Raw genomic sequence first — 72,089 nt, 5'->3', positions numbered from 1 at the left:
CATAATCATTATCTCAATATTATTTTGATTTTATTGTTCTAGAATCTTACTGTAACAGACTTAAATTTCTTAATCTTAATCTTCCGATTAATTATTCCGAAATTTTTTTAATTCAAATTCCTAATTCTTTGGTTATCTAATTCAAATCACCTTTAATTCCTAAACCTTTTTTGTAATTTCTTTTAAATATTAAACTAAAAAAATAAATAAATATATTCTTAAATTTCTTTATAAGCACTAAAATATTATTTTATTATTTTACACTACGAAAAGTAAAATTTTAATATTATATTTACGGTTTTGTTAAAATGTTACGTTTCAATTTCGTTTCCTTAAACTAACTTTACTACTTATCATTTTAACCTTACAACTTTGATTTAATTGTTTTATACCTAAAAATTAACTATATTTTTCTTATTAACTTTAAGTATAGTTTTAACCAAAATTTTCTAAGTAAATTATCATATTTTTATAATCAAACCTTAATCAAACTTTCCCATTATTCTAAAACATTTCACTTGTATAAACTAGAACAAAAAATTTGATGAACCAAAATCCTTTCTACATCAATCCATGAAGTTCATCACTTACACTAGCTATCACCATTTCTTTACATAAGTTAACCTTGTTCTACACTCAAAACTCTTACACATTCACTTACATAGTTTAAATCACTTACACAAGTTAACATTCTTTTATGCTCTTAACACTCTTTTTCATACAATCTTATGAACTAAAAAGTTGCTCAAAACTCATTATAAATACCCCCTTAGCCATGAGATCACTTGCACCCCCATCATCAAATCTTTCTACCATTCTTTCTTATATCTTCACTTCATTAACATCTTACTAACATTATACCCTTTTTATTAGTTGAAGAATCAAATGAAGATGGAGCTTGATCTTATCACTTCTTAAGCCAATAATCATAAACTTTTGAATAGTCAAATATTATCTTTTGGAGCTTGGATATCATTTTTTTTTTGGGTAATTGAAGATCTACTTCTTTGAAGCTTGGAGCCTTGAGGACTTTCTCTTTTGGAGCTTATTTCTTTGAGTTCTTATTTTCCTATTATTATTCTCTTACTTGGTTTAGCATCACCTTTGGAGGAAAATGGTACACATTTTCTTAACTCTCTCCTTTTGTGATATTTATTTATGGTTACTTGATAATATAAAAAGCATGATCAACATGATTTTATTTTAATCATTTAAACTTTACATGGTTATATTATAGTCATATCCAGTTTAATGATATTTTCGTAAAAACAATAATACTTTTGGGACACTCTAAAAAGTTATAAATATGAAAAATTTTGATTAATATGATAATGTAGATATATATGAAGCTTTTTATGTGAAATATTATTTTAAGTTTCATGTATATTAGCTTTATGATCTTTTGTATTGAGAAAATACTTAAAAAGAGTATCTAGTGATGTTTTTGTGATGAAATCTTGGTAGATAAAATTGATGTGAACTAGGAATTTTAAAAAGAGTATTTTATAAGTACTTTATAAAAGCTAAAAGTTAGGATATCATTTTAGATATGTTCCTTGAGTTTTACTTCATTAAAATAACATTTAATTGAATTTTCGTTTAAAAATATTATTTTAATAGGAAGAGGTGTTGAATACTTTCTTAATTATTAGAAATAGCTAAGAAAATATTTTACTTAAGTTTAAAATAAGTTAAAAGTTTTTTAATAAATTTGAAAAAAAAAGTTAAATAAGAATAATATTAAATGGGCTCTTCTTGACTTATAACTTTTTGGCATACTCCTGTACCATGTTGAATCACATGATGACCTTTGGGAAAATTGTTGTAGACCCTATGGACTTTAATTATTTTTTTATATGTCGATTTATGGCCAAAATGATTGTATTAGTTATTTAAAATAATAATCATGAATTTTATTGGTTAAATAAACTTATCTCTTTAAAATGATTCCATATCATCTTGGTGTTTTGATAAAATTTTTATTTTGGACTCAAGTAATTATAAAGAATTGTTAATCGATGTATCGGTAAAATAGTCAAACTAATTTGTTGAAATGCTTAGCGTTGTTTTTCTTGAACTTTTTAGTCGAAAACTCATTTCATTTAGATTTTGGACCCTTTATAACTTGTCAAATTATTTTTCATAGTTATGATAGATCCGTTTTACTATTTTACTTGGTTATTTGATAAAATACGTTATTAAGTGCTTAGAAACATTACCCTTGACTTTTATGATTATTTATGGCATAAAAAGACTTAGTTTAGCTTCAGGAATCTTAGTATAGCTACGAAAATTTATTATTTAATTGATACTAATTTATAAGATACTAGTAATTTGTTTCTATCAAAAGGGTAGAATTGTCAAAATTTTGACTAGTGGAAGTTTGACTTATAAGAATGTAAACTATTTCGGTTTAGAGTCTTGTTTAATATTGCATGATATTGACTGTATGACTCTGATAGTAAGGTAACGTCGAACCATGGACCAGCATGTAAAATCCCGACGTTCGTGTTAGCCGGCACGTAAAATGCGGTGTCAGACAGGGGGTCCGAGAAAAACCCGTCCTGTGGAGTCTCGAGCATAACAATATTGAGAGGAGTGACGACTCCACCACAGTTCGGGTTTAGGACTACGGTCCTCACCTAATCAGACCCTTACATATATCAGTTATTATTATTGTTGTGATTTTGTGATGTGCTATGATGGTAAAGTTATGAGGTTTAATTGAACTTGATTGAATAAGCGTTAAGGTTACCAAGTATTTAGTAGCAGTAATGAACTTTCGGAGTATTGAGAATGTAACTTAATAGCTTAATAAAGGTCAATAATGAGTAATAACCTTCTATATTGTGCTTGATGATTATTTTGTAAGCATGATTTAACTATCACATCATAAGCTTGTTGAGGAAATTGTACTCAACTTTATCGCTGACCAATGCAATCGGCTATCATCCGTATTATGGATGACAGTATTTTGCAGGAAAATTTAGCTCAGGTTTCGATCCAGGCCACAACTTTAATTATTTTATCAAGGACTTAGCTGCATTGATTTTACTTGATGACTTTGATGACTATATTGTACTGATTTTTTTTTTATCGTATTTAAGCAAACTTTATGTTATATTTTCTCAGTTGTAAGATTTTTAACTTATGTTTTAAACGATTTTAGTTTAAACAGTTTTTAGCAGTTCGGCGTTTTATACTTCCGCATTATTTATCTTAAGTATAATTATTAATGTTAATAATGTATCGAGAGGGCCGCTCCAGCTACAATTACCGAATTAACCTACTTCTATTTTTCAATAACTTGTATAAATAGTGCACTTGAATTATTGAATATTTCCAATAGAGGATCACTAGGCTTATAGGTCCCTTGTAAACCATGTTGATCATCAGTTTATTGGTGGCACTGATGAGTTGAGCTTAGATAACTTGGAAAATCCCATTGTATAAACTAAATTATGATTTGTGTATAATTTTTCAAAGCTTAGCTATAAATGTTAATGATTTTGGGGGTTAAATTTAGAGTATTTTAAGTTACGTATATGATACTAAAAGTAACCGGACCAAGTTTTATATCCATAGACCTTTTTCTTTACACTTGTGTGGAGTCAAGCAAGGCAATAAAATAAATGATATTGGGTCAAACAGTTTCTTGGTAAGCCTTATTATGAAGGCAATACAATGTATGCTTGTTATCTTGGAGCCTAAAGTTGATCATATATAGAATTTTTGAGGAGCTTCTTAGGTCATCAATGTGCTATGGACTTCATTTGCGGCACTAAAACAATCTTTCTTGACGTGGCACAATATAACTTGAAAGTCATGCTTAGAAAACCACTTTCACAAATTAGTCTAAAGTCTTGCTTGAAGTTAGACTTTTTCTTGCTCTCGTTCCAAGAAGTTAAGCATGGATGATCATATATGTTAAACTATGCAACATGGACTCTAGTACAATTGTTTGCTATGTATGCAAATCCAGGTGTCTTAACTAGCAAATCTGAAATTCTTTTCCCTAATATCGGACCAGAATGAAGTTTCCTAGTATTCACACCCATGCTCTAGTGTTGCAAATTTGTCAAGGCAGAAGAATGAAGAGTCTAAACATTATTGATGAAATGATTAAGTTGTTAGATGTGGTGCTACTACCAGCTAACTTTTATAGTGGCTCTTGTTTGGCTTCAAGTTGTAATGTGTAATACCTTTGAGTCAGCATGCTTCTTGTGATTTAGTGATGTTGAGGCATTGTCTGGTATTAAATCGGGATGTGCAAACACTACAAATTAACACAAAATAGAGACCATCAAAATGGCAGCCATTTGGTCGCTATAAGCCTATAGCGACCAGATGTATGGTCACAATAAACCATTTGGTCGCTATAAGCCATTGCCGACCATAATGGTACTATGTCTATTAGTAATCGCGAATGGAAAACAGATAGGTGGTAGCCAATTTATAACAAATGGCGATCATGTGGCTATTTATTATATACTATTTATTATTTGTTATTTGTTATTAAGTAATCGTATTAGTTTAGCATAAGTTGTATTAGTATATTATTGTATCTGTATAATGTTAGTCATATTAGTATTATTTTAGTCGTGCTAGTCTAGTATTACTCATATTAGTAGTATACATTGTATAAGCTTATTCTTAGCCGTCTTAATATGATTTTAGTCATATTTTTTTTTACCTATCATTTTGTAAAATATTAGTTGTATTATCTCAAGTATTTGTCATATTTGTTTTGCATTAGATGTATTAGTATAATATTAGTCGTATTAGTGTTATGTTAGTTGTATTAGAGTAATAGTAGGTGTATTAGTAAAATATTAGTTGTATTAGTATATTATTGATCGTATTAGTATAATGTTAGTCGTTTTAGTTTAGTACTATTTGTATTAGTGTAGTATTAGGCATATTAGTATAGTATTAGAAATAAAATATAATAACAATTTAATATTGATTTAAAAATAATTAATCCTAACCAAATTAGAAGTATTGGGTATGTATTGTTAAAATTGTGGGTTGTGTATTATTCATAGATATATGAATGTGGGCGGGAAAATCTTCTCTATTTTCTTTTTGAATTTACGGTCAATTTGGCACTTGTCAACAACTAATACTAAACGAAACTAAAATCACTAAAAAAAGAAAATAATAATAAATACAAAGTAGTCGCCCTATCTGGTTGCGAGTTGGTCACCATTTGGCGATCATCCATGTCTGGTCGCCATCTAGTCATGAATGCCGACCAATTGTGTCTGGTCGCCATATTGGCGATAAAAATAAAATGGTCGTGAATTTCTGGTTGCAATTTTATATTTTTTTGTAGTGAAAGGAATAATATGTTTGCACTAATATGTATTTCATTTGCTGCAGCTGTCTCGCAGTCACATTTGTTAGGTTTTAAGGAATCTACACTGTCAAAACCAGAAAGAAATATTCTTGAGGTTGGTACAACTGGAAATGTAGCTCAAGCAAGCCCCATTATCAAGGATGAAAATTTTGTAGATTGGGCTAAAAATGACAAACGAAGATTACTTCATGTTGTCTATCGTGTTGGGGATTTGGATAAAACTATAAAGTAAATTTCCAATTTTAACATTTGCGTTTACATTTGCTTATTGTGAAGGTGACTAACTAGTTTGGTGAAATGTTAGATTCTATACAGAGTGCTTAGGAATGAAGGTATTACGGCAACGAAGCATACCAGAGGAGAAATATTCCAATGCCTTCCTTGGTTATGGACCTGAAGAGTCACATTTTGCAGTTGAACTCACATACAGTATACTATTTAGCTTTTACTCCATCTGTTTCCAAAGCTATTAAATTAAGGTCCATCATCTTGTGGACTTTTTTTAACCGTTATACTATTGCTCATTTCTTTGTTGTGCGAAGTGCATGCTAATATCATATATTGGATAGAGGTACCTAGTTAGGGAGTATATTCTAGAAGAGGATACTCTATATACAAAATTAGTGAGTTTCATACTCATGTCCTGGGAAAGTGCAAGTCTCTTTAGTCTCGAATGCTCGTATTTTATTTTTTCGTAACGCTTTGAATTACAGTGATACAATATCCACTTACATCCTCACTTTATACTCGCCACTCAAATAGTTTCTTGCTACTTGATTTCTGTTTTGCCTACAAACTAAAATTCTGCAATAATGAATAATCCAGTTTATTGCAGTTACATGACAAGGTGTTACTTTTAAAATTATGGTTGCAGACTTTGGTGTTGACAAATATGACATTGGAACTGGTTTTGGTCACTTTGGTGTTGCTGTTGAGGATGTGAGTTCCCTGAAATTCATTTGACATTTTGACTGTTCTGCACTTAATGCTAAAGGCTACTATGTATTCGTGAGGGTCTTTGATCTAAGCTTAGACAAGTAGAAACTATACTCAGTGTCACATTGAGCTTTGAAGAAAACTGTTGGATATATTTGTGAAGACTGAGCTTATATAAGCTTTAACTTGTTAGCAATGAAGATAATACAGTCTCAGAATTTAGGATTGTGCCCTTTACGTAATAATATCTTTGTAAAAATCAATTTACTAGTTTGAGGGATTGCCTTTAACTTTTTAGGTCGATAAGTTTCTTCTGATTAGTGTATTTGGAACCTAATAGGAGAACAGCTTGCCTTGTTGTAACTATTCTTATTCCTCCTTACTATAACCTAAATCATGTTCAAAAGGGACTCAAAGAGCATTATCTAATATTGTGCGAGTTGACTGATACAAGTACTTCTTAATGATCTTTCTGTAAGTTACTAGCATCACTGCCAACCTTTTGCTTTTTGTAATGTCATCACCATCAGATTTTTAACATTTGGAACATCATTTCCTCTTTCTTTTGGGCAGAGCTCCTTTTATCATGGGTATGAGATGTCTTTAAAAATGAACTCTTGCTGCCAGCAAGATATGAGATTGTTGTCAGTTATTGAAGGGCACTTCTCTTATGTAGGTTGCTAAAACAGTGGATCTTGTAAGGTCAAAGGGTGGTAAGGTTACAATGGATCCTGCTCTAGTCAATGGTTCTGTTATTGCTTATATAGAAGATCCAGATGGTTATAAGTTTGAGCTTATAGAAAGGGTACCTACATTCGACCCCCTTTGCAAGGTGATGCTTAGAGTTGGAGAACTTGATCGTGCTATTAGGTTTTATAACAAGGTAACAACAATTTTATAAAGTCTAAATTGAATGCATAGTTTGTTCATTTTGTCAGATCACTGATTTTTTTGTTCTTGTGTTTTCGTTTATTAAAATTGAAGGCTTATGGCATGGACCTGCTCCGCAAGATGGATTATCCTGAGAACAAGGTAACAGAAATATTGCATAGAGATTTTTTGTGGTCAGGCCTCACACTAGGTATTGCTTGGTGTAATGGTGCTGGTGGTGGTGCGGAACAGATGGGCTGGTGGCTGCTGGTGGTGGGTGGTGCAGGGGCTGTTTGGTGGGTGGAGCAAGGGCTGTTTGGTGATGGAGCAGGGGCTGTTGGGGGTGAAACATAGTACAAAACAGTGAGCAAGTAAAAGAGAGGTTAGGGAAATATTACTAATTGATTGATTAAGCTCTTCGAGTGGCTTTCACTCCAAAATAGCACTAGGCATTACACATTTCAAAAGATGGTCTTACACATTACAATCCCCTAGTATATATAATACTACTACTCATCCAAGTTTCTCTAAATACAGCAAACGTACTCCTAAAGTACCAACAACAAGTACTACTGTATAAGGTAATACAAATTTCCATTACTCATTATCCTTGCTTGTCCTTCTTGTCCTCCCTCCTAGAGTAAGTAAATCTCAGCTGTGGTCCCCCCTTTCGATTCATAACATTCAGAGAGAATTTTCTTTTTGCCGCTATATGATGTGGCTCCATGTGGCTTAGTATTTAGTGTAACTTGCTTCATCTAGCAATGAGCACTTCTTGGTGATGAGATGTATTTGTCTATTATAAAACATTAATTAAAATGATGAGATCGATACGTTCTGGTACTCTTTTTCTAAGAGTTTTCTCTCTTGTGCCAAAATTTGTACCTGTAAAACTGGTGTTTTTGTGAAGCATCTGGACATCTAGGCTTCTGCTTTTCATTACTCTTTACATGTTCTTTTCATTACTCGTTTGATGGTATTAGTGTTCAGTTTCCTTGTGCATTTCATTAAGAGCCTACTAGGAACAACTTCTCTGTAATTGTTTGTTACTGAGAGTGCACTGTCTTTCTTCCCTTCATTATCACTGCCTTGTGTCCATCCATATTCTCTGTTCAAAACCCAATTTTTTCACCTTTTTCAAATCATTTCAAGACGTAAAAGTTCAACATCAATGCAATATACTACTATTGTGCGCAAATCAAAGTCAACAAAAAGTCAAATGTGGTAGATTTTAGTGTAGGGTTTTCCATTTGTATGTGACTATATGTTTCAATCCAGGATTTTTTTTTTCTTTAAAACAATTGACTTTGATTGGATCAAGAATTGGGAATCAGGAGCTATTTAATGTAGAATGTGGAAACTTTCCTTAATCATATTATTGGTTTACTTTATCAGTCCAATATCTGGTTGACTGAAAATTGTTTATCTTTAGTATACAAAAGCTATTATGGGTTATGGTCCGGAGGATAAAAATGCTGTACTGGAGTTAACTTACAAATATGGAGTTCGTGAGTATGACAAAGGAAATGGTTATGCCCAGGTAAAAGTTCATTCTTGAAGCGGTTTGTATTGAACAATAATATCTCCCTCTAATCCAACTTGCTTTGCTCCTAACTATTTATGTTTACATATGCATTACATATCTTTGTTTTGTCAGATTGCAATTGGAACAGACAATGTTTATAAAACAGCTGATGCAGTTAAGCTTAATGGAGGGAAAGTTGTACTTGATCCTGGTCCATTGCCTGGTATCAATACCAAGATAACTGCATGCTTGGATCCAGATGGCTGGAAATCAGTATGATCTGCTTACTCTAATCATGAAATAGCTTTATACTTTACTTAGAATATGAAATATTATCAAAAAAATCCTAACTATTGCCCAATAGCTTAAAATAAACCCAACTATTGGACAACTCAAAATAGTTCCAACTATTATAGGGTTCTTCTCAAAATATTCCCAGGTACCCTGGTCAAAAAATTATATATTTAGATTTTAAAATAGGAAAAATTACCAGCTATAATACAACCTTTAACTTATTTTCCTACAATAATACCAACTTTTGATTAATCATGAATAATACCAACTTAGGGGGAGTTTTCCTATAGTATCCCTAACATGTAAAAAATCAAATTATAGGATATTATATGACAAAAAAAATTGGTAACTTAGTTAATAAAATAAAGTTGGTATTATTCTAGGAAAAAACTCCCTAAGTTGGTTTTATTTATTATTAATCAAAAGTTGATATCATTGTAGGGAAACTAGCAAAAGTTGTATTATTTACAGTAATTTTTCCTTTAGAATAAAGAAACTCTAACATATATAAAACCCACCCCTCTCACCCTGCCGCCCCTTAGTCCCCTTGCAATCACTGCCGAGCAACCCCAATGAATCTGTCTCCCCACTTTCATTCCCACCCCGTGGCCCCCACTAAGTAGCACCCCTCCCCCACCTGAAAAACTCTCCTCACCCAGCATTAGATACATTTCAGGCTGCAAAGTAAATCATCCCAATTACAATCAAAATCTGACTGAGAAGTGCCACTCAATGAATTTTCCAATTAACCTCAAAGATTAACCACACACCTATGACCTATCACAAAAAAAACAGTTGCTGATAGCGAGCACTACACCCTTCATTTTTTCCCAAGAACAACGTTAACAGCATCAGACATAAATGTAAATGGAATGAACAATAAATTATCAAAAACCTAAAACCTAATTTAATAGTTGGTTAACACAAGTAATATAATGCTTCCAAATACAAATTAACAAAAATAAGCAATTGAAATATGAATCAAACAATTTTTTAGCTAATCAATTCAACTAATCGCTGATCTTAATATAAAAATAAAAACTAAATTGTGAGAGGGGAGGGTGGGTGGTTCACTAATGGTGCAGCTGGCTGGAGAAGGGAGCAGGTGGGGCAGCTTACAGCTGGCTGGAGAGGGGAGGGGTGGGGTAGCTGGCTGTAGGGGAAGGGGTTGTGTTGAGGACCTTGGGTGGGTTTTTGTTTTTCTTTTTCATTGAAAAACCTATATTGCGGGTAATTTTTTTAGCCAAGTCTATTTCAAAAAGTTGGGATTATTTTGAATTTTTAATATAGTGGTTTATTTCGAACTAATGGTCAATAGTTAGATTTTTTTTAATAATTTATCCATTTAGAGTATGTAAATGATTTTTCGTTTCAGCTTGAAATTTTTTTGGTTTTGCTTCTTAGCGGCAACTTTATAGTACAAGGATATTCTTACATATCCTCATGAAACTGTTGGTTTTTAACTTTTACAATTTGAATAAAGTTACACTGTTAAGGCCCTTATGTGTTGGCTGAGGTATTTTCAACACAATTTCTCTAACCGCAGTTGTTAGTTAGAATAATTAGGTGTGGAAGTCTGGAAGATAGTGCTGATAACATGAAGGAGGATCGATTTTGTTGGCTTAGCATATGTGATGATTGGGAAAACGAACTGATGAAAACTGTACAAGAGGTTGAGGCCTTGAGGGAGACCGAAACTGACTTGGAGGGGGGATAAGGATATATAAAGATATGGTGGAATCATTTAGTGTTGCTGTGTTAGATAGGAACAAATAGAGAATGCGGATTGTCACAAATGATCTCATATACTAATTTGTTATGATTCATGTAGCCTACCTCATATTTTGATAATTGGGATTAAGATTTTGACATTATTGTTGGTGTATAAGCTACATAATTGTAAAAATTAGTTAGTTACTAACTCCAATGATTCAGTTTGCTAATTGTCTCATTGACTTGACCATTTACATAAAGATTTAATTTCAGAGGGTAAATTTGGTCTCATGATGCCTGGTAATTGACATGTAGGTTTTAGATCCTTGTGCTATCTGGACTTGGGGATGTATAGTTGACGTGCACATAATGTTATTCCCTATTTAAACAAAATTAGTACTTCGCCAAATCATTTACTATAGGATTAGTGTAGCATTACTTTAATGCTTCTGCTGAGTTTCAGCAAGGCAGGGGTGAAGAGAGAATTAGCATACCAGTCTCACCACCTCCAAGATAACAAATAGGCCTCAATATTGTCAAATTCATTGTACATAAGATTTTCTGTTGATTTCGCTAGTCATTTTGACTTAGTTCATTAGTTCAAAACCTAAGATTTGCAGCATAATGGAAAAAAAAAAATCATTCCAGCAGTTCAGGCTTTCAGTTTTCTTACTGCGCCTAAAGTGCGGCTTTAGTGTTTCAGCACTACTAAAGTTTTCTTAATGTGGTTGTATCGTTTCAGCACTTCTACAATTTTCTTACTTTTCTCTTTTTTCTATTCTTCTCACCCTTTCATCCTAATCTTTCCTAAAGTTGAATCCTAAAGAAATCAACTAAGTTTGTCACGAAAATAAAGTTTCTTATTAAAGGTATGTAGATGCTACTTTGAATTAAATATAGATGGGCAAAGATACTTCAACTAATCAATGAGATGTACTCAACTCAACTCAAATATATTATCACAGAAGATCAACAACACCCATTACCACAATGTTCTCAAGTGGCTCCCAGCTAAACGAAGCTTGGGGGTCAGATGCAGACAACCTTATCCTTGTATAAGCAAAGAGGTTGTTTCTGATCGACCTTTGACAGCAAACATCATCAGCAACTTCACATAAATAACTGCGCTTGATTCAAAGACTCATTCTCACTGAATTCCTTTGGTGGAAATTATAGATAAGTTTTTTTTAACTTATTGCACCTTCCCTTACAAGGTACAAACGATGTCACATAAATATGGACGAACGTTGATGGCATTTCTAACTCTGTTCTGACATGCCATTTTTTTGGCTTCTATTTTCTAAAGGTTTATTGCCAGTTGTATTTATTGAACTTGCCCAGTTATGTGATGCAATTTACACTATGTTTAATGCTGCAGGTATTTGTTGACAATATTGACTTTCTCAAGGAACTTGAGTGACCTGACCAAGAGCGTGCTCTATATAGATATGACCGGATGTTGTGATGCTTGGAGATCCATTTCAGCATCATGTCAAAGACTGTTGCATGTTGTAAACATTTTTTTTGTTAATCGCATGAGAGGCAATCAGGAATTTTAATTTTATGTTGCACTCAATCATAGAAATTTTAGTTTTACATCAGCCAAATTGTAATGTAACATAACTCTTACAGGCATACTTTACATATTAATGTGACAATTCAATAAATTTTGTATCCCATCAGTCCACATGTGTTTTTCTCCTTTGTTTTTGCATTCAAATTCTATAACCCTATCTGATGTTTGTATCCCGAAGTAAGCTCTCTGCTCGCTACTGTCTTCTCGCTCTCTGCCAGGCCATGCTGAAATATCGGAGTATACTCCAGTCACTATAACTGCAGAAACAATGTTGCTGGTTAGATATAATGATGGTGAGCAAGATATTGCTCATTTGACATGCTACTCGAGGAAGGAAGAGAATTAAGTTGCTTACATTTCTTCTTTTTTGTGAATGCACCTGCCATATGCCTGCTTTTTAGTTTAACAACTATCTGCGTAGCAAAACAAGATTGGTTAACTACTGGTAGATCATGTTCTATTCCAAACACTTCATAAAATTGTAATTCAAGCTTAATCCTGTTTTGTTTTTTCTTGCAGATAAAAGGGGCCAAAAGAATTGTTAGTAAGTACCTCCAATGTCGAATTTATGCTGAATGACACTTGTTTCCAGTGTAAATCACCTGGGATCAAACATTTGCAAAGAGTCAGCCTACTATCAACCAGGAGTTTGCCTATATATGAACTAGTCTATTGCTTTACTACCTTTTCTTGTACGTTTTAAAAGCTCTCCACCCTGCATTGCAAAGTTCATAGCAGTCGTTGAGTGTGATTCTCTGCCCTCTTCAGATTGTTCTTCACTTAGAGTAAGACCTGCTGCTCCATAACCCTTCTGTAACCTTGCCTTGAGGGTTGCAGCTCCTCTTAGTGCTGCAAGATGTGATTAGATGCTAGAATAATTGTTTAACTTGTTTTGTTTAGTGTATAAAGGGAAAAACAAATCTACGGGTGTTTTTTCTATTAAATTATACTTCTGTATTTTCATCTTTTGATTCAACTAAACTGCACTATTTCTTTATGTCAAATTATACTTCTGTATTTTCATCTTTTGATTCAACTAAACTGCACTATTTCTTTATGTCAAACTTGTGGTCATACCAGTTGCTGCTCCTGCTGTTAAGGTCATGATATCACCATTCGTCCTTGCATTTATTGCAGAATTAACAGCTGACAGGATCTGATGGTGATCAGCTCCCATTTCCTCTGCAATTTCAATGCAGTGTGATGCTACTAGTGCAGCAGCAGATGCAAGGGCAGTAGTCGGCTTAGATGGCATCTTTGGTTGTCCAGATGATATTTCAGTCGACGTTGCATTTGAAGCCGTTAAAGCTGCCACAGCAGCAGCTACTCCTGCTACAGACACTGCAGCATGTAGCTGTGCATTGTGAGTTCTCATTTCATGTTTCTTTTTCTCCTTTTGATCTTTCATGCGCCTTCCCATTGTCCGTCCTTTTATGATGCTTTTACATAGCTGCAAAATCATATCATGTTTTACGCAACAGCTGTCATATGTGTATTGACTCTTCTTCAATATCAGAAGTGAAAGGAAGTAGAAGTTTTACTTACCCCCTTTCTTAGCAGCTGTTGATTGGACAGGAACTCGGGGTGCAGTGCTTGATGAAGTAAGAACAGTTCCTAGTCAAATTTGACCCATGTCAGTAATTATCCACTTGACGAATAACCGAATTATAACATTATTCTCATTCATTTAACAGTTAACCAGAAGGCAGAAGCATCTGTTTTATCTATATAGGCCTTCAAAAATTTTGACCCGTGTTATATGTAAAAATTGGTTTATTGGTTATTAAAGAAGAAGCTAGATGAACTTTTAAGTACTTGCATGGATTTCAACTTGCACCTTTATTGGTCTCTATCATTATTATTGCATAGCTGCATGCTTAAGGCAATATGATCAATTCTTAGTTGAAGGTTTCAGCCTTTTTAATATGCTTAGAAAGGAGTTCTCTACTTGGCGACAGGAGCAACAGAGCATTATGATTCTACTCATGATAAATTTAAAGAAACAATGTCAGGACTGAAGAAGTATATACCTTTGTTTCATCACTCAGTCTTGGAGAAATTGGAGGACTCTCTCCATTTCGTAGCGATTCCACTTGCTGCAAAATGAGAAAAGTATTTATAATCAAATTTTAAAGCTTTCTTTGAGTATCTTGCATATTATGTTGTTTAGTCAGACTTATATGGAGCTTAAGTTAGATAAATATTTACATAATCATTGGGTATCACGGTATCTCTGACATTGATATTCAGTTCATCACTAAGAAAACCAAATGCTGTCTTCTCAGGCTTTTTCGGCATGATATAGTTGGTAGAGAGGGCCTTGGAGAGCTCTGTGGCTGAAACACTCCACGATCTTGCCAAGAACTCCATGGACTCAGTTGGTGTCTCCGGTGGAGGGACAGATGTCGGAAGCCATTTTGCAGGACCATTTTCATCTATGTGTGCAAGCTTATGTGCCGCGCTTTTCATGCCATCCATACTTGTCTCTGCATCCACAACGAAGAGGTAAGCTACATTAAGAAGCATGAAATTTACATTCTTGATGTATTATGTTATTCAATTGTACCGTCTTTCTTTTAAAGTGTATTGGTAGTGTACATGAAACAAATGCCCTCTTAAACTACCCTAAGTACAACCTATAAAGAATCATAAGTTATCCTAATAGTCGAAGGCTTTCTCTTTTGCCTTCAGTTCTCATCACCCTCTTGCCAGTAGAGGAATATCCTTTATTTGAAATAAAAAAAAAAAAAAGTACAACCCATAACCCCTAATGAAAGTCAAACTCACAAAAGCACCAAACCTACTTCATCCGATAATTTTCGGATAGAGAGTATCATTATAATGATCTAATCTTCCCTAACTGGCTAACCACCCTGCTAAGTGCCAAAACTCTTAACTCTACAATGTCTAAAATATCATATCATTGTAACCTTTCATGTTAGCCGGTGACTTGGTCTAGTAGGATGAAGAAGTGTTGGTGGGAAGCTAAATATATACTCTAGTTCAATGAGCCTATAGTGAAGGTGAAGGGTTGAAAAGAAGTGTATGTAATAGTTTATATTCTAATATTCCCTTGAAAAGACATAAATAAATAGATTGAAAAACTGTTGAAAGAGTATTTAGAGTGATAACAGAAAGTTTATTGTGCGTGCTTTTCACTAGTGAAAGAGGAAAAAGAAGGGCTTTTTTCAAGTATTCTTGAGCGGCGAGTTAAATGATGGCTTAAGGGCCTTATTTGCTGCCATTATCACTTATTAAAGTAAGCAACTTTGGGGCCCTTTCTTCTAATGCTAATGCCTAATGGGATGAACAAAGTTGTATGTCACTGCCATGTTTAGCATTGTTTGGTTTAGACTTTAGATGATGCTTATGCTTTTCCAGATTTTGGTTTCTGGATTTTTTTGTCTCACTCTTTTGACCTGGTTTTGTGCACACGACTGCTTGGCTGATTCCTTGAATTTAAGAGCTTTGCATTGGTTTCCACTTTTTCAGTACAGTGCCACTCTCTATAGAGAATGAGAATTTTTGCTTTTGAATTTGTAGAACTTTTTAATTAGATTTGTAGCAAATTCAAAAGCTAGCAAGAATAAGAAAAAATATATTTGGTTGATCCAATTGAACACTACTAGAATTATATTTTTAGCTATGCATGCTTGGTAGTGTTACCTATGTTACTGGGTTAATGAGAATTGAATCTTGTCTAAGTTAAAGCATATATCAGTTTCTTCAAAAGAACTTGCGTTCATTGTCAGTACCATTTATTTGTTATTTGTGAATAGTATCAAATCAAAAAAATTCTACTATACTTTGTCTCACCATTAAACTGGTTGATATAAATTGGGTATTAATTGATCATTTTAAAATTATAAGTAATTAATTTATGATTATTTGTGATTATTTTAAGACTAAAAAAAGTGACTATTTTAAATTATTAGTGATCACGTTGATGTTATAAGTGATCACTTTAAGATGATAAATATACATTAAATCAGGCCACTAAAGATGGTTTCATCATGAAACAATTTCATTTAAGAATTTGTGTATATTTATAGCTTAATTAACATGCGAAGTAGATAATAATTGTGTGTTTTTTTGTAGCAATTTTAGTTGAGAACACCTTAATGAATCATGTCTCATTTTTTACTTCATTACAAGGGTGAAAAGAAAGGTTTCAATCACCAAGCTAATTAAAAACTTATCTTATTAAAGATTTATGAGCTACTTTAAAGAGAGATCATTTTTCAGTGAGATGACTTCAAAATAACGAGCTCATATGCTAATAATTGTATTAATTAACCTATTTAATCTATATATGAGAAATGTCTTAATAGTAAGATCGTGTCACATTAGCTTTTTCCATATTATTTATAGTTAGGTAAAGATGAATTGTGTTGTCTAGATTGATTCAATCTGATTTCTAAGGCATTACTCTTTTCTGGAATACTAGAAAGTAGCTTCACGGGTACAATTTCATCAAAATATAAAACATGATTATCTAAATAAAAAAAAAAAAAAAAAGAGAAAGTAGATTAAAAAGAAGTGCAATCCTGAAATTCAGCAAACCCAAAAGCAGGCGCAACTAATCGCCATTAACTGCTTTAATCATATCCAATTTGTTTGAAGCTTAATTAAGTTGTAATGGTGGCACACCCCCGTGCACTTAACTCTTATTTAGAATGTTTTAAGTCCAAACTACGCTTTTAATACTCTTCACGTAACGTTTGGTTATTTAAAAGTTTGGTAGAGGATGTAATGTGAAGGTTAACAATGTCAATGAGTTAGTAGTTATAGTTATAGTCATTAATTTAAAATTTCTCAACAGTTAGAGTTCGAGGAGGGAGGAGCAAATGAAACAGACTAAATCAGTATTTCTTCAAAGAGAGGCAAAGAGAAATATGCACCATTGAACTACTCCTCTAAATAGTTGAACCTTGCAAAGAAGAAAGGTGAGAGACATATAGCTCACCTGGGGAGGCACCGTAAATAAACAAACCACATCAAAATTATAATTGTGCTATAATGAAAAGTAAATATGTAGCACAAAAAGATAACTAAATAATTGTGAAATAATAACTAAGGTAGAAATGGATAAAAGAACGAGAATTATCAATGGGTTGGTAATACCTTTAATAATTCACACTTCAAACCAAAGTTCGATTCCCATTCTTAGTTGCACAACAAGCTTTTATAAACTTTTTTTTTGTTCTCTTTTTCTCAATTTATTTACAATAACAATTCGAAGTAATATTGTTTGATTGCCGATTGTTTATTGCTTTGGTTCATAGTTCTTTCATTATATTTTGCATTTTGTTTGCTAATTTGGTACAAATTAAGAACTAATTTGATTTAAATATTCTTTTTCTTTATCAAATATGCATTTTTGTTTAAATTTTCCGATTGTTTTTGTTTATTAATTTGATACACATTAATAACTAATTGGGTGAATACATTCTTTTTGTTTAGTAAGTATGCATCTAGTTTAAATTTTCTTGTTTTTGTCAAATAATTTGGTAAAAATTAGTTGTTTTTGGAAGACCTTTTTTTTTAATTACTCTTAATAGCATAACTTAAAATATAAACTTTGATTCAACTTGGGAAGACATTTTTTTAACTAGTAGTGTTTTTATTGAAACTTTGAGTATAAAGTAGGACAAACATTCTCATGAACCTTGTTAAGTTGGTTTTTTAACTAAATTACACCAATTTTTCATTATTATATATCCGTACCATTACCAATAATAATTCTAGATATGTGATTATTGATTAATATTGCAACTTTTAAGTTGTTCATTGAAATCCTGTTTAGTTTGTAGTTCACAGTCAATAATTCAGGAGTACCAATCTTTACTCTTATACTATTATATCACACTATTTTATTCAATTTAATTGCTTATATTTATTATGTTTGGAAGAAAGAAAATGGAGGAAAGAAAGTGGAGGGAAATAAAAAGATTGCATTTTTGTCATCTAAAAAGGAGAATTTTTTTACATTTTATACAAAACTTGCAAGATTGAAAAAATATATTTCAAAGAAAAACATAATAATCTTCTTCATGTCTTCTCCTTGAATATGCTTTATAACTCCTTTCTCTCTCTTTCTAGCTTGTTTGAGCTTTTTAATAGCTTTCTTACTAAATCGACGAATAGGAAATGGAGGAAAAAAAATCAATAAGGAGAATTCTTCCACATATTATACTAAAAAATTCTTTCAACATTGAAAAGATTTGAATGGAAAACATATTAATCTTCTCCCTTGCCCTCCTTCTCGAATCGCTTTACAACTCTCCTATTCCTCTCCCTTACTTGAGCATGTTAATAGAGTTCAATAGAACTTATCGTACTATAAAACAAGCTAATTTAAGAATTTGTAATTATCCTATCATCATAAACGAATTCTAATTAGGTTGCCAACAAGTAACTACCCGATAAACGAAAAACAAAAACTAAATTTAACATGGCGAATCTAGTTTTAAGAATCATAATAATACTTGATATGGGTAGTTAGATGGAGTAACAATTATGAAACAAATAAATATGTCATCTTATCAATGATTACAAATTAAAGATTTGAAAATAGGAGTATGTTGATGGTGATACGTAACTTATACCCAATATTTAATTCAACTCTTAAACAAGTGGCAAACCAAATCATTACTTTGCATTGCAATATACTTTTTATAAATTTTCCATTTATTTTTTATTTTTATAGTTTTATATAGTGTGTCTTTAAATAGTAATCCCTCCGGTTTCCATCGATTGTTTGTTCATTTTTTTTTCATTATATCTATTGCACTAATTTAACTCTAAATATTTTTAATTATCAAATTGATAATTATAAAATTTTGATATTTGTAAAATCTATATTGAGATAAATAAAAAAAAAAGATTTCACTTGACTATATTTTGACATTTAGATTAAGAATAAAATAAAAATTAAAAATGATCGATAAATAGTATAAATTAAAAATCAAATGAAACATTTGCTCCGGAGAGTGCATTTTATTTATATGGAGTATATCTTTACATATAATATTAGCCTCAGTCATTCTAATTTTAATATTTTCAAATGTTTATGGTTTTAATCACTCATCTTTTCACTAACTTTATTTTGATATTTTTGTACTATTTATGATCTATACATGTTTTCTATTGAAGTTATTTTAACATTTTTTAATGTCTATGGTCTCAATATTTATTTACTAATTTTATTATAATATTTTACAATATTTATGATCCTCACATTTTCACCATTAATTATTCACCAAAATAATATGTTCATCATCTAAATAATGCAACTTTAAACCTACATGAATATTATGCATGAGAACATCAAATAAAAATAGATGGAATAGTAGTACTTAGTTGAAGCAAAGTGTAACACCCCTATAATTAGGTCAAATTTTAAAAAGGATTTTTAAGAAAAACATAAACCAAACTTGATCATGGAATTATTACAGCCACATTTATTTCTGATAAGGAATAAATGTAAAATACAGAAAATTTAATTAAAGAAACATTGTTAAAAAAAACTAAGTTTTACGTTTGATAAAATCTTTTTTTTTAAATTGTTAAAAAAATAACAAGTTATATGTTTAATTTCAAAAAAATAAAAATTTAAGAGTAGTTTTAATATAAAAAAAATAATAGAGTGTAGAAAAACTCATTTATACCTTATTAAAAAAAAAATTCAAAATTAAACTTTCTTCCCCCACCTCCTAAAATAACTCCTCATTTGTCTCCATCATCCTTCCCACTTTTCCTCTAATTCTAACAAGCATTATTCCTCTTTTATAAATTAACCAAAATTTACTCTTTAAATTATTGCACCGTATTAATTTTCTTTCTTCTCCTTTTTATTCTTTTTCTCTCATCAACCATTTGTCTTTCCTTACATTTATTATTATCAATTTCTTTTTCTCCTTGATAATATTTTTCAATCTTTAGACATTTTCTATCTATAAATCACAAACAACAATTATACTTCGAACGTTAAGTACGTAAATGAAGTTTGATGGTAGCGTAAATTTATATTCTAGGCTCTTTTCACAAGGTAATTCTCAATGTCCATCTAATTAGGACTATCCCGTTAGTATTATGTGCTAAGTGATAATAAATGTGTTTAAATAGATGCATGATTTTATATGGTATTATTTTGTATGATATTATGTTTTATATATTCTCAAATTATATTTACTATTATTTTTGTCATACTTTGAATTTATAATTATTATTTCGATAAAATTGATATTATTAATTTGATAACGAAATTAGATACGGTTTTATTTGCAACAAAAATATTATGATATTAATTTTTGTTGCCACGAATTGATGTTAATATGGTGATTTGAAAATTAAGATTTCAGTTGGATATTCTTCAGATATATTTTTTTATTGAAAAAATTTATGATCTAAAATAAAATAAATAATGTATGTTTGATTATATGTTTGCGTGCTCGCGACTAACTATTAAAATATATTAAATCTCGTAAAGTGAAACATGAGGGAAATAAAACTGATCACGGTATAAGGAAGATGAACAGGTTGCCCTGTTTGGTTAGTATAGCTGCCGACAGGCATTATTATTTCTGCTACTTGATAGGATATTTGGTTTTCCTTCTATTTGTTGTGATCCAAGTAGAAGGGGTATGCACACTAGGGTTACCTGAGACTACTCTGCCGGCCTTGATGAATTATTTTAGGGTAACGACCTCTTGATGATGTAGGTATAGAGGTAAAACCTCGACCTACTGGCGTTCTCATTCCCTCAAATAAAAAATTGGATATATACATATATATATATATATGTGTGTGTGTGTGTGTGTGTTTGTTTATCATTATTAACTATCAAATTAATAATTGAATATGTGTGGTTAATATTAAATATTAAATTAATTAATTGGTTTATGTGATATTATATTGGTTTCATAAATTGATTTTTATTAACTCAGCCTTATATTATCTTTCCAAAATTATTTTTCAACTCAATTATATATTGTTTTCTTAAATTCTTTTTATACTTAACTGTTTTACGGGACATTTTGGGAGTTTTTCTCTTGTTTTTCTTGTATTCTTATTTTGCGGGTTATTGATCACGCGGGGAATCATAAGAGTGAGGCTTACCTAGTAAATTAGTTTTTATTAGTAATCATGTCCAAGTTAAAATATCACTTTCAATTGTAAAAGTTGTTTAGTTGTTGGTATAGAATTATTTTATAGTTGTTTAGCCTTACATTTATTCCTTATCAGGAATAGATGTGGCGGTAACACTCCGATAATTAGGTTTGGTTTATGTTTTCCTTAAAAATCCTTTTTAAAATTGACCTAATTATAGGGGTATTACACACAGGGAGTCTAAGTATGTTCAACATGTTCCACCGCACATGACCCCAAAAAGTTAGGGGCCTTAATATTAATTTACGCAGTATATGTTAAATATTTAAGATACAAAATTGTAAGAAAAATATCATAATTTTTAAAAATTGTACAGGGCTTTCAAAAAATTTATCAATTTTTACCCCGCACATATTAAAGCACTCCCCATGTCCCACCAATTTGCTCCAAATGCAATTGGTAAGAGAATTAAAAAATAGATAAAGTGATATTTTATGAAAAAGTTGAAAAAATGTATGAATAAAAGGAAAATTAAAGTTAAATGTGTGGTTAACAATATAAACAGAGTGGAGTCATGACTAAAAATAGAAATTAATCTAATTTAAAAGGACGAAATAAAATGAAAAGTAGAGCAAATTTGATGTAACAAGGGAGTATAATTACACTAATTGAACTTTTGCTATCATGTAAATCTTCAGGCTATTGTATCATTTAATTTGCTATATTTGTATTATCTAATTTACTATATTTTTAATATAAGAAAATTTAAAAAGTTTGCAGTGAAATAAATAAAAATAACGAATTAAATACTAAGTCTAGCAATAAGATTAATAATATTTATAGTTCCTGTTAGGGATGAATTTTTGGTATCTTTTTGTTTGTTTTCGATGGATGCTTAAAGCGGAATTTCAGGAAACACTTTCCTAACATCTATCTCAGGATCATAAACATAATCAAACATATGAATCATATAAAAGGATTAGTCTATATTACCTTTGTAGCGTGAAATCCACGAAAATAACGCGATAAGATAATATTGAGAGCCTCAAACGCTGCTCCTCTATTCAGTCTACCGGAATCAATTGAACACCAACGTTTGCTAGAACGGAAGAGATTGTTTCTCTTGCTTTTTCTGGTTTTTTTCAATAACTTTTTTTTGATTGAGAATTGTCTATCGTGAGAGTTTAAATAAACATATTTATAATACTCACACCCATCATCCCATTATCCCCACTTCTCCACTACTAGCATTATATCCTCATATAATACTAGTAACCTAGGTCAAAAGAAACCGATTCTTTTGTTAACCTAATTGGATCGCAAGCCCATACTCCTAATGGGCCCGAGTCATTTATCGTTCAATTGATTCTTTTGTAAGACCTTATAGGATTAATTATATTAGTTGTGGTCCAATTATTATTGACCCACCAATTATATTTATTCTCTAGCAAGCAAATATAATTACTAATAATAATTAACTTTATTATCTTCATAAATATCCTATATATTTATATTTAGTAATTGTCGGAAATGTCTACGGACATATTCCTTCAATCTCCCACTTGTCCGAAGACAATTGCACAATTATAAATTCCTTAAGCCACTTAATGTGAAATTTGACAACACAGTGTTATTTCTCAAATTATGTTTCTTGATCTTTGAGTTCGAATTGTTCAACTAAGGATTAACCATTTAATCTTATTCCGCATGGCCATGCAATTTTCAATTCTCGCTCATCAAGAGGCCTACACACCAATCCTATCACATAGGAGGACTTATTCATTCTTGTATGACCATAACTCCCACTCAATTCTTAGCCCACCTGATCACTACCTTTATAGCCTCCTTTTACAGCACGACGTTTAACAGCGTCAAGGTTAAACTAATTATTTCGTAGTGATTAAGACATACTCATGTCTAAGGAATCCACTAAATATAAGGATTCGATTATGCCCTTTCGAATTAGATTAGGTCAAGTCTCAATGCATCAGGTATGCATCCATGTAATCGATTAAATATCTCTATGTTTCCATAGCCCATGGAACCGAGCTATCAATTAATTATATGCTAATCTTTAATAAACCACTTATGTCCAATTTAGTGATTTAGATTAGGGACATTATATAAATTGTGATTTCAGTTCACTTATAGGGTTCCATTATCGAAACGTTTCCAATAATCCTATTGAAAACACAAATTATATGGACATTTTATTTAATACTAAACCAAGCAATAAGAAACAAACTATTTATATTATTGATAAACATTCCAAACATATGGTAAACATAATTCTTTATAATTGTAAACATGAAGTAAACAACCTAAAGACATTCTCCTATATGCTTAAGCCCCATGGACCTAGTATGACACTCATGCTTCGGCTGAGGGAGTGGTTTAGTCAACGGATCTACTATGTTATCCGTGGTATCAACTCTACTTATTATTACATCCTGTCTTCCAACAATTTCTCGAATAAGATGGAATTTTCTTTCAACATGTTTAGATTTTTGGTGAGATCTAGGTTCCTTGGATTGAGCAATAGCACCTTCGTTATCACAATACAACTTGATGCCATTCTCAATGCTAGGAACTACACCCAGTTCACTAATGAACTTTTTAATCCAAACTGCCTCTTTTGCTGCTTCAGCTGCTGCTATGTACTCAGCCTCTGTTGTAGAATCTGCAACTGAACTCTGCTTGGAGCTCTTCCAGCTCACAGCTCCTCCATTCAGACAAAATATGAAACCAGATTGGGATCGGAAGTCATCTTTGTCAGTTTGGAAGCTTGCATCAGTGTATCCAGTGACAAACAACTCATTAGCTCCGCCATATACCAGAAATTTATCCTTTGTCCTTCTTAAGTACTTGAGGATATTTTTCGCTGCTATCCAGTGTGCATCTCCTGGATTGGACTGGTATCTGCTGCACATACTCAAAGCAAATGCAACATCTGGTCGAGTACATATCATAGCGTACATGATTGATCCTATTGCAGAAGCATAAGGAACATTATTCATACGCTTGAACTCTTCTGAACTCGATGGGCACATAGTCTTGCAAAGTTTAATGCCATGTTGCACAGGAATAAACCCTCTTTTGGAGCTTTCCATTTTGAACTTTGTGAGAATCTTATCTATGTAAGTCTCTTGATTTAGTCCAATAAGTCTCCTCGATCTATCCCTATAGATCTTTATTCCCAGTATGTACTCAGCCTCTCCCAGGTCTTTCATGGAGAAATGACTTTTAAGCCATTGCTTGACCGACTCAAGTATGTTTTTGTCATTCCCAATGAGGAGTATGTCATCTACATACAGGACTAGAAAAGTGATATTACTCCCACTTAACTTCTTGTATACACAAGATTCCTCTTTATTTCTGAGAAAGCAAAACTCTTTGACTGCCTCATCAAATCTAAGGTTCCAACTCCTTGATGCTTGCTTCAATCCATAAATGGATCTCTTAAGCTTGCATACTTTCCTTGGATTTTTCGGATCTTCAAAACCTTGTGGTTGTGTCATGTACACATCCTCTTTTAAGAACCCATTCAAAAAGGCAGTTTTGACGTCCATTTGCCATATTTCAAAGTCATGAAAGGCAGCTATCACAAGGATTATCCTAATGGATTTTAGCATGGCTACTGGAGAAAAAGTTTCATCATAGTCTATACCATGAATTTGTTTGAACCCTTTTGCTACCAACCTTGCTTTGAAAACACTAATGTTTCCATCCTTGTCTGTTTTCAGTTTGAAAATCCATTTGCATCCAATGGGTTTTACCCCATCAGGCAAATCAACCAAGTCCCAAACTTGATTTTCAGACATGGAATCCATTTCAGATATCATGGCTTCAAGCCATTTTTCGGAGTCAGGACTCTCCAAAGCATCTTTGTGACTAGTAGGCTCTTCTGATTCTAACATGGTTATTTCAGAGTTTTCTGTCAAAAGGAAATCAATATATCTTCTTGACGGAATTATTGTCCTACTAGACTTACGTAGGGGAACAACAAGAGAAGTTTCTGCCTCATTAGGTAGAGTGACTTCGCGTGGATTTTCTTCACTTGGGGCGGTAGGAGGTAAGTGTGTTGAATGCATTTCCTCCTGGGCATTATCATGCTGGGGCGCCTCTGATGAGGTGTTAACCTTATCCATTTGTTGCTCATCTCGAACTTCTTCGAGATATACATTACTCCCACTTGTTTTTCTAGAAATAAATTCCTGTTCTAGAAAAACACCATTGCGAGCAACAAATACTTTGTTTTCGCTTTGGTTGTAGAAGTAGTATCCCTTTGTCTTTTTTGGGTAACCCACAAAAAGACATTTGTCAGATTTAGGTGCTAGTTTATCAGATATTAAACGTTTTACATAAGCTTCGCAACCCCAAATCCTTAGAAAAGACAACTTCGGAACTTTTCCCGTCCACATCTCATATGGTGTCTTTTCCACTGCTTTGGTAGGTGCTCTATTAAGTGTGAATGCAGCTATATCCAATGCAAATCCCCAAAATGAAATAGGAAGATCAGCAAGACTCATCACTGATCGAACCATATCTAATAGAGTTCGATTCCTCCTCTCAGAGACGCCATTTAATTGTGGTGTTCCTGGTGGAGTCAATTGTGAGAGTATGCCTCGATTTTTCAAATGATCATCAAACTCGTGAGACAAGTATTCACCACCACGATCGGATCGTAATGCTTTTATTTTCTTCCCAAGTTGGTTCTCTACTTCATTTTGAAATTCCTTGAACTTTTCTAAGGACTCCGACTTATGTCTCATGAGGTAAACATATCCATATCTGCTTACATCATCAGTAAAGGTTATAAAGTAGCTGTAACCACCCCGAGCCATGGTGCTCATAGGTCCACATACATCAGTATGTATGAGAGCTAATAGGTCATTGGCCCTTTCACTTGTACCTGTGAAAGGTGACTTTGTCATTTTTCCCATCAAACAAAACTCGCAAACACCAAATGATTCAAAATCAAATGATTTTAGAATTCCATCTTTATGAAGTTTCTCTATGCGTTTTGAACTTATGTGGCCTAATCGACAATGCCATAGGTAAGTGGGGTTTGAATCATTTGTTTTACGTTTCTTGCTGTCTATGTTATAGATGTGAGTTTCTAAGTCTAGCACATACAACCCATTTAATAATTTAGCTGAAACATAGAACATATCATTTAAATATGCAGAACAACAATTATTCTTAGTAGTAAATGAAAAACCTTCCGTGTCCAAAACCGGAATTGAAATAATGTTCTTGGTGATGGCAGGAACATAATAACAATTATTTAGTTCTAAAATTAAACCAGAGGGTAATGTTAAAATATAAACTCCAACAGCTAAAACAGCAACTCTTGCTCCATTTCCGACTCGGAGATCCACCTCACCTTTGCTCAAGCTTCTACTTCTTTTTAGACCCTGCACATTACTAGTAATGTGAGACCCACAAGCAGTATCAAATACCCAAGAAGCCGAAGTCGCTAAATTAATTTCAATAACATATATACCTGAAGATAAAGCACCAGACTTTTTTTCTTCTAGATAGACGAGGCAGTTCCTCTTCCAATGGCCAATCTTGTGGCAGTGGTAGCACTCATGTAGTGCTGCTACTTTAGCCTTTGGAGTAGCCTTTGGTCTGGGAGAGGCATTAGTGGTAACTACCTTACCATTGCCATTCCATTTAGGAACCCCTTTCTTCTTGAACTTTTTATTCTTTCTGACCATGAGCACATCTTTCAGTGCGGGTTCAGAAGGTAAGCTCCTTTCAGCCTGAATAAGCATACCATGCAATTCTGGCAAGGTTGCTTCCCCTCCTTGCATGTAAAAATTTAATCTGAAAGCATCAAAAGTTTCTGGCAAGGATCTGATCACAATATCAGTGGCCAGCTCTTTGGGATAAGGAAAACCCAACTTTTCCATGACTTGAAAATGCCCTATTAAGGCGAACACATGGGGTCCGACGGGTTTTCCCTTGCCCAGTTTGCATTCCAAAAGTTTACAATTAGCTTCAAATCTCTCTAATCGAGCATTCTTTTCGAACATTGTTCTAAGTTGCTGGATTATTGTGTAGGCATCAAGATTGTTAAAACGTTTTTGAAAATCATGTTCCATGCAAGCAAGCATCAGACATGTTACTTGCACAGAATTGGCCTCGAGATTTTGCCTAGCTCTTTTCTCTGCAACTGTTGCAGTTTCTGGCAGGGGTTCAGGGAGTGGAGTGTCAAGAACACTTTCCCTTCCTTCAGCTCTGAGAACAATTCTCACAGCCATTTCCCATTCAAGGAAGTTGTTTGCATTCAATTTGTCTTTTTCCAAGACACAGCGCAAGTTAAAAGCAGGAGTGTTGTTGTTAGTTGAACCAGACATGATTTCTACAACAATGTAATAAAGTAAAATTAATAGTCTATCAATAAGCAGTAATTAAACAATTTAATAATTTATTCAAAATTTTAAAATCCCCTTTTGAATAAATAACAACTAAGATCCTCTCCCACTACAGTTAAACGGACTTTGGCCCTGCCTTTAACTATAGTAGTTAAGGTAAGTAAACGTTTTACTAATTATAACTAATTATAATTCTTAGTAGATAGATTGATAATTCTTGTTCAATCCTATCTCTTAGTTTCAAAACCCAAAACTTTGTTTTTGATGATTTTGTTGAGTGAAACCAAACATGAACCTGTAAATTTTCAAAAAAAATTTACCCCATATCCCAAGATTTATGAGCAATACCTCGCTTTGGCAGAATGTATTATTCATTATCAAAGGCTTATAGGTGTTGTTTGGAAAAACAATAAAACTCAATATTATTTATGGGGATTCAAGTTAATTAGCATGGTTAATATTACGTGAACACATAGCATATTTAACCAATACATTAACTTATGCATGCAAAGACCAAAATAAACGCTCAAAGCAAATAAAAGCATGAATAAAAGATGATCTAGTATGGCCCCTAAAAAAACTAATCTTCATGAAGCTTCCATGAATTTCCATTGATCACCTTCCTTGAAACTCCTTTCATTTGTGATTACATACTTTGAATAAAAATATTACGATACGCAGATCGTATTTAATTACATTCAAAACAAACGATTCGCAGATCGTATATAATTACATTCAAAACAAACGATTCGCAGATCGTATATACTATCCTAATTTTATATATAAATTTTGTTTTGGGCCATACTAGTCATAACATGTCAAAATAATATCAAATATTATAAACGACAATAACAATGCAATATATCAAACTAAAGGGTTATAACAATTAGCATGTAAAATACCCTTTATGTTTAGTCAAACTTGACTAATTTAAGTGAGACTATAGAAGGGAAAAAAAAACTATTTAAATCAATTAAGACTCAATAAACAGTTATATGCACATAAAAAAAAACAAAAAAAAATTCCAAAAGAAAAACGGAAGCAGCATACAAGAATGAAGACCAACCCATTTTCTGGGACCATCTTCATCATTTCAAAAAAAAAAAAAAGGTCACCTTCAACCTTCATCATTTTGTACTGGAAGAAAGAAACAGTGGCCGTGAAGAATGGAACCCAGCAGCCGCCAAAGAACCCAGCAGCCGCCAAGGAACCCGGCAGCCGCCAGCAGCCCGCCTCCCTCCGGCCACCATAAACAGCCCGTTTTTTTCGGTATTTGTTTCCTTTCTTTTTTTTTTTTTTTTTTTTTTTTTTTTTTTTTTATGAATTCGAACAAATTCGAATTAATAAACAACCTTTGTGCATGAATTGCTTCAAATTTCAGGGAAAACAAGTTTTTCGCATTTAAATTTCAAGCCAATTGAACCAATTTGTGTTTTAACTATTAAAATTGAATTGGGGAAAAATTAGGGTATAAGCATTTTCGATCCAAAACACTTGAATAGCATAACGAAAAACACAATTAACAATGAACAAATTTTGTGTTTCATTTCATTGTTTGGATTTCGTGAATAATCAAAGCCCCAAGACAATTAACACAAAATTTCGAATTTTCATCCAAAAAAAAAAAAAAAAAAAAACTGATTTTTTTTTTTTTTTTTTTTTTTTTTGATTAATTCGAACAAATTCGAATGGATATACAATATTTGGGATGAATGGCTTCAAAAATCAGGAAAAACAAGTTTTTTCATTTATATTTCAATCCAATTGAAATTGAATATTATGAATAACTTCCATACAGTTAACATAAAAAAAACTGATTTTTTTTTATGCAAAAAAAAACGATTGTGAATTGTTCCAGAGAAAAAAAAAGATCATATGAATATTATGAATTAGGCTTAACTGATACCACTGTTTGTTTTCGATGGATGCTTAAAGCGGAATTTCAGGAAACACTTTCCTAACATCTATCTCAGGATCATAAACATAATCAAACATATGAATCATATAAAAGGATTAGTCTATATTACCTTTGTAGCGTGAAATCCACGAAAATAACGCGATAAGATAATATTGAGAGCCTCAAACGCTGCTCCTCTATTCAGTCTACCGGAATCAATTGAACACCAACGTTTGCTAGAACGGAAGAGATTGTTTCTCTTGCTTTTTCTGGTTTTTTTCAATAACTTTTTTTTGATTGAGAATTGTCTATCGTGAGAGTTTAAATAAACATATTTATAATACTCACACCCATCATCCCATTATCCCATCACTGCCTTTATAGCCTCCTTTTACAGCACGACGTTTAACAGCGTTAAGGTTAAACTAATTATTTCGTAGTGATTAAGACATACTCATGTCTAAGGAATCCACTAAATATAAGGATTCGATTATGCCCTTTCGAATCAGATTAGGTCAAGTCTCAATGCATCAGGTATGCATCCATGTAATCGATTAAACATCTCTATGTTTCCATAGCCCATGGAACCGAGCTATCAATTAATTATATGCTAATCTTTAATAAACCACTTATGTCCAATTTAGTGATTTAGATTAGGGACATTATATAAATTGTGATTTCAGTTCACTTATAGGGTTCCATTATCGAAACGTTTCCAATAATCCTATTGAAAACACAAATTATATGGACATTTTATTTAATACTAAACCAAGCAATAAGAAACAAACTATTTATATTATTGATAAACATTCCAAACATATGGTAAACATAATTCTTTATAATTGTAAACATGAAGTAAACAACCTAAAGACATTCTCCTATATGCTTAAGCCCCATGGACCTAGTATGACATTCTCACCATATTTATAATACCACTGTTTGTTTTCGATGGATGCTTAAAGCGGAATTTCAGGAAACACTTTCCTAACATCTATCTCAGGATCATAAACATAATCAAACATATGAATCATATAAAAGGATTAGTCTATATTACCTTTGTAGCGTGAAATCCACGAAAATAACGCGATAAGATAATATTGAGAGCCTCAAACGCTGCTCCTCTATTCAGTCTACCGGAATCAATTGAACACCAACGTTTGCTAGAACGGAAGAGATTGTTTCTCTTGCTTTTTCTGGTTTTTTTCAATAACTTTTTTTTGATTGAGAATTGTCTATGGTGAGAGTTTAAATAAACATATTTATAATACTCACATCCATCGTCCCATTATCCCCACTTCTCCACTACTAGCATTATATCCTCATATAATACTAGTAACCTAGGTCAAAAAGAAACCGATTCTTTTGTTAACCTAATTGGATCGCAAGCCCATACTCCTAATGGGCCCGAGTCATTTACCGTTCAATTGATTCTTTTGTAAGACCTTATAGGATTAATTATATTAGTTGTGGTCCAATTATTATTGACCCACCAATTATATTTATTCTCTAGCAAGCAAATATAATTACTAATAATAATTAACTTTATTATCTTCATAAATATCCTATATATTTATATTTAGTAATTGTCGGAAATGTCTACGGACATATTCCTTCAATCTCCCACTTGTCCGAAGACAATTGCACAATTATAAATTCCTTAAGCCACTTAATGTGAAATTTGACAACACAGTGTTATTTCTCAAATTATGTTTCTTGATCTTTGAGTTCGAATTGTTCAACTAAGGATTAACCATTTAATCTTATTCCGCATGGCCATGCAATTTTCAATTCTCGCTCATCAAGAGGCCTACACACCAATCCTATCACATAGGAGGACTTATTCATTCTTGTATGACCATAACTCCCACTCAATTCTTAGCCCACCTGATCACTGCCTTTATAGCCTCCTTTTACAGCACGACGTTTAACAGCGTCAAGGTTAAACTAATTATTTCGTAGTGATTAAGACATACTCATGTCTAAGGAATCCACTAAATATAAGGATTCGATTCTGCCCTTTCGAATCAGATTAGGTCAAGTCTCAATGCATCAGGTATGCATCCATGTAATCGATCAAACATCTCTATGTTTCCATAGCCCATGGAACCGAGCTATCAATTAATTACATGCTAATCTTTAATAAACCACTTATGTCCAATTTAGTGATTTAGATTAGGGACATTATATAAATTGTGATTTCAGTTTACTTATAGGGTTCCATTATCGAAACGTTTCCAATAGTCCTATTGAAAACACAAATTATATGAACATTTTATTTAATACTAAACCAAGCAATTAAATAAGAAACAAACCATTTATATTATCGATAAACATTCCAAACATATGGTAAACAAAATTCTTTATAATTGTAAACATGAAGTAAACAACCTAAAGACATTCTCCTATATGCTTAAGCCCCATAGACCTAGTATGACTCTCATGCTTCGGCTGAGGGAGTGGTTTAGTCAACGGATCTGCTATGTTATCCGTGGTATCAACTCTACTTATTATTACATCCTGTCTTCCAACAATATCTCGAATAAGATGGAATTTTCTTTCAACATGTTTAGATTTTTGGTGAGATCTAGGTTCCTTGGATTGAGCAATAGCACCTTCATTGTCACAATACAACTTGATGCCATTCTCAATGCTAGGAACTACACCCAGTTCACTAACGAACTTTTTAATCCAAACAGCCTCTTTTGCTGCTTCAGCTGCTGCTATGTACTCAGCCTCTGTTGTAGAATCTGCAACTGAACTCTGCTTGGAGCTCTTCCAGCTCACAGCTCCTCCATTCAGACAAAATATGAAACCAGATTGGGATCGGAAGTCATCTTTGTCAGTTTGGAAGCTTGCATCAGTGTATCCAGTGACAAACAACTCATTAGCTCCGCCATATACCAGAAATTTATCCTTTGTCCTTCTTAAGTACTTGAGGATATTTTTCGCTGCTATCCAGTGTGCATCTCCTGGATTGGACTGGTATCTGCTGCACATACTCAAAGCAAATGCAACATCTGGTCGAGTACATATCATAGCATACATGATTGATCCTATTGCAGAAGCATAAGGAACATTATTCATACGCTTGAACTCTTCTGAACTCGATGGGCACATAGTCTTGCAAAGTTTAATGCCATGCTGCATAGGAATAAACCCTCTTTTGGAGCTTTCCATTTTGAACTTTGTGAGAATCTTATCTATGTAAGTCTCTTGATTTAGTCCAATAAGTCTCCTCGATCTATCCCTATAGATCTTTATTCCCAGTATGTACTCAGCCTCTCCCAGGTCTTTCATAGAGAAATGACTTTTAAGCCATTGCTTGACCGACTCAAGCATATTTTTGTCATTCCCAATGAGGAGTATGTCATCTACATACAAGACCAGAAAGGTGATATTATTCCCACTTAACTTCTTGTATACACAAGATTCCTCTTCATTTCTAAGAAAACCAAACTCTTTGACTGCCTCATCAAATCTGAGGTTCCAACTCCTTGATGCTTGCTTCAATCCATAAATGGATCTCTTAAGCTTGCATACTTTCCTTGGATTTTTCGGATCTTCAAAACCTTGTGGTTGTGTCATGTACACATCCTCCTTTAAGAACCCATTCAAAAAAGCAGTTTTGACGTCCATTTGCCATATTTCAAAGTCATGAAAGGCAGCTATTGCAAGGATTATCCTAATGGATTTTAGCATGGCTACTGGAGAAAAAGTTTCATCATAGTCTATACCATGAATTTGTTTGAAACCTTTTGCTACCAACCTTGCTTTGAAAACACTAATGTTTCCATCCTTGTCTGTTTTCAGTTTGAAAATCCATTTGCATCCAATGGGTTTTACCCCATCAGGCAAATCAACCAAGTCCCAAACTTGGTTTTCAGACATGGAATCCATTTCAGATTTCATGGCTTCAAGCCATTTTTCGGAGTCAGGACTCTCCAAAGCATCTTTGTAACTAGTAGGCTCTTCTGATTCTAACATGGTTATTTCAGAGTTTTCAGTCAAAAGGAAATCAATATATCTTCTTGACGGAATTATTGTCCTACTAGACTTACGTAGGGGAACAACAAGAGAAGTTTCTGCCTCATTAGGTAGAGTGACTTCGAGTGGATTTTCTCCACTTGGGGCGGTAGGAGGTAAGTGCGTTGAATGCATTTCCTCCTGGGCATTTTCATGCTGGGGCGCCTCTAATGAGGTGTTAACCTTATCCATTTGTTGCTCATCTCGAACTTCTTCGAGATATACATTACTCCCACTTGTTTTTCTAGAAATAAATTCCTGTTCTAGAAAAACACCATTGCGAGCAACAAACACTTTGTTTTCGCTTTGGTTGTAGAAGTAGTATCCCTTTGTCTTTTTTGGGTAACCCACAAAAAGACATTTGTCAGATTTGGGTGCTAGCTTATCAGATATTAAACGCTTAACATAAGCTTCGCAACCCCAAATCCTTAGAAAAGACAACTTCGGAACTTTTCCCGTCCACATCTCATATGGTGTCTTTTCCACTGCTTTGGTAGGTGCTCTATTAAGTGTGAATGCAGCTGTATCCAATGCAAATCCCCAAAATGAAATAGGAAGATCAGCAAGACTCATCACTGATCGAACCATATCTAATAGAGTTCGATTCCTCCTCTCAGAGACGCCATTTAATTGTGGTGTTCCTGGTGGAGTCAATTGTGAGAGTATGCCTCGATTTTTCAAATGATCATCAAACTCGTGAGACAAGTATTCACCACCACGATCGGATCGTAATGCTTTTATTTTCTTCCCAAGTTGGTTTTCTACTTCATTTTGAAATTCCTTGAACTTTTCAAAGGACTCCGACTTATGTCTCATGAGGTAAACATATCCATATCTGCTTACATCATCAGTAAAGGTTATAAAGTAGCTGTAACCACCCCGAGCCACGGTACTCATAGGTCCACATACATCAGTATGTATGAGAGCTAAGAGGTCATTGGCCCTTTCACTTGTACCTGTGAAAGGTGACTTTGTCATTTTTCCCATCAAACAAAACTCGCAAATACCAAATGATTCAAAATCAAATGATTTTAGAATTCCATCTTTATGAAGTTTCTCTATTCGTTTTGAACTTATGTGGCCTAATCGACAATGCCATAGGTAAGTGGGGTTTGAATCATTTGTTTTACGTTTCTTGCTGTCTATGTTATAGATGTGAGTTTCTAAGTCTAGCACATACAACCCATTTAATAATTTAGCTGAAACATAGAACATATCATTTAAATATGCAGAACAACAATTATTCTTAATAGTAAATGAAAAACCTTCCGTGTCCAAAACCGGAATTGAAATAATGTTCTTGGTGATGGCAGGAACATAATAACAATTATTTAGTTCTAAAATTAAACCAGAGGGTAATGTTAAAATATAAACTCCAACAGCTAAAGCAGCAACTCTTGCTCCATTTCCGACTCGGAGATCCACCTCACCTTTGCTCAAGCTTCTACTTCTTTTTAGACCCTGCACATTACTAGTAATGTGAGACCCACAAGCAGTATCAAATACCCAAGAAGCCGAAGTCGCTAAATTAATTTCAATAACATATATACCTGAAGATGAAGCACCAGACTTCTTTTCTTCTAGATAGACGGGGCAGTTCCTCTTCCAATGGCCAATCTTGTGGCAGTGGTAGCACTCATGTAGTGCTGCTACTTTAGCCTTTGGAGTAGCCTTTGGTCTGGGAGAGGCATTAGTGGTAACTACCTTACCATTGCCATTCCATTTAGGAACCCCTTTCTTCTTGAACTTTTTATTCTTTCTGACCATAAGCACATCTTTCAGTGCGGGTTCAGAAGGTAAGCTCCTTTCAGCCTGAATAAGCATACCATGCAATTCTGGCAAGGTTGCTTCCCCTCCTTGCATGTAAAAATTTAATCTGAAAGCATCAAAAGTTTCTGGCAAGGATCTGATCACAATATCAGTGGCCAGCTCTTTGGGATAAGGAAAACCCAACTTTTCCATGACTTGAAAATGCCCTATTAAGGCGAACACATGGGGTCCGACGGGTTTTCCCTTGCCCAGTTTGCATTCCAAAAGTTTACAATTAGCTTCAAATCTCTCTAATCGAGCATTCTTTTCGAACATTGTTCTAAGTTGCTGGATTATTGTGTAGGCATCAAGATTGTTAAAACGTTTTTGAAAATCATGTTCCATGCAAGCAAGCATCAGACATGTTACTTGCACAGAATTGGCCTCGAGATTTTGCCTAGCTCTTTTCTCTGCAACTGTTGCAGTTTCTGGCAGGGGTTCAGGGAGTGGAGTGTCAAGAACACTTTCCCTTCCTTCAGCTCTGAGAACAATTCTCACAGCCATTTCCCATTCAAGGAAGTTGTTTGCATTCAATTTGTCTTTTTCCAAGACACAGCGCAAGTTAAAAGCAGGAGTGTTGTTGTTAGTTGAACCAGACATGATTTCTACAACAATGTAATAAAGTAAAATTAATAGTCTATCAATAAGCAGTAATTAAACAATTTAATAATTTATTCAAAATTTTAAAATCCCCTTTTGAATAAATAACAACTAAGATCCTCTCCCACTACAGTTAAACGGACTTTGGCCCTGCCTTTAACTATAGTAGTTAAGGTAAGTAAACGTTTTACTAATTATAACTAATTATAATTCTTAGTAGATAGATTGATAATTCTTGTTCAATCCTATCTCTTAGTTTCAAAACCCAAAACTTTGTTTTTGATGATTTTGTTGAGTGAAACCAAACATGAACCTGTAAATTTTCAAAAAAAATTTACCCCATATCCCAAGATTTATGAGCAATACCTCGCTTTGGCAGAATGTATTATTCATTATCAAAGGCTTATAGGTGTTGTTTGGAAAAACAATAAAACTCAATATTATTTATGGGGATTCAAGTTAATTAGCATGGTTAATATTACGTGAACACATAGCATATTTAACCAATACATTAACTTATGCATGCAAAGACCAAAATAAACGCTCAAAGCAAATAAAAGCATGAATAAAAGATGATCTAGTATGGCCCCTAAAAAAACTAATCTTCATGAAGCTTCCATGAATTTCCATTGATCACCTTCCTTGAAACTCCTTTCATTTGTGATTACATACTTTGAATAAAAATATTACGATACGCAGATCGTATTTAATTACATTCAAAACAAACGATTCGCAGATCGTATATAATTACATTCAAAACAAACGATTCGCAGATCGTATATACTATCCTAATTTTATATATAAATTTTGTTTTGGGCCATACTAGTCATAACATGTCAAAATAATATCAAATATTATAAACGACAATAACAATGCAATATATCAAACTAAAGGGTTATAACAATTAGCATGTAAAATACCCTTTATGTTTAGTCAAACTTGACTAATTTAAGTGAGACTATAGAAGGGAAAAAAAAAACTATTTAAATCAATTAAGACTCAATAAACAGTTATATGCACATAAAAAAAAACAAAAAAAAATTCCAAAAGAAAAACGGAAGCAGCATACAAGAATGAAGACCAACCCATTTTCTGGGACCATCTTCATCATTTCAAAAAAAAAGGTCACCTTCAACCTTCATCATTTTGTACTGGAAGAAAGAAACAGTGGCCGTGAAGAATGGAACCCAGCAGCCGCCAAAGAACCCAGCAGCCGCCAAGGAACCCGGCAGCCGCCAGCAGCCCGCCTCCCTCCGGCCACCATAAACAGCCCGTTTTTTTCGGTATTTGTTTCCTCTCTTTTTTTTTTTTTTTTTTTTTTTTTTTTTTTTTATGAATTCGAACAAATTCGAATTAATAAACAACCTTTGTGCATGAATTGCTTCAAATTTCAGGGAAAACAAGTTTTTCGCATTTAAATTTCAAGCCAATTGAACCAATTTGTGTTTTAACTATTAAAATTGAATTGGGGAAAAATTAGGGTATAAGCATTTTCGATCCAAAACACTTGAATAGCATAACGAAAAACACAATTAACAATGAACAAATTTTGTGTTTCATTTCATTGTTTGGATTTCGTGAATAATCAAAGCCCCAAGACAATTAACACAAAATTTCGAATTTCCTAACATCGAAAACAAACAGTGGTATCAGTTAAGCCTAATTCATAATATTCATATGATCTTTTTTTTTCTCTGGAACAATTCACAATCGTTTTTTTTTGCATAAAAAAAAATCAGTTTTTTTTATGTTAACTGTATGGAAGTTATTCATAATATTCAATTTCAATTGGATTGAAATATAAATGAAAAAACTTGTTTTTCCTGATTTTTGAAGCCATTCATCCCAAATATTGTATATCCATTCGAATTTGTTCGAATTAATCAAAAAAAAAAAAAAAAAAAAAAAAAAAAAGATTAGTCTATATTACCTTTGTAGCGTGAAATCCACGAAAATAACGCGATAAGATAATATTGAGAGCCTCAAACGCTGCTCCTCTATTCAGTCTACCGGAATCAATTGAACACCAACGTTTGCTAGAACGGAAGAGATTGTTTCTCTTGCTTTTTCTGGTTTTTTTCAATAACTTTTTTTTGATTGAGAATTGTCTATCGTGAGAGTTTAAATAAACATATTTATAATACTCACACCCATCATCCCATTATCCCCACTTCTCCACTACTAGCATTATATCCTCATATAATACTAGTAACCTAGGTCAAAAGAAACCGATTCTTTTGTTAACCTAATTGGATCGCAAGCCCATACTCCTAATGGGCCCGAGTCATTTATCGTTCAATTGATTCTTTTGTAAGACCTTATAGGATTAATTATATTAGTTGTGGTCCAATTATTATTGACCCACCAATTATATTTATTCTCTAGCAAGCAAATATAATTACTAATAATAATTAACTTTATTATCTTCATAAATATCCTATATATTTATATTTAGTAATTGTCGGAAATGTCTACGGACATATTCCTTCACTTTTACTTACTTTTATGGATATATAAGTTGAAATTGAGTCAAATAGAGTAATACACTTTATTAACTTTTTATTAAATAAATGTAATTATCGTAGTCGTTCATTACTTGAGTATTAAATGGATAAGATTCTTAATTAGTCTAATCTATGGTGTTAAAAGTGGGCTACAATAATAATCTTAGTGAATTAAATCTTAGCCCTTAGATATGGTTTCTTTTGATTTTTATTTTGTTTTTATTTTGTTTATGTTGTGAAATTGGACTTCGAAAGTAAAGATGTAAATGAGGAAGGAAAAGCAAGGTTAAAACACATACACACCAAATGATATAAAAAAGAGTTGCTTGTACTATTTCTCATTGTTGTATTTTGTGACTTTAATTATCAATCAAACTTATAAAATAAAATTACATAAATTTAGTAGGTTATAAAAATATATAACAAGTTTAAAATTTTGCTTAACATATACCAAACGCGAATTTCAAATTCGAAAATCACCATATATCGAACATAGTAACAAGAAGATTTTGAATTGGACTTGGTATTTATTTTAGGCAAGATGCTCTATCCTAAAACCATTAGCGGATCTACTCTAGAACCATGGGTAGCATAGGTAGCTTTTTTTAAAAAAAATTAATAGCCCTTTTCTACAAAAAATAATATGCTTTAAAATGGCTATAAATAGTAAGGAGCTCTGGAAATGTTGTCTGATAATGCCTGAAGCTTTGATTCAAATGACGAATCGGCTGCGAAATCGTTAGAGAAATCTCCTGAGAGAAGTTTTAGATGGAAATCAATCGGTTTGATTGCTACTCGTCTTAAAAGTCCGGCAGTTCCCATGTGGTTGATTGCTTGTTGATCCGTTGAATAAAATAAGTATAATCTTTTGTAAACGACAATTTATTTATATTTGATTTATATAGTCGATATCTATATACTTATTTTTAATTGTAAGTCATTCCTCAACGTCTATCTATTTTGATATGATATGGCATGGTCTCATCTCACTTACTACTCTTGTGAGATTGTCCTTCAGTGAAATGACCTCAAATAAGAAAAAAAAAATGCGTAACAATATGAAAAATCAATTGTTGAATGATAATTTCTTACCCTTTTAAAATATGATTTATTTTTAAATTTTAGTTTTAATGCAATTGTAGAAAGATATCAAAATTTGATAACAAGACCGACAAATTGTTATTGGTTGTTCATTTTGAAAACAAAACTAAACAAAACTGATCAATATTTATGTCGTATATAATCATACAATTTTTGATGAGTTCTACTACTCATATTCATGAACATATACACCATCAAAAAATTAAAGGAGCTAATTAAGAATTAACAAACTATCATTTTAAGGTTTGCAATTTACAACAACATACTTAATACCCAATAAAGATAATAAGATGACTTAATAATTAGCAACTTTTATTTGGTCATGAAATAATCCTCATTATTATTTAAGTATTAAAACAACTTATAACTCTTACAACATAAAAGCATGATCAAACCTCAATTTAATTAGCCATTAAAAACTAGCTGTTATAAACTAGTCGTTATGAGCTAGTTAACACTCATAATTATCTACCATTTAATTAATCGTCAAAGAGGTCCAAGTAAATTTAACATCCATCATAAAATTAGTCACAATAACGATCGTATAATAAAATAATACCAATACTCTTTTCCAAATTTATGATCAAGTAGTAAATTTCATTGAATTAAAAGTTTATTAGTATGATTATCTTTTGAAAAATTTTAAATGACATCCAATGCCTACATATGGGTTACAATATTAAGAGGAATAATATAATGTATTTTTCTAGCACAAATATCATGTTAAAAATACCATAATCATACTATCAAAATTATGAAATAATGAACTATTTAACATGAATATGTTATATGATCATAATATTCAAACCATTTGTTGGTGAGACACATGATCATCACGAACATAAAAAACAAATCATTTGATGATACACATGAACATAAATTAATAGCAATAATTCATAATTTAAATTGCAAAAAATAAAATATACTCTCTTAATATCATGTAAAATAAAATATACTCATCAAAAATCAAAATACATCTTATCTCATCCACCAAACTCAATCACCAAGAAATTTGAAGTCAATGCAACATCAAATAACATAATTGAATAATTCATATAAGTTTAAGACTTCACCAATTTTTGCCAACCCTCAAAATCAAATAATAATAAAATAAGAAATAATAATGCACCATTCATAAAAAGTGGTGATACCCAAATTATATATCCAAAAGGATAAAACACTCTAGTCACTTTCAACAACTCTATTTTAACCATTATAAATCATAATTAAAAAGTATAAATGTTTTTTAATAGAATTAAAAACACTCCATAAATAAAAATATAATTATTGAAAAAAAGATTAAATATCCATTTATCCAACAATTTCAACCTAAACTATAAGTGAGAATGATAGATTATCTACCTCTATCTTTTTTCTACCCTAAATTGATTCACAAAAACACTAATTTTGTCTATCTCAACCCCAAATTCATTCACAAACACAAATTGTCTTGCATTTCACTCTGCCAAACAAAGTGTCTTAATTTTGTGTTTCTTAAGAATTGTATAAACCAAAATCCGCAGATATCGGAAAAACTAACTTTCATATTTGTGAGAGTAAATATTTACGAGGAAAATAAAAGTCAAATTAAGAATATGAGGTTATTAAAGTAGAATATCAAGAGAATATTATTATTTTTAGAAGTAAAAAATAATTATAAAGTGATGGTGAAGAAAAAAAAATAAAAGAATTAGTCTTTCATTTTGGGTAAATCACCCTATTGGGATTGAGTTGAAATTTTTTTCTCATTCTCCCCAAAATAAGATTTATCTTTTTTTCATTATCTTTATAATAGGAGTATCGTTTAATTTTTTTTATTCTTTGTCTCTCAATTTAAATTCACATCTACTTATTATATTTATTTGTATAATTGTATTTTTTATTTTCCCCTCAGGCATCTACCCCAATATTAATAGTAGCATGTCCTAAAGGTTATATTTGTATAATTGTATTTTTAATTTAAAATCGTATGTTCATTGTAAGCTCAATAGACCAACAATGATCACATTCAGTGCCATAGTTTTAAATGCGTTTTGATCCACAGTTTCAAAGTAAACTAAGTAATCAACCATACTTAATTAGCATTAAAATATGCAATCAGGAAGGTCAGCTGCTAGCTTGGCACTTGAAAGTTAAAATAAGGACTTGCACAATATAAAAAGGAAACAACGATATAGAAGTAATAATATAGAAGTATTTTCTATGTTATGTGACATTTGTCACAAGTATATCATTTTTGATCAAGAAAAGGGAAAAATAGTATATCATACAATCTACTAATTTATCAATATTTTATGACAAGTGTCACTATTACAATGCAGTTCGGTGGCAAGTGTCACGCTTACAATATTAGGTTGTTGTTTTGGAATTTATCGCTTTATCTTCTCTAAGATGCAATGGTTTTAATTTTAATAGAATAATTGGCATTGATATAGACTCTAAAAATTTATATTAATAATAATAATAGTGTCTTTTTTAGCTTTATAAGAGAATCATCATCATTATCCTCATATCATATACTAATTCATAAGCACTTTGTGCCATTGTCTGTATTACAATGCATTTTACAAGTTGTGCCAAGTGCCATACTTAAAAATACAATGCGATTTTAATGAAATGCAAATTATCAATGAAGAGTTTTATTTGAAGTGTTTGTGATTGTAAATGTAATATAACAATTGGTGATGACATAAACTCCACAAATTCATACTAATATTAATATATGAATATTAGTCTAACCCACAAATTCATGTTAGACTAATCAATGTAAGGTAATTATTTCTCTCCCTACATATTCCCAAAGGCAATGCACTATAAAGTGAGAGTTTACTAGAAAAGGTGAAAAGTTTGAAAAATGAAGTTAAGAGTAATACATTAGAAGTAATTTATTCAATCTTATCTTATCTTATATATTACATCAAAGATACCCATAATATGTAATATACAAACAAAGCACACATGTAACAACATTATATGGTATGATTGAAGATTTTTTAATTACTACTACTTTTAATTGTTATCAAAAACATACGAGTTCACCAATTTCAGTATACTACCATCATTATCATCATCATACTCAGTGTATCCCGCTCATAAGAAATATGATTAGGGTATGAGGAGGGAAAGAAGGTGGCAACTCATATCCATAAAGGAGAGTGTGGCCAAAGAGTCCCATGACAATTTCTATATACCTTTTGGAGATTTAATTCTAGCATCCAATTTAATAGGGAATATCTAATCATAATATCTTTTCAAAATGTTTCACTATGATAACATCATAAGCACTTTATGTATTATGCTTATATTTAGTATAAAATTGCTAATGCTTAAGCCTTAATTGATAATTATCATGCATATTCAAAAAGTGGTAAGAGGTTCTATATGAGGACATTGCTAAATTTAGGCAAATGTCCTACATGTTATGAACCTAAACAATATGTAAAAAGCAAAAGTGAACCCCAATCGTGCATAGCACGGGTATATTCCTAGTATAACTCATAAATTAAAAAAAAACCTCATAAATTAATGTAAGGCTAATTAATATTAGGTAATTTTTTTACCACTCTCTTCACATTCTCTGATGCAATGCACTATTAACTAAGAGAAAAATTATTCTGAATAATCCAACCTATTTTCCATTACCAGCCAATAATCCCACATTTTGAAATTTTTTTAATAATTCAACCTTTGCTTTTAGTTTGTTGTCAATGATTCCTTTAGAATATGACCTGCTATATCATGTTGTCTCTCATCTTCTCCTTCTGTTTAATAATTCCACCTTTTGAATTTTTTTAATAACTCAACCTTTGTTTTCATTTTGTTGCCAATGAACTCTTCAAGAAGCTAAATACTCAATTTCTCTTTGCCACGAGTTTATAATAATCCAACATATCTCATTCATACATGTCAAATCTCTTTTAATTTCTTTAACACATTTTCTCTTCAATTATTATCAAAAAGTTCACAATTTTTAAAATAGTCAATTTCTCTTTTTATATTTATATTGATTATAAAATTTTAACGTGTAAATTTCAAATTGATAGAGATAACACATAACGGGTCGAAGAGTACCCAACTCAATGTGTTTTGTGGTCCATGACCCAACCCGATTAAGGCGAGTCGAGCACCCGACCTGGATTATATTATTTTTTTTGTAAAACAAATTGACCCGCCATTTAAGATATGGGTCAGCAGGTCGAGTCAAGTGGGTCGGATTTTTTGAACACTCCTAGTTGATGGGATATGTATGTAAAAACAATTACTATTTATGCAATGATCAACTTCATAAGCTTGGAAAATAATAGCAATTTCATTTAACTTCTTGAAGGGTCCATTGACAACAAACCGAAAGCAAAAGTTGGATTATTTAAAAAATTTAGAGGTGGGATTATTGGTAGGTAATGAAAAATAGATTGGATTATTATAAAGAAGGAAGAAGATGAGAAATAATCTGATATAGCAGGTCATTTTTTGAAGGGTCCATTGGCCACAAACTGAAAGCAAAGATTGGATTAGTAAAAAAAATTTCAAAAGGTGGGATTATTGGAAGGTAAGGAAAAATAGGTTGGATTATTCACAATAATTTTATTTTTCCAACTAAGAGTTTACAAAAGAAGGCTAAAAGTTTGACCAAAAACGTTAAAGTAGTACATTGGAAGTAACTCGAGCAATCTTATTTTAGCTTACAAATTTACAACAAAGGAGTTATAAAAGATACCTTAGTAAGTATTACACAACAAAACACACATATAGCAACATCATACGATACGATTGAAGATTTTCCAACTATTACTTTCAATGGTCATCAAAAACATACAAGTTCACTAATTTAAGTATTCCCTTCAAAGATGTAGTTCTAGCATTCGATTTAAGAGGTAATATCCAATCATACTACTATTCAACTGTAGCACTATGATAATATCATTAGCACTTTAATTAAGTATTATTATGTATTATGATTACACTTAGTATAAATTTGCTAATGCTTGATTGATTATTATCATGCATTATCACAAATTAGTGAAAGTTTCCTTATGAGGACTTTGCTGAATTTCGTCAAAGGTCCTACTTGTTATGAACCCTAACAATCTATTAAAAGCAAAGGTAAACCTACACCGTGCATGGCACGAGTATTATCCTGGTTAGTTTTAATTAGCAAAAAAAATCAATTACAATCATTAAAAATAAGTTATTATGAGTAAAAATAGTCACAATCAGTAAAAATCAGTTTTAATCAAGTATAACTAAAGTGTAACTTACAATTAAAAACCAATTATAATCAATAAAAACTAATTTCAATTAGTAAAATTACTTTCAATCTAAAAATAAATTTTGATTAATAAAAATCAATCTTAATAAAAGAAAAATATGCCTAAATGTGACTAACGAGAAAGTGAGATGTGGATTAGAAGAAAAATTAAGTTATATTTCCTCTATTTCATAAAAGTTGCTACAATTTAACAATAACATTATCCATCTCCAATCTTATTTTGGTAATTCTTACTTATGTATAAGAAATAACGTAGTCTATGGAGGATCTTGTTTTATGTTCTTTAAACCTAGTTTTTTGATATTAATTGTCATTATTTTTCATTCAGTCAAATAAAAAATTTTTATTTTAAAACATATCTTAAATTACGTTATAACAGAAATTAATAAGTATTATATAACAAATGAAGTAATAAAAAGAAAAGGTTATAACTAAAAATAAAAATAAAATGAAAAACGTTGGAAAAATCAATGATCGGTGGGAGCAAACGATAACGACAATATGAAAATTAAGTTACATTAATGAATAGTGTCAAATTGTCCTTTGGTGCAACTGAAAAGACGGAGGAAGTAGATTAATAATAAAACACAATTTAAAAATGATAGCTAAATCATCATCATTATCATCCTACCCAGTATATCCCGCTCTTAGAAAACTAAGGCCAGGGTTCGGGGAGGGAAAGACGGCGAGAACTCATACCCATAAAGGAGAGCACAGCTAAAGGAGTCACTCGGTTCGAGAAAGATAACGGGACGTGATTACATGTGAAAGATAACATAGAGGCCTATAAAAGGTATAACCACTACAAAAGGAAAACAAAGAACTAATAGAAAAGAAACGATACAAGCAAGAGGTTAAGGACACTAAAAGGTAGACCGAGAGGACATCAGTAATCTAAGACATGGATATGGTGTCTCCAACTGCTCCTATCCTTAGTCAGGTCCGCATAGAGGCTTAACTCATGCAAATCAACTTTTATTTGCTCATCCCAACTTTTTCTGGGTCTTCCTCGACTCCTCTAACCCTCTGCTATGATGCTTTCTACCCTCCTCACAAGGGCGTCGAAAGTCTTTCTCTGCACATGACCGATCCACCTCAATCTATTTTCGCGCATTTTTCTATATATAGGGGCTACCCATAGTTTGTCCCTAAACTATTGGTTCCTAATTCGATCCATCAATGTGTGGCACACATTCACCTCAGCATATGCATTTCTGTAACTTCCATCTTATGTTCGAAAATCTTCTTCATTGGCCTACATTCGGTCCCATATAGCAGAGCAGATCTGATTGCCGCCCGGTAGAATTTTCCTTTTAACTTGCTTGAGAATTTCTTATTAGATAACACTGCGGTGGCTGCTCGTCACTTAAGCCAACCCGCCTGTATACGATGATAGCTAAAAATGATAGCTAGATAGTGTCTTAAAAATAAATAGCTCACCTAAGGATCCACTTAGATTGGGTGAAAATATTTACAAGGTAAATAAAAGTCAAAGTAGAAAAACAAAGTTACTTAGATAAATGATTAAATAGCAATTCGTTTCCTCAGTTTGGGGTATAAATTTACTCTACGAGTGGGTGGAGAAATTTTTTTTCCTCTAAATGAGAAAAATCATCTTCTTTTTTATCATCTTTTTTAGTTTACTTTTATTCTACCTTTTTACCCTCGTGCTTAGGGATGGCAATGGGTCGGACTCGGCTCGGACTATCCACCTTCCGACTTTGCTCCGGATAAATCTCGGACTATTTTTTTCAGTCCACCTCTACTCGGAGTCGGATTATGCATACTCCAACATTGCTCCGACTCGGACTCTCGGACCTCCGGCGGAGTTCGGATTATTATCAAGATTTATTCTTATCGATACTATATTAATGATTTTAAAGCACGAAAAAATTGATATAGATTAGTCTTTAATTGCAACCTAACAAAGAAAATATGTCTTTCAAAAAAATTAAATACCTTTGAATTCCATACGCCTCCAACTTTGAAGGCACATCAAAGCTTCGACAGTCTCAGGAAGAAGCCTACTACGATGAGGTCCAATAACTCTACCACTAGTGTTAAAAGCACTCTTAGAAGTAACAGTTGAAATAGGCACTGCAAGTATGTCTCTAGCATTCTTAGAAAGTGTAGGAAACTTACTTGATTCCGCATTCCACCATGCCAACAAGTTGAATTTATTTTCATCCACCACGAGTCTTTCCTCCTCTAAATATATATCTAATTCACATTTGCGTGGCTTTTTATTTGGTTGGCTAGAAACATGCTTTTCCCATAAGCCCTCAACATCACTTGAATCATCAATTATCCTTTTATTATTATTGTTTAAATTTGATGAGGGTGAAAAAGGAGAAAATTTTTCATTAGCCACCGTTTCATATGCATTAACCAAATCCTTCAAAACCCTTCCAATCCTTTCACATTCTAATTTAGCAGTATCTTCACAAAGAAGTTCAAAATAAAAAGACACACATTCAAATTTTCTTCTTAGATCCAATATTGAAGCCACAGACAACATGTCGTTAACCACTTCCCAATACTTATCAAACTTTAAAACCTTTAGCCATGGACTCAATTACTGTATTTCCACAACACAACCATCTTCTTAAATTGAGCCTTATTATTTCACATAGATTTTGAAAGTAAAGATTGGCAGTAGGATACTTTTTACCGGAAAAAGCCTCAGTTGTCCTACTAAACAACGTCAATTTATCACAAATTAATGTCACTTGCCATTTTTCACTCTTCTTTACTCGGTAACCTAAACTTTTCTTTTGCATTTTTTCCACCTTGGATTCTAACCTAGTAAATGCATCTTTAAAATAAAAGAGCAACTTGCAACATATCAGATGATGAATTCCATCTAGTCTTACAATCTAGTTGTAGTTTTTTAGTAATAGGAATTCTACAATAATTACAAGCATCTTCAAACTTCTCATATCTATTTGGCGATGAAGTGCAAAAGAAAACTACACTTTGGACTTTTTCAATTGCACTACTTATTATTTCTAAACCATCTTGAACAACCAAATTCAAAATATGTGCACAACATCTCATATGCAAAAAAGAGCCATATAACATAAGCTTAGAAGGTTGAGGTTTCTCAAGCAAAACATCTACTACAGCATCATTTGTTGTGCAATTATCAAGGGTAATGGTAGAAATCTTTTCATCCAGATTAAAACTTCTCAAGCATTCAACCAAGGTCTTGCTTATTGTGTACTTGTTGTGTGGGCATGGTAAATAAAGAAACCTAAATAACATCATATAAAATCAAATAAGTTTGCAGACCTAATAATATAACATATTATTTGATTAAAGTAAAGGAAAGATACCTAATAAGTTGATTCTATAAAATCCAATCATTGTCAATATAGTGTGTTGTCACAGCCATGTACCCTTTTCTTTGATTAGTGCAAGTCCACATGTCACTTGTAAAAGCAATCCGAGATTTATTCCTCACTAAAAATTTTTCTAACTGACGCCTTTCTTCATTGTATTCCCTAAATATATCGGTTTTCACTGTGTTTCTTGAGATCACTTTAAAATCAGGATTCAAACTATTAGAGTATCTCTTAAATCCAATATGATCAACCATAGCAAGAGGATACTCATGATTCACAATCATGCTAACTAACGCATTTCTAGAATATTGTTGATTAAACTTGTATTTGCTACCAATTACTAATGTATTAGGAGAATCCTTCATAGTTGGTTTCAAAAGTTGTTGTTTCACATCTACATAGTTTTTCACTTTCAAACATCTTTTCAAAAGATCCCTTAGATGTGTGGTTCCATTTTTACCACCACCAGTAAACAACATCTTACAACCACTACATTTTGCTTTTATTTCTTTACCAACTTGTACCTGAGTAAAATGTTTCCATACAGCAGAAGTAAGTTTCCTACCATTAACATCAATAATACAACCCACTCTACATTCAACATCTTCATTATTTTAGAAATTAATTATTGGAGTAACAGGAGTTTTTGGACTAGGTATTTCATTCTCCAAGTCCATCCCTGTTTAAATAAAAAACAATTATATACTAATTCAAAAAACAATTATTGGAGTAATTGAGTCCATGGCTAAAGCAATAGTTAATGGAACCTTGTTAGATGTGATCAAAGAACATGAAATTGCAGAACTTCAATCTTGAATGTATTCTATATATATACAAACTTTCAAAGCTAAATATTAAAAAACTAAAGCTAAGAAGGACAAAACTTTCAAAGCTATGAACAAAAGTATTCTATATATATAGTCTTACTAATATCATTTAAATCATCAATCAAATTCTTACCTATAACAAGATTCAATAACAATCATACAAAATTAACACCAAACTCATAGACTTAGTAAAATTCTAATTAGATATTAGGAAGATTACTTAGAGTAAACTTGAGAGGCTTACAATAGGGTAATAAGAAAAGAGGGGTGAGATGATAATTGTTTGATGTAGTGGTGGTTGCGCAGGAGGGTTAAGACACCGCGGTGGGCCTTGGTGGTAGTGCAGACAGCCGTAGCTGCTGCTGGTGGTGCACGAAAATGCAGCAGCAGCTACTGTTTTGTAGGCGGGTGTAGCGGGGCTGCTTCTGTTGGGCTTGGTGCATGCATGGAGGCTACGGCTGCTACTGTGCGGGCTGCCGGCTGCTCCATGGTGGCTGTGGCGGCTCACAGAGGTGAGGGAAGAGAAGAGGAGAGGGAAGGAAAAGCAGTGAGGCTGTGAGGGATAAGGATGGGCTGACGGCTACAAGCAAGAGCCAAGAAATAAGGGTTTCATTCATACTACTCCTTAGTCCTTATCCTTGTTATTACTATTATCATATTTTTTTTACTCTTATGTCAACATTAATGATGGGCTAAGTTTGAAACCATTTTGAAATCAATGGTTAAAATCCAAAATTCATGTGGCATTCATAGTCGTATGTAATTGGTTATTGAAAGTTTTTAAGGATTGATGAGGTGGACATTATCAAAACCATTCATTTATCCACATTACACATCATCAATGGCTTAAATTTAATTGATGGTAAATACTATATATTCATAAAAAAGCTAATTAGCAATAAAATTGAATAAGAATTATTTAGAATTATGAGGTTATTAAATAACTTATATATAAACATAATTAAATAAAATTTTAATTCGTTATTAGTGGTTTAATTTCGTTTAATTTATAATAATTAACAACTTACAAGTTACAATTAAATCTTTAATATACTATCGATTAAGTATTTATGTAAGACTATAAGTCTATGATAGTCTAATAGATTGTGTTGATTAGTTTTGTTCATTTAACTTGATCAAACTTACAATATTCAATCTCACTTACAATTTAACGACATAGCTTTAAGTCTATATTAGACAAGTTCCAATAAAATCTTTATTAAACGATCGATTAAGTATCTAATTGATTAATACTCCTTCCTATTCAGCTTATGTGTCTCATTTTCTTTTATGGTCAAGTCATCTTAGTTGTCCCATTTCTATTTTTGGTATGGGTTTTTGACTTTTATGTCCTTGGTAGCTTTATCCTATTTTCAATTATACCCTCCATTACCTATACTAATTTCCCTCCCTTACATTAAAAATCCATAATACCACTCTCTTTTCTACCTTTAGGGTACCACTTTTGACTCTCCTTAAAATCCGTAAAAAGTCAAATAAGACTCTTAAGGTGAATAGAAGAGTGTATTAATTAATATATAGACTAATACTATATTTCTAATAGTTTAATTTAGTTAGTTTTAGGTTTCATTATACTTAAAAAAACTTCAAAACTATGTAAAAATGTAAGTCTATAATAATCTAATCTATTCTTTTGATAAGTTTCATTCACTCAACTTGATTAAACTTACAATATTCAATCTCACTTACAACGTAATTAGTCAATCAGATAGTCAGATGTCAAGTTTGCAATTTTGGTTAGAATAAACTTATTTTCATATAAAGTTCAAATTTTTCAAAATATAAAAATGCCTTAAATTAAAAGTTAAGTCGGATGTCGGGTCGGATCAGGTCGAGTCGGAGACGGAGTCGAAGTCGGACTCGGTCGGATTATCGGATTTTTTATGAGGTCCAACTCCGGCCCAACTCTAAATTGGACTCGGATTATAAATTCGGATTCGGAGTCGAATATTTTCCAACTCGGATTGAGTCGGATTAGGGGCGGATTCGGACCGACTTGTCATCCTGTCATCCCTACTCGTGCTCCCTCTTTTACCCTCGTGCTCCATTGTTAGATGATAGTGATGCCTCCACCAATTTCAACTCTCTACTGTCAGAGATCCACTTCAAAAACTCCAATGGGGGAAATTTCTTCGGATTACAGCAACAATATGCGGGAACCTCTTTTGGGCACTTCTAAAGGTGGCTTTAAGACTCTCCCATTCATCATCGGTACATATATTTACCCATCTTTTTTGGATTTTTTGATGAAGTGCCAATTAACTGATCGGAATAATTGAGATTTTTTTTGTGGAATTTTGCAGCAAATGAAGCATTCGAGAAAATAGCAAGTTATGGGATATTACCGAATATGATATTGTATTTGATGGGTGGATATGGTATGGAATTAACAGCTGGTTCTAATTTCATCTTCTTCTGGAATGCTGCTACGAATATAACTCCTGTAATTGGGGCTTTTCTTTCTGATTCTTATCTGGGTCGATTTTGGATGATTGGATTCGGTTCCATTATCAGTGTTCTGGTACTATTTCTCGATTCTTCTTCTATTCATTCATTACTTCATCTTTGTTTGCTGCGATTAGACTTGAAATTAGAAGGAAACCCTAAAAGCCCATCGATTTATAGCACTAGGTTTTGACTTTCGAAGAAGATTTTATTCTCTGAATTCCTGGAATGAATTATTGATAGAAACTGAATGATCCGGGAATGTAGGTGGAATGGAATCTGACTGGTTTTTTATTCTTTTATTTTTGAAACGGATGTAAATATGTGAATTATTTACTCTGTTATCTAATATTCTTTCTAATTGAAATATTTTACGAGCAAAAGAATTTGATTAATGTTTTTGATACATATTTAATTGATAAAATATGTCTTTGTGAGATACTGAGATTATGTATTTGATTATGTATTTTTATGATTTTTATTGTAAATCCATAGAAATATTGAAATTTAAAATTTACTTTGAAAACTATTCAAAAAGTAAATGAGAACAACAAAAAAGAATGGAGTAATATATTGGATTAGAGTAATTAGCCCTTGGTAAAAAAAGATTAGAGTAATTAGCCCTTGATTAAAAACGATTCGAGTAATTATTACTACTTTGTCTTTTTTTTTTGTTTGTGCATCTTTTTTTATGTATTTTATAACAAATTTTGAATTTCAATATTTTTGAGTATGCATCAAGATTTAAGATATATCCAATTAAATATATTTTGATGTATACTTTAAAAATTTATTTTAAATTTTTCTCTCTTAAAATAAAGAAAAAATTAAAGTGAACAAAAAAAACGAAAGAAATAATATTTATTATCTTGGATTCGTAACACCATTAATTAAAATTCAAGCTTTAGACTTCTCATACTGTTGAAAAACAATGGGGACTTAGGGAATGGTATCTTGATATTTACTCGCTCCTTCTTTTTGTTTTTCCCGTTTACTTTTTGTATAATTTTCAATGTAATTTTTAAGTTTCAATATCTCTAACTAGACATCATATAAAATTATAAAAAATATATAATAATAATACAGTATAAATTAAAATAAATCAAACAAGTTCTCACATGGATATAGGGATGGCAATGGGTCGGACTCGGCTTGAACTGACTTTGCTCCGGATTTTAGTCGAACTTTTTTTTTTTCAGTCCACCTCCACTTGGAGTCGGATTATGCATACTCCAAGTTTGCCCCGACTCGGACTCTCGGACCTCCAACGGAGTCGGATACGGAGTTGGATTATCAAACTTTATCGTTGTGATATTGTACTAATGATTTAAAGTATACGAAGTTAACAAAATATATTTTTCAAATACAATTTAACAAAAAAAATATGTACTTTGAATTCAAGTTTAACATGAGAAATATTCCTAATACTACAATTTAACAAAATTTTCTTCATTTGGCGTATTTTATTTCTCTTGATCTGATTTGTCGTATTTTGATTGATTAATCTAAATAAAAATTCAAAGTAGTTTTTCAAAATCAAAAATTACAATTAGTATGAGAGACAGCTTGAATTAGTCACGTCTAGAGTTTTAAAGGAAACAAAATATTGGGTTAAAAGTCAAATTCAAAGTCGGATTTCCTTCAGGGTCGGAGTCGGGTCGGAGTGTCGGATTTTTAATAAGGTCCAACTCTGGTCCGTTTCTAACTTGGATTCAGATCGTGAAGTCGAATAACCTTTTCCTCGGACTCAAATCGAATTATTTTCCTCGGATCGAGTCGGACTAGGGTCGGATTTAGACTGAATTGCCATCCCTACATGGATATACTATATGTTCCATATATCAAAAACCATGATCAAACTTATTTCTCCTTAAAGTGAAGTATTTTAAATGAAAAGAACATTAAAGAACGGATGGAATATTTTAAATATCTTAAAGTGATCATATGAAGGAAGTTACGAGCAGAATGAACCAGTAACAATTTTGAGGGTGGTAGCAACTAAGAATTACCAGCAGCCAAGATGTTGCCTAGCTACCCTCATTTCTTATTGAAGTGTATTAACCGAGAAATGTACAAGTGTTGAGGAATGTAGTATTTAGTAATAGATCTTATTGATTTAATGCATGGAAACAAGATATTCGATAGCCTTGCTTTTTCCCAAAATGAGTTTAGGACTCTACCTAAATGTGTCATACAATTTTCCGATGTGTTTCAATTCCCTCTTATATATACTAATTTGCTCTACAACTAACTAATACTAAAATACCCAAGATACCAGTCTATCATATACGACAAACTACTACTCTGAAGGCTAAATGAAGGGCAATGCTTAATGTTTCAGGGTGTGAGTCTCCTTTGGTTGACATCTATCATTCCCGGTGCAAGGCCATGTGACGAGTCTGGTTCGGAGTGCAAATCTTGGAATGTCTTCCAACTTACACTACTTGTATCAGCACTGGGCCTTATGTCAATCGGAGCAGGTGGCATCAGATCATCTTCCTTGGCATTTGGTGCCGATCAGTTGCTCAAAAAAGACAATTTTGGGAATGCAGGCATTCTAGAGAGGTTCTTCAATTGGTATTATTTTGCTGCGTCTGCTGCAGTTGTGGTTGGATCAACTTTTGTGGTGTATATTCAAGATGAGTTTGGGTGGAAAGTTGGTTTAGGAGTTCCCGTCTTGCTTATTTTTTTGTCTGCTCTTTCATTCTTCTTCGCTTCTTCCTTCTACATCAAGATGAAGGCCAAGGCGGGATCTGTTATCTCCTTTGCTCAAGTTTTAATGGCTTCTTGGAGAAAGAGAAATTTAGATTTATCTGAATCGACGGATAAAGTGTTTTATCGGAGGAAAGGCTCAAGACTGATCAGGCCAAGTGACAAACTAAGGTGTGCGTACTTATCATATATACTTCTAAACTTTTATGCAAACATTACCACATTAGAGTATTAAACAAGAAAGCAAGTTTAGGGCTTGTTTGTGTTGGATGACTATACATTCATCTAGCATGACGGTAAATTATGTTTGGATGGAAGAAAATGGAGGAAACAGAAGGACAAAGAAATGTAGAGATTATATTTCCCTCCTTTGGATATCAAAAGGAGAGGGGAGGAGAAATCGAAGGGAATGAATTGGAGGGACAAAGTCTCTTGCATTTTGTACTAAACATATCCTTCCAACATTGGAAAGATTTGAAAAGAAAACTCGATAATCTTCCCTTCCTTTTCCTCCCCTTCCTTTCCCTTTCTTCTTAAAATGTTATCCAAACATAGTGTTAGAGTTTATGTTAATGTCAATAAAAAGCCTCTTTTATAGGGTCAAGTGAGGCTATTACGTCTAAGTCTGTCAAGTTGGGACTTTGGGAATCACTTTAAAGGCACAGAGCGGAGACAATGTAATGTTGTTTTTAATGTAAGACACGTAGTGTAAAAATGCTGTAACGAGAGTGATGTGTTGATCGTAACGCCTAAATATCGTTCGAAACCATGAGATATTCCTTGATACGGTCCATACACTTTTTTTACACCTTTACAACGTGAGAAATATCGATTCGTTGTTTTTCAAAACCTTTACAACGCGGCCAATGCGATGCAGCCTTGTTTTTACATTATGGTTGGATGTTTGTAAGTTGTATGTCATTGACATATGCTCGTAGAAGCAAACAAAAGAATACTAAGGATAACGAAGGAGTCGATGGGTAAGTGCACTTGATATTCTAGGCACACACAATATGGTATGGCAACAATAGAGATTCTAGAATGGACATAAAAGAAGAACAGATCCCATATATTCGCATTTCATGTGCTTCAAAACCACTCCATGTCGATTAAACATGATTGTTTAGATAACTCCGTGTCGTGTCAATACTAGCTTAGAGTTAAACTTGGATATGAAATTATTACTCATAGATACTCCAAACTCCCATGACGTTCCAATTTCTTGTATTCGTTACTTACTGATGGAATGTCATTAGCTAAGATACATTTTACACATATGTTCTACCTTGTAGGTTCTTGAACAAGGCTTGCATTGTTGGAAATGCAGAAGACCTAACACCGAATGGAACCGCCTCAGATCCATGGAGCCTTTGTACCATAAATCAGGTAGAAGAGCTGAAAGCCCTCTTAAAGGTGATCCCATTATGGTCTACAGGAATTATGATATCAGTAACTATGGGTCAGGTCACATTCCCTGTTCTACAAGCACGATCCATGGATCGTCATATCACCTCAAACTTTGAAATTCCTGCCGGCTCTTTCGGGTCATTCACAATCATTGCTATAATATTATGGATCGCCATTTATGATCGTATTGTCATTCCACTCGCTTCAAGACTTATGGGCAAGCCTGTCCAATTGAGTGTCAGAATACGAATGGGAATCGGACTGATACTCTCCTTCGTTTCAATGGTTGTAACAGCCACAGTCGAGCATATTCGTCGTAAAATAGCTATCGAGGAAGGTTTCTCGGATGACCCAACAGGGGTGACTGATATGTCAGCTAATTGGTTGCTGTTACAGCATTGTCTTTCTGGTATGGCCGAGGCATTTTTTGCAGTCGGGCAAAACGAGTTCTTTTACTCAGAGTTCCCTAAGAGCATGTCAAGTGTAGCGACAACTCTTTTCGGTGTGGGCATGTCGCTCTCAAGTTTGATTTCGAGTTTGATCATGACTAGTGTCGATAAAATTACAAGCAAAGGTGGGAATGAGAGTTGGGTATCAAGTAACATAAACAAGGGTCACTTTGATTACTTTTACGGACTTATCGCTGGTTTGAGCTTGGTTAATTTCTTCTATTACATCCTCTGTAGTAAAGCTTATGGCCCGTCTTCTGCAGAACAAGACGGCGTTTGGGATGACGAGGAGATTGTCGACAACGAGGAGTAGACCTTGGCACACATTTACAGTACACCTTGAAGTAGCTACACTGCCTACACTTATGCTAATTATTAGATGTCTCATGGTAGTTTTAGAACATTGAGACATAATTATGTATATAGAAGTACTATCTAGAACATAAAAAGTGACCTTGGGTTACACCTATTTATATGTGTACCCATTTGTCATTGTGAGGGTCAACTTTTTGTGCCTTGTATATCAATTGGAGTGGAAAAATCACTTGTTAATAGAATTGTATCCCACTTTGAAGTACTTTTTAAGTAACAATAATTTTAGAAATAACCTCTTTGTTTGTATTATTACTAATAGTAGGAAGTTTAAATACATCTGATTCCTCCAAACTCCATTTTAGGTGAAATCCATTTAATGACATTAACGGCCTGTTTGGTAAATGATACCAATTGGTGATAATGAGAATGATTTGTAGTGTAAATTTTCATAATAAGTATCATGTTATTCCTAGGTTAATGAAAGTTTGATTATGAAATAGTTTTTCTTTTTTCACAATTTTCCATTACCACATAATCTAATGATAATACATTGGAATGAATTTTTTGTGAAGAAAAAGAAATTGTTGAAGGAGAATTGTCGAGAGATATTACTACTAAAGTTTCACTAACTTTTCATTATCATTCCCACCATATAATACCGATTATCAAACAGGGTAAAGGTAAAGGACACTCCCAGTATTCTGCACAAGGCAGGGTCCGGGTGGGGGGGTTTTTTTCCTGAAAGATACGGGCATATTATACCCGTTCCCCAAGGAGGAGTAAAGAGAAATACGCGCAGTCAAAAAATCTCCTAATTGATACCTGCGCCCTGTAAAAATCGAATTCCAAATCTTCTATTCCATATGCAGATGCTCAAATTATTGAGCCACAAGTACTTTTGGTCAATCATGGTAAATGCAATGTGATCAATTATAAATCAAATTTTTCACATTTATAAATCAAATTTCATTAAACAGAAGAATGAAATTATGCATGAACTATGCTTATCTTGACTTTTGAGATTCAATTTTTATCATCATTTAACAATTTGTACGATCAAATAGTAGTGCAATGACCTTACACTTATCATTCACGAAATATTAACACATGATCATCTCTAAAGTAAAATAACATGCAAGAACCAAATACTTCTGATTTTTAAGAGTTGTTATAAATGGTGATATTTCTCCTCACAAAATGTCATTATTTATAGGGACTTATAAAAACCAAAGTAAGTATATAAATTCAACTTTAACTACTAAGATAATCATATTAAGCAGTTATTCCTAAGATTTTCACTAAAACTTCATGTAGTCTTTGCCTTGCTTGGTGTAGCTTCTCCGACTCGCTTTCCGCCAATCTTGCGACGACAAATCCCCAAATTAACGAACAAAGGAGATAAAGAGTGATAATAATGAGGCGAAGCAAGAAACTACGAAAAATTAATAGTACTAAGAATAACACAATCCCCAAGGAAAACAAATACATCACCGTTAGAGTATATAACATATCAACTAGTCTCTTGAGAGACGTATATCAAGTACAGCTCATAAAAGTTTTGTTGAGATTAATGGTATGACTTGAGTGCACAATTAATTTGTGTATTCATATGTGACTCATGGGATGAAATCCTATAGATGACTTGAATGGGTGACTTAATGTTTGTGATTTAGGATGGAGTTTAAGAACTTGATTATTTCATGAAATTATATGACTTAACCATGGGAGCTAGAGGACTAAATGAAAAAGTGTAAATGTTTGATTGAAGATGCTCTACTATGCTTAGTCGAGCAAAACTGTTAGAAAGGACACTGAAGGTCGCTCGACCGAGCGAGCTCCTAGGTGGGTCGAACGAATAAACAGAATGTATCCAGAAGCTGCATGTACCCTGCTCGACCAGATCGCTCGATCGAGCGAGCCCCTGTTCCGGTCGAGCGGATCTTCTGTCGATTCATAGGATGTTGTTTTCGTCCCTTTAACTTCTTAGAGTAGTTTCAAAGTGGTTAATTCTCAGTATTAAGGCAGTAATCTCATTGAATGTAATTAGTACTATAAATTGTGAGCTCATTTGTTCATCCAAAGATATAAAAACACAAACCCCTAAGCCTAAACACATAGCCTTTGTTATTCTCTTACTCAATTATAATACAAACAAGCAACTACACACCACAGAGGAAGTAGCCATCATTAGGTGAACCTCCTCAAATCATTGTGTCATTTTGCAATTTTATTTTTCGTTAAACATTAGTTAATTCATTGTAAACGTTATCGTTCATCAAAGTACTTCGTATGGTATCGATCCTAGTATCTATTTCAAAATTAATACCTATTTACCGTATTCTTAATGTCTACTTACATTATCCTTAATGCTTACTTGTCATATCCTAATGTCTACTTTCAATATCTTAAATGTCTGCTTACAATATTTAATGCCTACTAACAATATCTTAAAAAATATATGATGGGTCAGCTCAATTAGAGATGGTCTCTTACAAGAATTTGTGATAACATGTTTTGAGGCCTCAAACATCAATTTAAGCTTTTAATTCAGTTTGTTCCTTAACATAGTATCAGAAGCCAAGGTGGCAAGAGATCACGGTCCGAATCTCAACTACCCCTTATTTAAAGTGGAATATTCAACACTTGGTATGAGGAGCGTCTATGTGCTACATCCACACTTTTAGCCCAAATGACTCTTTGTAAGAGGGCATGCTAGAGTATATAACATATCATGGGTCTCAATTATCAGTTTAAACTTTTGGTTGAGTTAGTTGCTTGACAATCACTGCAGGATTAACATATATGGCCCGTTTGTTAGCGATAATAAACGACGGTAATGAAAATGAAAATTAGTGTAATTTTGGGTGAAAAATCTCTTGGCTACCTTGATGGTCATGCTTGACAACCTTCAATCATCTTATTTTCTTCATAAAATTCATTTCAATGCATTACTATTGGGAGAGGTGATATTAGATGATAATGGAAATTTGTAAACAAAAAATTTTTTTTTTGATCAAAGTTTCATTACCATGGGAAATGACATAGAACTTTTGATGAAATTTTAAACTATAAATTATTTTCATTACCATCATTTAGTACCACTAACCAAACAGACCGATAAAGTAGGATTTTATAAGGATTCCGAGGGCAACCAGTACTGAAGAAGAAGAATACAGTACCTTATCCATGAGCCAAAAGCATACTGTTGGCATGTATTGAGCTACATACATCACTGCAAGCATAGGCTGATAAAGTATAGGAAAACTTAGGCATTCATACTACATAGTTAAGTGCAGAGAATCTGTATAAATGACTAAAGAACTATACTTTTATAACGCGTTTGAAGAATATAACGCGATTTCTGTATGTTGGAAAAATAACCCGCATTGAAAAATTAAAAAGAGGTTGACTAATATATAAGTTTGATAAGCTACTCTTCCTATCACCAATAGGTTTTAGGATAGAATATCATCAGGTTTGTGTGTAGCCAACTCTCTTTTTATGCGAGTTTGGAAGGGATGACTTACTTGGTTACATATCCATGCTTCCTTTAAACAATGACTCGCAGCTATTGCTATTAGCTGAGCACACCTTTCCGCAGAGACACTCTTCTGAAGCTGCGTACAGAAATAGGTAGTGAACCCAATATTTTTACTGTGAGGGTCCTCGAAATTGATTATAATAATCAGAGTATCAGAAAACAATGAAAAACAATAGGAGGGGCCATGACATAAGGGAATCAAACACAAGCCACAGCCCAAAATTTCTAATGACATTACTGACCTTTGAGGGCCTTCCTTGGCCTGAGTTTCCTGCTTGAGCAATATTTGATGATGTTTCTATTGAACCAGGACAGACAATAGTGACCATGATTCCCTTATCAAAGAGCTGTAGATGCATAACTACCCAAGTTCAGATCTCAAGAAATTAGAAGCCAAGAAAGCAATAATCATTATTTAGCCCTTGAACCAACCATTGACAAATTATATACTTCCATCATTCCAATGACATTAGGCAGTGGTGGATCTAGGAAAAAAAAATAATGTCACAATTTTTTATGTAAAACGCACTTTATGGGTTTCAAATCCTGGTCACTATGTGGTAGACAATACACTAAGTAAATCATCTAGAGTATATCTACATATACTATTTAATTTTATCTTAGATTTAAGTGATAATCAAGGATATTTGATGGTAAAGGAAGGAGTACCTCTGAGCGCAAGGAGTGGAAGTAACCAAGCAAGGCAAATTTAGAAGCAGAATATACAGCTTTATTTGATGAAGGTATCTTCCCTGCAGTACTACTGGTCTGCATGTTAAAATAATACAATTAAAATAAACAAAAATTCAGCTCGTCTTATATGAGACCATCTCATTCAAAAATTTGTGACATATGTATGACAATTTGCTTTGGATCAAATGACACAGAACTTTTTCCAAAATATACAAGCAGGGCTCGAGTAATATTATGACAGATTTTGAGCTTACCGTAAAACCCCTTTGTCCTATATAGTATCATGTGATTTAAATTCACGTAGTAACAACCATTATAAATTGTTATTCTGACGAATTAACAATTATTATCTTTTTGTAAAGAGTATTATGTTCTAAAAAATCAATTACAATTGTTAAATAAAATATGTTTTAGAAAACTTTAAATCAAATGATAAATTTTTGGAAAAATCAATTAATAATCCAATATTTCAGCCATTTGCCGTGAATAATCTCAGCTTTCAATTATTTTTTAATAATCTAACCTTTGTCATATATTTGCCCATACCATACCAAATTATTAATATTAGGTAATAATAGGGTACGTTGTCAGCAAACTAAAACAAAGGTTAGATTATTCATAGCAAACTAAGAGAAAATGTTAAATTATTAGAAAATAATCTAAAGGTGGGATTATTCACAACGGACGAGCAAAAGATTGGATTATTAATGTCAATTTTTTCTAATCTGTTTTTAATTCATGTTAACAATTAAAATTGCAGTGTCCATTGTTAAGATTTCTACATTCTATTGTGCATAAGAAGGATCTACATGGAGCTACTTTGGTTTAGTACTGCAGAAGATTCAAGGTTGAAGCACAAACATCAGTTTATTACTCAACATACAAGACTACAACTAAGGAGAACAACAATGTGCATCAGCAGCCTTCAATCTGTGTCTTTTTGGTCTTGATCTATGCATTCTCTTATCTAAGGTTAAGATTAATTTCAATCTAGAGTCTAGATTTAACTTGTCATTCATAGGATTAGTTAGCTGCAGTAGTTAGTTATAAATAACTTGTGAGATATTGTAACAACCTCTGTCCTTGTTGTAATAGAGTAGTATATAAAGGGTTCATACCCACCTTGTAATATCAGATTTTAATAATCAATAACACCACATTTCTTTGCATCATAGTTTAATCTGATTTTCTAACATGGTATCAGAGCAAGCCTGCCCTGATACACACGCTTCCTTTCAAAATCAGAAAACAACAGTGCATTATTGCCATTCTTGAACCCTCCTCTGTCTTTTCTTGCATAATTCTGACCGTAACAATGGTAAACAAAATTGAAAAGCAGCAGAATACAGAACGTACAAACCCTACTATGAACCCATCTAGTTCGTACTATCTTCACCCAACTGATACAGGTCTCAAGATAGTGCCAAATGTGTTCTCCAAAACTGGCTATAAAGAGTGGAAGAGGGTTGTCAAGAGAGGAAAATAGGGTGGAACAGACTATATGAGTCTCAAGATTGCATTATCCGGGAAGAAAAAATTAGGATTTGTTAATGGCACTATCAAGAGAGTCATTCACAACCAAGAACTTGCAAAGGCATGGGATTGGGTGAACGATGTTATCTTAGGATGGCTATTGATTGCGGTTGATGAAAAAATTTCCAAGACTATCGTATGGTTGAACACGACCAAAGAAGTATGGGAAGAACTCGAACAAAGGTTTGATCAATCATCAAGTGCTCAATTTTTTACAATACAAGAAGCACTTAGTAAAACCTTCCAAACCCAAGATATGAGCATTGAGGACTACTTCACCAAGATCAAGGGTCTATGGGATGAAATGGATGCCATAGATCTCATTGCAACTTGTATATGTACGGGTTGTGAATGTAAACTTGGGCAAAAGACCCTCAAGAGCCAACAAAGGATTGGGATCATTCAATTCCTCATGAAGTTGGATCCTAAATACAAGCAAACTAGGAGTAGCTTGATCATGATGAAAGAATTGCCTACATTGTCCAAAGTGTATGGGATCTTGATTTAAGAGCAAGTCCACCAAGATATTGGTAAATATGATGAAGTACAAGAATTTACCATGGCTCATAAGGCTGAAAAAAGAAGATATCATGAGTCAAATGCTAAAGGATCTGGAAACAAGAGACAACTACTATATTGTGACTATTGCAAGATGCAAGGGAACTCTATAGATAAGTGTTGGAAGGTACACGGTTACCCATCAAAATTCAAGAAGAATACATGGAAGAAAGAGGAGGAATATGCTAGCAAAGCAAACACAAGTATCAATGAAGTGGAGGATCAAGGGAACAAAAGAATTGAAACAAAATTGACAAGAATAATACTCTAGGCTTATGGCTATTTTGAACAGCAAGGGATCAGTAACTTTTGATGTGCAAGAAGTCTCGCACACATCTAACTCCGCACAGCTTACAGGTATGAATAATTCCTACCAAAATTGCTTTAATTGGATCATAGACTCAGGGGCAACCGACCACATGTGTTGTGAATCAAGATTATTTGATAACATGAAGCCTTTAAATGATAAGCAACATGTGGTTATTATCCTTGATGGAAGGAAAATTAGAGTTAAGCATAGTGGGGATATAACCTTGAATAATGGCATTTTCTTGAAAGGAGTTTTTTATGTCCCTGAGTTCAATTATAGTCTGATCTCTGTACACAAATTATCCACTGATCTTAATTGCAGCATATCCTTCAATGCTAATGAATGTTTTGTGCAGGAGCAACTGAAGAAGCATTTGCTTCTTGGTAGTAGCACAAAAGGGTTGTACTACCTGCTTTCAAAACAACCATTTATTGTGCATAGAAGGATCTACATGGAGCTACTTTGGTTTGGTACTGCATAAAATTCAAGGTTGAAGCACAAACATCAGTTTATTACTCAACATACAACACTACAACTAAGGAGGACAACAGTGTGCATCAGTAGCCTTCAATCCGTGTCTTTTTGGTCTTGATCCGTGCATCCTCTTATCTAAGGCTAAGATTAGTTTCAATCTAGGGTCTAGATTTAATCTTGTTATTCATAAAATTAGTTAGCTGCAGTAGTTAGTTATAACTAATTTGTGAGATATTGTAACAACCTCTGTCATTGTTGTAATAAAGTAGTATATAAAGGGTTCATATCTACCTTGTAATATCAGATTTTAATAATCAATAACACCACATTTCTTTGCATAATAGTTTAATCTGATTTTCTAACAACCAAACGAGTCATAACACCACAAGGTGTCGAGGTGAAGATAAGCTAAGAAACATACCACAACAAAATGACCTCTTCCCCTTTTCAGCATGTAAGGAGCAAGCAGCTTGGTTAGAGTTATTGCTCCTATAACATTTACATTGAATGTAGCCTATTTGCAAACTACATGGTTAATTCAATGATGATAAGTTATGAGTATTAACAAGATAATTATTAACAAACACCTTAAGATTATCTTCAGAGACGTCTAAAGCTGTAGATTTCTGCAAAAAATTCAACCATGATTTGACAAATTAGAACAAAATCTCAGTTTTCACATAATCTAGAGACCACCATAATAAAGTTCTCCCTATAGGCCGTCGCCCACCCGTCGCTTGGACCACTTTTTGACCATTCTGTGAATATTTGGTGATGAATTTGGGTCGTCACCAATTTTTTATTTATTTGTAGTTGACTAAGATCAAGCAGAGGTTTCATCTGAGCTTAAACGAGACATCATAAGCCAACGTGATAAAAATACATTTACAAGTGTATTTTAGCATTAGGTATAAAATTGACTTGTGCTGCATGCCAGTATCCACTCTTCTAGCCTTAAGGCAGGGGCGGTTCTGGGGTGTGCGAGGTGCCCAACCGCACACGACCATCAAAACCTAAAGGGCCTCATATAAAAATATTATAGTGGATTAACATATTATTGAGGTAGAGTAGTTAGCTGGAGTAGTACTTAACATTTCAATGGTCATATGTTCAAATTCTATTAATACATTTTTTTTTTCTTCTTTTATAACTCTTTCCAAAACAACTCTTTAACTTCCAAATACTATCTTTTACATCATTTAATTTTTACTCCTTCATTAAAGATCAATTATCATAAACTAAATTTTAGAAATTTATGAAAAATAAACAGGGCCTAGAAATTAGTTGCTCCGCACCTACTTAAAGGGCTCTCGTGTGAGGGTGTGTAATAGTGTATATAACATCTCTTAAGGCTATAACCATCCATCTTAACTCATAAGCTTTTGGTTGAGTTGAATTCTGACATCAAAAACACATTATTTTGATAATCATCATAATTTGCTAGTTTTCATTGTCATTATGTACCAGTTCGACTTAACATACTAAGTATATTGAAATACGTGATAATTTATTATCGGGCTTGTACAAAATCGTATAAGAGGAGAGTTGACTGGACACAAACGCGATAAGATACCATCCTAATACCAATTAGTATTAAGAGGAGTAGTCCATTAAGTATATATGTTAGTCAACCTCTCTAATTCTTTGAGGTGAAGTAATTACATACAGGGCGTTCATATGCCGCATTGTGAATCATATAATCAACACCAGAAGCAGGGAAAAAGGCTTCTGCTCTTTGCACAGCCTCCCTAAGAGTATCTTCTCCTGATGTCAAGTCCAAAGGCAAGATCTTTACCTCGCTTGGAGCGTGCTTGCCTAGAACGGAATGAATTTTGTTAACAGAACGTATGGAAACAATTTCGAAGTCATTGATGATCGTTAAGAGTTTACCATTAAGTTTGTTTTTAACTCGCTCCAATTCAAATTCATTTCGAGCAGACAATATGAGCTTGGCTCCTAGGCTTGCAAAATGCTTAGCAAGAGCCTCCCCTTCACCATTAAGATTGTACAAGTAATGAATTTTAGAGCATAATTGAGCAAAACTAGATGTGTTATACCATCAAAATTAAAGATTCTGTGCGTCTACCAATTTACAAGGCATCCTAGGCTCATAGTGAAACATTATTCGTTAGTTGGTTCGTCTTTTGAATTCAGGATTCGCTAAAAATGGTTGAACCGACCATAATTTGCTTTTTACGATTTGCGATTCACGAGGCGATTAGCGAATCATGTGACACTGCTACTAATATTAGAGAATAATAACACACATAATTTTTTTTATCTAAACACTCCACGAGTCGAACACAAGAAAGTGAAATCTACAACCTAGCAGTCACTGTCACATGTTTCACTAATCTCCTTGCGAATTGTGAATTCAAAAAATGAATAAACTAGCGAATTATGTTACACTGACCCAGCTACCTCTATGGATTACAAACAAAGGCATTTTAGGGAAACTAACTCCTAAGGATAGCGTCTGGCGTGCCTGGCAATTTCATCAAGTTTTAGATAGATACAATTCAAGTTCATATGTTTGCGGTTAATGGTTATTCATTCAACTTGTTGTCAAGACAAGAATTGTGTTCAAGGATGATAACTTGGTTGGAGTTTGTCATTTAATTGATTGTTGTTGCACCGTACTAAGTGTATTTTTGGCGTAGTAGTTTAAATAGTTGTTAATTGTTTAATAAAACTAAAATACTGCTTTAGTAAAAATATCATTGTTTAGTAAAGTAGCCGTTTCAAAAGCATTTATTGGTGAAGATAGATGTTTTCATAACGTTACAACTTGCAGCTTTTTCAAAATCAAAAGTAACATTATAAGATTTCTTTTTTAACAAATTATATTCCAACAATTATATAACCACTACATTTACCGAATATTTCAAAAATTAGACAAATAAATATTTAGCTGCTATAATTAAATAGCTATGATACCCCAAACTAACCACTTAGATAACTAACAACCGGCTACCTTGTGCCAATAAGCCCTTAATAGTGGATTATTGTTCCATTGTAAGGTCTTAAAAAATGCGGAATATTTGCGATTATGGTACCGAGATGATATGCGATTTTTTTATCCTTTACAACAAAAGTGATACATTATCGTAATGCCGAATCCTAAAATATATCTTAATAGGGTCTAAATAAACAATTTTTACCACTTTACAACATGAAAAATATCGGGCAATAACAAAAGAAAATAGTATTGTCAAACATAAGAGCTAAAAATACATGTAATGCATACCAAGTCCACGGCTGGCTCCACTAATCCAAACAACCTGGAATGAAATCACATAAAAATAAGAAAAAATTAAATAAATAATTCAACTTTTTATTCCCGTGAATAATTCTAGGCTTTTTCTTATTTTTTAATAATTTAATTTTATGCAGATAGTTTTGTTGTAGCCTACCACTATAAACTTTTATTTTAAGATAATTTAACATGTGCTCCTAGTTTACTATCAGCATATCTTATTAGTACGTTGATTGCAAACTAACGGTAAAGTTATGTTTATTTAAAAATAATACAAAGTTAGGATTATTATCGCGTATGTGTGAAATGTTGGATTATTAATATAAATTTTTAAAAAAAATAAATATATAAAAATAGAATAAAATCTTATTAAAAAAAGAGCAAATAAAATATACCTTGTCTTCAATTTGCTCATGTATGATTTTTTTTGAGAGCAGAGTAAAATCTCCTAAACAGAGGAAAGAACAGATAAAACAATGAAGATGAAAAACGATTAATTGTTAAATGACATAGAAAGATAGGAATAGGAATAGGAATAGGAATAGGAATAGGAATATACCATCAGCTTTCAAAAATTTGAATAGGACAACAAAAGATGAAAAGATGAACACTAAAAAGAATAGCAGATAGAAAGACACCATAACCATTTCTTAGAAACTTAGTTTTACAACATTTTAAAGTTTAGCTGTTCTATTCAGGTCTAAGTATTAATTGAATGGAGTAAAGTGGGTTTTAACTTTTGGTTTTTTTTTTTTTTTTTTTGTTTTTGTTTTTTTTTTGCCAAACTTTTATGTGGAGAAAAATATGAGGTGCACAAATTTTACAAGTCAAGTAGATATTATCTTAAAATTATATGTAACGAGAAAAAGGATTTTAAAGACTTATAAAGTTATATACTTTTTTTAATTTATGAGAAATTCCACGTGGTAACTCTGAGGTTTTGGCTTTTCCACGTGGTAATCAAAACTTATAAACAATCCAGCGGTAACTCTGAGGTTTACTAAAGTATTCCACCGTGACCTTTTTGCACATAAAATATTAGCAAACGTTAATTTCGAAGTTTTAAGGTTGGTTGTATGCGTATTTATGTGACTTACTTTTTCAAATTCCATCAGTTTCAACCTTTTACCCTAAAACATAAACCCTAACTTTACTATCTTTCATCCAAATTACATTTTCCCCCAAATTTTAATATAGGTATTGAAATGGTGAGTTAGGATTTATATTTTGGGGAAAAAAGTTGAAACTAATGAAATTTAAAATGGTGAGTCGCATAAATAGACTTACAACACCCTTAAAGCTTCGAAATTAACGTTTGTTAACATTTTATGTGCAAAAAGGTCACGGTGAAACAATTTAGTAAACCTCAGGGTTACCGCGTAGATTTCTTATAAGTTTGGTTACCACGTAGAAAACCCAAAATTTCAGGATTACTACGTGGAATTTCCCTTAATTTATTGATGTGGAACAAATCTCCCTTCAAATGTAAACCCCGTCAAGTTTGCATGTGGAGTAGTATCATTTAGGATTGGAACATCATTTTTTTTGAACGTATCATTCTATTTTTAATTGAATCTTCGAGAAAGACAAGGAGCACATACATCATAAGCATCATCTCAAAACTATATGGGTTTTGAGGGATTACTCCAATGACTTATAAAGTATGTACACTTTCTTTAATTAATTTATCGACATGAAACAAACTATTCTAACAATTTAACATCCATTATTTCTTACAGACATGGCCATATACCTACAATATTATATCCCACTTAAAATAAATTATTTCCCTTTATATTAAATCCATATTTACAGTATTAAAGGCCATGATGCTGCCTACATACTTCACTAGAATACTTATTTTCTCATTTTTTTAATTGATTTGTGTGCAAAGGGAGGAGCAATCTAAGGGGACATAGGAGTAAGTATTACTCTTATTGACCTTTTGAATTGTACTCTTGTAAAGTTTATTTACATTAAGGGTAATTTAAAATATGAATGGATAAATTAGTAGAAAAAATCATTTTCTTAGTGACAAAGGGATTGATTGTTGTTTACTCCATAATTTATTGGTTCAAGTAAGTTCATAAATCAGCTAATTAAAAGAGATGTTTAATAAAGTAAATATTGGTTATTGAATGTTTAATAGTACAATATAAGTGGATTCCTTCTCCTAAGGTATCTTAGCCTAGGTGAACCTAGATTAATATAAGCACAAGTTCCACTAAAAAAAAAAAAGTTGATATATTTTCATTTTAGCATTAAAATCATTTACAAAATAAACTTTTTGGTTGCTTGATCAATTAATAAACTAAACAACTAGAAAGTTAACTAACTAGATGAAAAAAATTTTAATTTTTAAATATTATTCAAAGAAAATTATAAAGGTATTTATTGGAGTGTTTGGATGAGTTTTAAGTATAATATTTTAACTCTTGAGTATATGTACATTTCTTTACAATTTAATTTTAATTTTATATACAAATTATTTCAATTCGGATTATACCCAATTTCGATTAATAGGGTTTGGGATAAGTATAAGAAAAAGTCTCAGCCTTTTTGAGCAAATTGTAGTTATAGGAGCACCTATATTACTCAATATTCGTCCCTCGCTTGGCGCATGGATACCAAACTAGCATTTAATGTCCTACAATTATATTGCTCGCTAGTCGCTATTATTCAACAACCGTCCCTCGCTTGGGGCATGGATACCAAATGGTCCAAATCTATAACATTATGTTGTGACTTGCATTATTCCGTTCCTTTAAATTTGTTTTTTTTAATTATTTTTTGTTTAAATTTTATGAATTTTAAAAAACAGAGATAGTAATATTTTTAAAAACCAATAATACTCACATGTCATTACCAACTACTTTGGTGGGTTTGTATAAGACCAATAAAATTATTGGCATTTAACTTCTGTTTAAAAGTAGAAAGAAGAGAATTAAATCTTGTTTCAATGGGAACAAGTATCGTCTTTTTCCTACAAAGTCTTAAAATCGAATTTCACATATGATAAAAGTTTGCAGTCAATCGATATAGATATAACTCATGTAAGTATGTAACAAATATGTAAATACTTAATTTCGTAGTTGTTTTATGTATTGTTTGAAAACAAGTATTTCATTTCAAATTATGGATTTCAATAATGAAATTATAAATAAAGAATTTGAAAATGATAGGGTTTAGATAGTCATTCTCAAATTCTCAACTTTAACTACTTTAAAAACAATAAGATTATATGAAATTTCAAGGCTATTTTGTATGTCATTTAAGTACATTATGTATTTTGATTGATTTATTTAGACTTGTATTGTTTTTATGCTATTGTAATATAAAAAGAAAAATTACTTTTAAAAAAGGAAAAATTATCAAAAAGATTTCAATTTTTCACTCATTTACCGTGAAAAGGATTACCTTTGGATTGTTTTCTGATAATTCAACATTTATTATGTTTTTTCTCCCAACATATCCAGTAACCTAAATCACTGTAATTCTACCCCCTAAACCACCACAAATCCACCCCTCCCTAGAACCACAAATCCAACCTTTACTTCTAGAAGTCTATTATATTTTGATTTTTAAGTCGATTTTAGTAATTAGTTTTAATTTAAAGAAGTACTTACACTTTCTTTTCCTAGTGAATGTTGATACTAACCTGTTATTTTTCACTTTTTACATAAACTTTAGCAATAATAATAAATTTTCACATTAACTTTTTTTTTCCTCTAGTCCTTCAATTTTATAATAGTAAATTAAATATATAAACAAGAATAAAGAAATGTAATGATACATTATTTAAAATAAAAAAATTGTAAAATAAGTGAAAAAATAGCTAAAGATACTTTTTTTTTTCGCAGGGATGGGCGAAGGCCATGCCCGCATCCGTCAAATTCATGAATGCGTCTATATTCAAACTTCTTTCAACCGTTAAAAATTTCGTTAAGTATTCGTTGAGAAGGACTCAACATATAAAATTCATTAGTAAAAAACAAAACACTAATCTCCAGTAGAACCATCTCAGCGCGAGATGATTTTAAATGGGCCAACCTAAATAATGAATATGCAGTTTTTTTTAAATAACCACTTCCTATATGCTGTACGTGGGAGTTAAGAAAATCATGTTTTAAAAATGTTTTTTAATAATGAGTCCTTTTGTATGAATTCGTCTCATAGTGAAATGGTCTCATACAAAATTGACTAGAAAAAATATTGAAAACTAAACACCCATTTGTATAGGAAGGGTTTTCTATTTAAATAGATTTCGCTAATCCAATTGAAGTTGTCTCATGGTGAGACAGTCTCAATAGAAAATTAATATTCGTATTTAACTGATATCAAAATTGATAAAATTTTAAAACTAATTTTTTGTTGAAGCCATTACATCGTGAGATGACTTTAATTGGGTCATCCAAACTATTTTTTAAAAATTGATTTCTATACAAATGTGAATTCAGATTTCATTGGTTTTCTGCACGGTGAGACGGTCTCAAACAAGATGGGCTAACAAACAAATTACTCTCTACGTTTCTTAAAAAAAATTCATTTTTCATTATTGGTATTTTTATTTGTTGTTCCCTTAAAGAATCCTTCTATTTATATCATAAATTTTGGACAAAATTATAAAATTGTCCATTCTCATTTTAATATTTTAACACTCCCTTTGTTTCTTTTTAAATGTCTCATTTGCTTTTGAGTTACTATTTATCAGTCACTCATAATTTGCATTTTATTATCACTATTAAGTATTGAATTAGTGTATTGACAAACGAGTAAAAAGTAAATGGGACATTTGAAATGAAACAGAGTGAGTAGTACATATGGTTCCTACACATATTTTATTAACTTCATTTTAATATTTTTATATTTTTTATGGTCCATACATATTTTTTACTAACTTTATAAAAAAAATTATTAGTTGTGGTCTCCATATTTTTTCCACTAACTTTTTTTTATATTTTTAAAATGTTTATAGTCTCTACTTTCATCCATCAAATAAAATCTATTATTCCATAAAATAATTGTATTCATTATCTAAAAGACTCTATTTTTCTTAATTTCTATGAATATTCATTGTGAGAACTTCATTAAGGAAGAGTATTAGCATATAAATTTCTTATTTTAAGGTTATCTCACCAGGAGATGGTCTTACACAAAAATAACTCAAAAAAATTATAAATTCTCATTGGCTAAATTAAGTAAAAATAAAATAAAATTGGATGTTGTAATAGGTA

The 72,089-nt window shown here is 32.4% G+C and overlaps 4 protein-coding genes across 6 annotated transcripts in view; 2 read left to right on the top strand and 2 right to left on the bottom strand.

Annotated features, from left to right (window-relative positions):
- LOC130802868 (probable lactoylglutathione lyase, chloroplastic) overlaps positions 1-12,398 on the top strand; it is a 14,901-nt gene extending 2,503 nt beyond the window's left edge. The window contains exons 2-9 of the mRNA XM_057666971.1: positions 5,383-5,587; positions 5,664-5,788; positions 6,234-6,298; positions 6,972-7,178; positions 7,280-7,327; positions 8,598-8,705; positions 8,823-8,963; positions 12,076-12,398. Of these exons, the coding sequence (XP_057522954.1) occupies positions 5,383-5,587; positions 5,664-5,788; positions 6,234-6,298; positions 6,972-7,178; positions 7,280-7,327; positions 8,598-8,705; positions 8,823-8,963; positions 12,076-12,117 (941 nt within the window). The 3' untranslated portion in view covers positions 12,118-12,398. The remainder of the gene's footprint in view (positions 1-5,382; positions 5,588-5,663; positions 5,789-6,233; positions 6,299-6,971; positions 7,179-7,279; positions 7,328-8,597; positions 8,706-8,822; positions 8,964-12,075) is intronic.
- LOC130802866 (VAN3-binding protein) lies at positions 12,251-15,433 on the bottom strand. Of its 3 annotated transcripts, none has more exons than XM_057666970.1 (9): positions 14,840-15,388; positions 14,482-14,759; positions 14,304-14,369; positions 13,819-13,887; positions 13,351-13,723; positions 12,958-13,122; positions 12,826-12,875; positions 12,629-12,686; positions 12,251-12,530 (listed from the first exon to the last, which is right to left on the bottom strand). In XM_057666970.1, the coding sequence occupies exons 2-9, from the start codon at positions 14,749-14,751 to the stop codon at positions 12,337-12,339; spliced, it is 1,245 nt and encodes a 414-aa protein (XP_057522953.1). In that variant the 5' UTR covers positions 14,752-14,759; positions 14,840-15,388; the 3' UTR covers positions 12,251-12,336. The 3 variants fall into 3 exon arrangements, with proteins under 3 accessions (XP_057522953.1, XP_057522952.1, XP_057522951.1); XM_057666969.1 differs by having other exon boundaries at positions 15,204-15,388; XM_057666968.1 differs by having other exon boundaries at positions 14,482-15,433.
- Positions 15,434-50,953: 35,520 nt separating this feature from the next.
- LOC130802864 (protein NRT1/ PTR FAMILY 1.1-like) lies at positions 50,954-56,926 on the top strand. Its single transcript, XM_057666966.1, has 4 exons — positions 50,954-51,373; positions 51,466-51,683; positions 53,949-54,490; positions 55,612-56,926. Exons 1-4 carry the CDS (start codon positions 51,217-51,219, stop codon positions 56,486-56,488), a joined length of 1,794 nt encoding a protein of 597 aa, XP_057522949.1. The 5' UTR covers positions 50,954-51,216; the 3' UTR covers positions 56,489-56,926.
- Positions 56,927-57,623: 697 nt separating this feature from the next.
- LOC130802865 (uncharacterized) lies at positions 57,624-67,574 on the bottom strand. The gene is made up of 12 exons (XM_057666967.1): positions 67,415-67,574; positions 67,251-67,303; positions 66,847-66,880; positions 65,490-65,588; positions 65,266-65,414; positions 64,187-64,225; positions 64,021-64,113; positions 60,701-60,799; positions 60,274-60,378; positions 60,018-60,107; positions 59,670-59,735; positions 57,624-57,850 (listed from the first exon to the last, which is right to left on the bottom strand). The coding sequence occupies exons 1-12, from the start codon at positions 67,500-67,502 to the stop codon at positions 57,797-57,799; spliced, it is 969 nt and encodes a 322-aa protein (XP_057522950.1). The 5' UTR covers positions 67,503-67,574; the 3' UTR covers positions 57,624-57,796.
- Positions 67,575-72,089: the final 4,515 nt, after the last annotated feature.

Source organism: Amaranthus tricolor, chromosome 16, assembly GCF_026212465.1.
Source record: "Amaranthus tricolor cultivar Red isolate AtriRed21 chromosome 16, ASM2621246v1, whole genome shotgun sequence".
In the NCBI taxonomy this organism is placed as follows: domain Eukaryota; kingdom Viridiplantae; phylum Streptophyta; class Magnoliopsida; order Caryophyllales; family Amaranthaceae; genus Amaranthus; species Amaranthus tricolor.
This window is presented reverse-complemented; position numbering and strand designations above follow the sequence as displayed.

Bases quoted from the DNA above. Each gene is read 5' to 3' on its own strand.
- LOC130802866 (XM_057666968.1), bottom strand. From the start codon at position 14,799: ATGCTTCTTAATGTAGCTTACCTCTTCGTTGTGGATGCAGAGACAAGT. The intron at 13,123-13,350 runs GTATGACCACAA...CACATCTTGCAG, and splicing joins AACAGCAGGAGCAGCAACTG to CACTAAGAGGAGCTGCAACC. The intron at 12,687-12,825 runs GTACTTACTAAC...TTTGCTACGCAG, and splicing joins GCATAAATTCGACATTGGAG to ATAGTTGTTAAACTAAAAAG.
- LOC130802864 (XM_057666966.1), top strand. From the start codon at position 51,217: ATGATAGTGATGCCTCCACCAATTTCAACTCTCTACTGTCAGAGATCC. The intron at 51,374-51,465 runs GTACATATATTT...GGAATTTTGCAG, and splicing joins GACTCTCCCATTCATCATCG to CAAATGAAGCATTCGAGAAA. The intron at 51,684-53,948 runs GTACTATTTCTC...TTAATGTTTCAG, and splicing joins GTTCCATTATCAGTGTTCTG to GGTGTGAGTCTCCTTTGGTT.
- LOC130802865 (XM_057666967.1), bottom strand. From the start codon at position 67,502: ATGGTTATGGTGTCTTTCTATCTGCTATTCTTTTTAGTGTTCATCTTT. The intron at 59,736-60,017 runs GTAAGTCATCCC...ATACTTTATCAG, and splicing joins AAGCATGGATATGTAACCAA to CCTATGCTTGCAGTGATGTA. The intron at 57,851-59,669 runs GTACTGTATTCT...TGTCGTCGCAAG, and splicing joins GCTTTTGGCTCATGGATAAG to ATTGGCGGAAAGCGAGTCGG.